The sequence below is a fragment of the Amborella trichopoda genome, chromosome 7 (genome assembly GCF_054954075.1).
Source record: "Amborella trichopoda isolate Santa Cruz 75 chromosome 7, AtrichopodaSantaCruz75HAP2 v2.0, whole genome shotgun sequence".
In the NCBI taxonomy this organism is placed as follows: Eukaryota; Viridiplantae; Streptophyta; class Magnoliopsida; order Amborellales; family Amborellaceae; genus Amborella; species Amborella trichopoda.
The window spans coordinates 8,723,192-8,795,280 of record NC_142342.1 but is presented as its reverse complement, the minus strand read 5'-3'; the positions used below and the strand labels follow the sequence as shown (position 1 = coordinate 8,795,280).

At 36.1% G+C, this 72,089-nt stretch overlaps 5 protein-coding genes across 6 annotated transcripts in view; 3 read left to right on the top strand and 2 right to left on the bottom strand.

Annotated features, from left to right (window-relative positions):
- LOC18444132 (protein CANDIDATE G PROTEIN-COUPLED RECEPTOR 7) overlaps nucleotides 1-761 on the bottom strand; it is a 1,823-nt gene extending 1,062 nt beyond the window's left edge. The window contains exon 1 of one of the 2 annotated variants that reach the window (XM_006854310.4): nucleotides 1-761. This exon is cut by the window's left edge and continues 1,062 nt beyond it. In XM_006854310.4, the coding sequence (XP_006854372.1) occupies nucleotides 1-548 (548 nt within the window). In that variant the 5' untranslated portion in view covers nucleotides 549-761. The other variant, XM_088872779.1, reaches the window with a different exon arrangement.
- Nucleotides 762-17,408: 16,647 nt separating this feature from the next.
- Nucleotides 17,409-19,014, bottom strand: LOC18444133 (cytochrome P450 71A1-like). The gene is made up of 2 exons (XM_088872778.1): nucleotides 18,151-19,014; nucleotides 17,409-18,057 (listed from the first exon to the last, which is right to left on the bottom strand). The coding sequence occupies exons 1-2, from the start codon at nucleotides 18,670-18,672 to the stop codon at nucleotides 17,923-17,925; spliced, it is 657 nt and encodes a 218-aa protein (XP_088728904.1). The 5' UTR covers nucleotides 18,673-19,014; the 3' UTR covers nucleotides 17,409-17,922.
- A 2,829-nt stretch (nucleotides 19,015-21,843) lies between these two features.
- LOC18444136 (cytochrome P450 71A9) lies at nucleotides 21,844-32,934 on the top strand. Its single transcript, XM_088872717.1, has 5 exons — nucleotides 21,844-22,037; nucleotides 28,708-28,771; nucleotides 31,362-31,713; nucleotides 31,833-32,040; nucleotides 32,206-32,934. The coding sequence occupies exons 1-5, from the start codon at nucleotides 21,844-21,846 to the stop codon at nucleotides 32,846-32,848; spliced, it is 1,461 nt and encodes a 486-aa protein (XP_088728843.1). The 3' UTR covers nucleotides 32,849-32,934.
- Nucleotides 32,935-44,248: 11,314 nt separating this feature from the next.
- Nucleotides 44,249-46,077, top strand: LOC18444137 (cytochrome P450 71A1). The gene is made up of 2 exons (XM_011628783.3): nucleotides 44,249-45,320; nucleotides 45,402-46,077. The coding sequence occupies exons 1-2, from the start codon at nucleotides 44,439-44,441 to the stop codon at nucleotides 46,002-46,004; spliced, it is 1,485 nt and encodes a 494-aa protein (XP_011627085.2). The 5' UTR covers nucleotides 44,249-44,438; the 3' UTR covers nucleotides 46,005-46,077.
- An 11,875-nt stretch (nucleotides 46,078-57,952) lies between these two features.
- LOC18444138 (cytochrome P450 71A1) lies at nucleotides 57,953-59,610 on the top strand. The gene is made up of 2 exons (XM_006854316.4): nucleotides 57,953-58,835; nucleotides 58,918-59,610. The coding sequence occupies exons 1-2, from the start codon at nucleotides 57,963-57,965 to the stop codon at nucleotides 59,521-59,523; spliced, it is 1,479 nt and encodes a 492-aa protein (XP_006854378.1). The 5' UTR covers nucleotides 57,953-57,962; the 3' UTR covers nucleotides 59,524-59,610.
- Nucleotides 59,611-72,089: the final 12,479 nt, after the last annotated feature.

The window sequence follows — 72,089 nt, the reverse complement described above, 5'->3', positions numbered from 1 at the left end:
TACAAAATGGGTAGCTGGGTTTGGCCAGAAGGGAGGAAATCCCTCACATCTCCATCCATGTTATACATTTCAGTATGAACATCCATGATGATTTCGAATTCAGGTTGACAGTTTCCAAAAACTAAGGTATATTCATCAGGTTGCATGACTTGAATGGTGGAATTATGAGAGTAGTCTAATTCTAAGTCTGTGAGATTAAAGAGAGGCAAGATGTATTGGCTAGAAGTGATGCAAAAAAACTGTGTGTACACATATTCATTCATTATTTTCCAGTGAGAAGCTTCTGTTAATAAGAAGAAGCCCATAGAAGTGGGGTCTAGTTCAGATTGTCCATGTCTTAGCTTCCATGAAACATTCTTGATTGCAACATAGGCATGGCCTGTGTTTGTAAAACCGAACCTTTCGAAGAAAATCATCGGTCTCGAATCTGAGAGGATTCTGGTGTCTCTTATCTCTGCAACTGAAACATTAAAGCATTGGATTACCATGACAATTGCCAAGATTTGCAGATATGGGTTGGAAACCTGCAAAATTTGGGCTTTTCCCATTGCTCTGGATTTGATATTGAGGGAAAAAATGAGTGAATATGCACAGGTTTTGGTGGGGAAATGGCTGAATTTGCAGTGTTTTTTCTTGGTTGGGTTTTCTTCCTTTATTTTTGTGTAAATTAATGTCTAAAATTTGAGATCTTCAATGGGGTTTATTCCATTGATGTTGATTTCTAAGATAATTAAACTTGGCTACTCATTTGTTAGGATTTTTTTTCCATTTTTTTAATTTCTCTTTTGTGAATTTATGTGGTCTGAGCGAAAGCGGTTTCAACAATGGAGCAGTTTAGTGGGCGGGGAATGCGTTGAATGGCAAAAAGTAGCTTTCGATTTCACTGAATTTCATCGTGGGACAAAATTTAGGGCGGTATAGGCTGATTTATAATTAGAAATTTCGGAACTATTTTCGAAATTTAAAAAATAGCCGTTTTATATATATATATATATATATATATATATATATATATATATATATATATATATATATATGGAGTAATGATTTCATGCAACATTGCATAATAATATTATGTAACAAGTTTCAAAAACCATGTTATGACCATTTGTTTGATCCAAAATTTGAAGTACACACTCTTTTCGTTCTAATGAACAATCACAAAAAAGAAAAAAATTGAAAACATAATCTAAAAAATATTTTTTTAGCCCAATTAACATAGGCCGTTCATTTTGGTAAGACGTTTAGATCTACGTCTTAGAAAGATTTTTTTATTTCCAAGTTTTCTGGATGGTTTTATTATTATTAGATGAACAATGTTAAAAAAGACAAAAATGATTTTGAGTTTATAAAGGTGAAGATCTCGAAATTCACCAAATGAGTGGTCTAGATTCGTTTTTGGAGGGGCCTGATTTTGACCATATCTAAGGTTCAAATTGAACTTTTTTTTGGGGGGGATTGATTATTGAGATGAAGAGAGTGTGCGTGCAAAATTTTGGGTCGTACAAATACCACAAACATAGTTTTTTAGAAGTGTTGTTGCAAGATACTATGATACAATCGTTGCATTAGATCATTGCTATATATATATATATATATATATATATATATATAGACACACACACACAAAAGAGACCATTTACTTTGATGGCAAGGGAGCCACAATCCCTCTTGTCTTTTAGATTTCAAATTTTCAAATTTGATGGTTGTAACCTACCTTGTCATTGACTACATCTAAAATTGAGAAAAAAAAAAATTTGGAACTTCGTGCCGCATCCCAAGCCATCCAATTTGATATCGAATGACTTAATTGTGACTCTTACAACAAAGATAAACCGTCTCATGGTATACAACCACCTCATTTTAAGATAGTGTATCACTAATAGGGCTACCAAGGGGCCGGGTTCGAGTTGGCCCGTCCCATCTCGAGAAAAACCCAAAAATTTTCAGCCCAGGCTTGAAAGATCTGGCTCGAATTTATGATTGAGCGGGCCAGACTGGGCCCGTCTATGATATGCTTTACCAAAGGCCCGGCCTGACCTGTACCTTTTACCAAAATTTTGGGCTGCGCTTGGGCTGTCCCATATAAGCCAGGCCTGGCCCAATATGAAGTCTTTTTTTTTTTTTTTTTTAATCTCTCTTCAAACGTTTCTTGTTTGTAAGGGAAAAAAAATATAAAAAAATTGTGCAAAAATAATTTTTTAGAAAAATTTAAAAGCCTAAAATAACATTGGGAAATGAAAAACATTGGGAAGAGGTAGAGGTGGCAACAAGTCAGGTCCGGATGGACCCGGATGCATACCTAAATAATATTTGGGTCCAGCTTTGGACCCGAACTGACCCATCGGTCCAAACGTTAGATCCATACCCATACCCGTTGGTTCTCGGGTCTATCCCATTGGGTCCTCGGGTCTGGTTTGGTCCATTGCCACCCTTATTGTGAGTTTGTTTTTTTTTTTACCATCATATACTATATTTTTGGCAACAATGTTACAATCACCTCATATTAAATTCCAAGCTCTCTGATTTTTCATGTAATTGCTAAAGATGATTACTGGCTCTTATTGTATACGATCTTTAATACACCCCAAACGAATAGGGCTTAAAGTATTTTATCTCCAATTGTTACAGGTACGCGTTGGGTCCAACCGGAGTTGAACCCGGACTTGAATAGTGTTCGGGGTCAAACTTTTGGACCCGAACTCGACCGGCGGTGTTTAAATGTTGGACCCATACTCGAACCTTATCGGATATACTCGGCGGATCCTGACCGGGTCCTGGTCCATTGCCACCTCTATAAAGAGGTGTGGGACACGTGACCACTCACCCACCTCGTTCCGCACTCCCACCGCCCCCCCCCCCTACCCCCATTCACTGAAGTCCTTAAAAACCAAGTTTCACACCCCACCACCCTCTCTCTCTTTCCCTCTAAAAACCTATTTCTCTAACTTTCTTATCTCTCTCTCCAAAACCCATTTTCTCTCTAGTTTTCTTATCGACAGTTGCAGAGAAAGCTCGCCATTGATGGAAAAATAATTGGAAAAATTGCAAAAACCCTCCAAAATCAATTTTTTTAGGGCACTTTACCCACCAAACTTTTTCTAGCAACTTTCCGCAAGAAAATTATATTTCCTAGGAAATACTCTATACAAAAATCATATTTCCTCGCAAAGACCCTATACAAAAAGTTTTTTTTTTTTTTTTTTTGTAACAAATCATTTTCTGATCTCAATAAAAGGAAATGCCACATCCCAATAAAAGGAAATGCCGGACCGCACTTGTACCATGCCAGATTGCTCACTTCAAACGACTGACCGCTACTTCAAAACGGCGAAGTGCCCCTTCAAAATGCCGGATCGCCATATCAAAATGCAGGATTGCCCGTCAAAATGCCTGACCGCAACTTCAAAACACCGGACCGCTCATTTCAGAAAAAAAAAAAATAATCGCCGGACCGCGACCATGAAACACCGGACCAATCATTTTAGCAAAAATAATCACCCAACCGCGTTTTTAAAATGCCCAACTGCCCTTGCCAAATAAAATAATTTGTTACGGGGGAAGAGAAGGGTATTTTTGTCTAAAAAAATAAACTTTTGTATGCGGGTATTTGCTAAGAAAAATTGGGTAGGATAAAGTGCGTGAAAAATCCATTTTTGAAGGGATTTTTGTAATTTTTCCAACTAATAATACTCTCTCTCCCACCTCTTCTCGTTTCTCTCTTCTGTCTACCATCTCTCACCACCTTCACTCCTCTACTCTATCTACCATCTCTTTCCCTCTCTCGTCTTATATATTGGGGACACCACTCCATGGAATAGTGGGTCCAAGCAAACGCGCATGGAAGAGATGCAGTATGAAATGGTGGATGGATGGATGAGACAGAGATGCCGAAGAAGGCTTCTTGACAGGGAGAGGCAAGGAGGTTCCAGGCTTTTCGAGCTATTTTGGGTTGACCTGCCCGGAAAAAGGTTGTCGTTATTCTGCGTGTCACACTTGAGAGTTCATAGATAATGGATCTTTGTTTTATCCATAAAATAATTATTTAAAATTTGAAAACAGCAGATATAATGTTCATTATATTTTATGTATGAAAAAATATTGATATTTTGACCGAAAAGTATACATTTCCCCATGATTTATCCGATTATTCATTTTTTATTATCTCGAATTTTCTTTTTCTAGGTAATGTAGTTCAATTATTTTATATATCTATATATAGGATTTGTATAGGAAGAGACCATTTATCTTGGGTGTGGTTTGCATAAGGTTGCAATCTTAAACAATCCAATTAAGGCGCATCTCTAAATTTTATCATCAATATAATTTTAATATAAATTTTTTTTAGGATGGCTTGAGAATCTATTTTCATTTTTAATTATAAAATTTTAAACTCTAAAATTGGTTCAAATCAAGCATATCTATAAACACATGAAAATCTTAAAAATAGACATTCCAGATAATATGTTCCAAGATACACTATTTTGCGGACTCGAAATTTTGTTTGTTTTTTTTTTTTTCATATTCATACATATCGATGACAAGATGATCAATTAGAGAGTTTTCCAACTTCCAAACAGCTTTATATGATGGATATTCCTTTGGTAACCAGGGATGCAGGTATTGGGGGGGTGTAGAGATGGTCAAGGGTCCCTAATATTTTGCTTTGCTGGCCCGTGTAGAGTTGTGACAGCAAATTATGCTGAATTGGCGACACTTTTACAGGGAATCTTAATTTGGAAAGAGAGAGGATTGGGAAATTGTTTGATACTTGAAGGAGACTGCCAATATTATCAATTGGTGTTCATGTTCTTGTAAACCTCCTTGGAGTCTTAGGTCTATGCGGCTGCAGGTGATGGACTCTTTATCTGCGTTGGTGGTATCATTCCAACATGTTTATAGGTACAAATGACGTTGCGGATGATTTGGCTAAGAAAGGGTGTTGTTGGATGCTTTAGTTATTTCATCTATTTATTTTGAGCTATGTATTATTTTACTTCCATTATCAATAAAAGTTAAGTACTCTTGTACAAAAAACAAAAAAAGTTGCAACTTCATATAAACTTCTTTCTTTGTTTTTGGTACATAGAAATTACAATTATTCCTACACATTCGATGTCAAATTGGATTATTTGGGGTTAGTCACGAAGTCCGAGAACCTCTTTATTGGGAAGTTTGTGTTGATTCAATGACACTCTTACAACTACCTATTTTCAAATGACATCATATTACTGTGCAACGGTTGCATGAAATCATTGCCTTTTGAAATTTAAAGGACAAGAATGATTGTGACATTCATGTACAAAAGATAAAAGAAAACGTTTATATAAGGATGCAACCGTATAATGTAGAACTACGGATGCACCTAAAAAATCCATTGGAAAAAGTAGTTTTATACTGAAAAACCCTTTGATTGATCATCTCGACATCAAGATGTATTACCATGAAAAAGAAAAATATTTTAAGTCTAATTGTGCATTTGACAACATATTATCTAACCGTCTATTTTCAAAATTTTCATATATTTATAGATCTACTTGATTTTAACCATTTTTGAAATTTAAAATTTATAATTAGATATAAAAACATATTTTGAGATAATCCTAAGAACATTTTACATCAAAATTATCTACCATAATAAAATTTGAAGGTGCACCTTACCTCTACAGTTACGGATGCATCTGTATGCCAACTGCACCCAAAGATAAATGGTCTTTTCTAGATAATCCATTTATATTTTATGGTTGGTTTTAAATTTTTCATAACTAATTTTCATATTTTCCTTATAAAATTTTAAATGATTGAACGATCATGTCGTTTTTTCTTATCATAATCTTTGTTATTTTTATAGGTTTTATAGATAACTTTATATATATGTTTTTTTTTGTCATTTGATGCTTTCAAAATTTGTTTATAGCCACTTTTTAATAATGAATTGCCTTTAATTTTCATTTTCTCGTTAAATTTATTACTCTATGAACAGATGTCTTCGTATAATAATCTAATGTAGTCTTTATTATTTAGTTGTTGCATTTTTACTATTTCTTAGCATGGTGTTAAAAGTTTATTGGGGTATTTGCCTAAGGAAAAGGTTTATATAGAGCCGAGGCTCTAAACAATCAAATTAGAGCCCAGCTCAAAAATTTTACTAGAAAAAGTTGTCTTGATGCCCAACTATCCTCATTGATCATCAAGATGCTTGCACATGAGAAAAACTTGGATTTCAAGTTTTTAAAGTAGTTCATCTTGTAATGCATTTTTAGACCGTCAATTTTCAAGTCTTCATAGATCTGCTCGATCTACGCTATTTTTACAGCTTTTAATGTTATAATTAGAGATGAAAATATATTTTAAGGCTATCATAAAAATTTCTAATATTGAAATGACATTTCTCGACACCATTTGAAAATGCGCTTTACTTTGATTGTTTAGATCCTTGGCTCTATACAAACCGCGCACCTTTTACATAAATATTCCCAATATTTTTTAAATTTAAAAATTCTCCTCAATGATTTATATTCTACATTCATGCCTATTTTTTAATAGCACATTCTTACATATCGAATTGAGCTCAAATTGTGCCAATTCTTCTTATCGTAATACACTTATAAAAATAATAGCAAATGGTGCGCTTTATTTTGATTGTTTAGAGCCTCTGCTCTATACAAACCTCACACCTTTTTCATAAACATCCCCAATAGTTTTTAAGCTTAAAAATTCTCCTCAATGATTTATATTCTACATTCATGCCTATTTTTTAAGAGCACATTCTTACATATCGAATTGAGCTCAAATTGTGCTCATATTGCTGATCGTAATGCATTTATAAAAATAATAATTTTAAATTGAATAAAATGACCAAAATAAAAAAAAATACCCTTAAATTTTTTGAAGATATTTTGGTAATTTTATTTTTATTTAATAATTTTTATGTTTTATGGATGTACGAGAAATGAATTGGAAAAATCTGAACTGATGTATAAGAAAAAGATAAAATTGAAATACTAGATGTGCTATTAAAAAATGGACATGAACATAAAATATACAATATTTGACCATTTGGGATATCTTGAAATTTTTGAAAAAAATAAGAAATGAATTTAGTTATTCTCTTTTTGTGATGTCAACAATTTTTTGACTATTTAATTATGAACTTTAAATTCCATTAAAAAATATGTTTACTTTATCGGATTTCTTCAAAGACCAATAATGATTTTGTACTTTTTTTAAATTATATTCACATATTTATTATTGCTTCATAGTTTATTGATGTAGATAAACATTAAGATTGATCCTTTGACAAGTTGTTACGACATAGAAATAATGATGGATATTTTTAGTTTCATAAAATATTCAGTAAATTCATAATATATTAAGAAATTATTTTTTTAATCTCCTCATTACACTATTCTATACAATGCATGGAAATCCACTAGCTTATGTTAACTGACTATTTTTCTCATAAATTGCAAAAAACACTTGGCCTAATTCTTCAATGGCCCTTTTTGAACCTTGACATCAAAAGAAAATAAAAATACAAGGGGAGTGATTACATGCGACGATTTAATAAAACATTCTTCAAAAGCTTTGCTAGGGCCATCTGTTTGAACCCAATTTGGATATACTTACTCTTTTCATTTTGTTGAACAATCACAATAATTTTTTTTTTAAAATACATCTTAACATGTCATTTTTGACCCACTTAACATAGGTATTCCGATTAGTGAAATGCTTAGACCTAAGCTTTAGAATGAACTTTTTTATTTTCCAAATGTTGTAGATAGCTTTGTGATCATTGGATGTTAAAAAACAAAAAAATTAATTTTGAGTTCCCAAATCCTAGATCTTAAAATTTACCAAATAGACAGTTTAAATTCATTGTTTGAGGGGGACTCATTTTGATCACATGTAAGATGCAAATTGAATTTTGCTTTTCTTGTAATTAATTATTGAGATGAAAAAAGTGCCAACAAAACATTTGAGGTGACAAAGATGTCACAAATATGGTTGTCGAACACAAATGTCACAAATATGGTTGTCGAAAAATGTAGTTTGATTATATTACAATGACACGGTGATGTTAAAACACTCCCCTAAGATTAAACATCTATTTATAAAATTTTTAGATACCACCTCTGATTTTTAATGACTACATAAAAATCTAAACCTAACATCCAAACCGTCCATATCTAATTGCATGCTCCAATTAAAAGATCTAAAACTATATGGTTTTCATTTGATTAGTAACAAAAATGTATACAATAAAATGTTAAAAACTATATGGGTTTCATTTGATTAGTAACAAAAATGTATACAATAAAAAGTTAAAAACTATGTGGGTTTCATTTGATTAGTAACAAAAATGTATAAAATAAAATGTTAACTTGGGGACACATTTTCATGAGTCAATGTAAAAATGAGGCTCCCTTTAAAAATCTATTTTGAGATGGAATTTTGGACCCAATTTTTAAGGATATATAATCTCTAGCATTGGGATCATGAATATGAAAAATAAATAAATTTATAATATTTTTATGAAGAAAATAGGGAAATTATTGCTGATATACCTATATTTTAATAAATTGGAAAAAAAAAACCCAACATTTCGAAACCTCACCTACACCATTTTTCTCAATTTTCGACTTTTTTTGGACGAAAATATTCTTTACGGTAGTTTTTTACCGTAATGAATATTACGATAATTTAAATACCGTAATAAGTTGAATGAGTATTACGGTAATTAAAATACTGTAATACCTTAAAGTAGTATTACGGTAATTTAATTACCGTAATAACATTACTGTAATTTAAAATACCGTAGTACCATAAAGTACTATTACGGTAATTTAATTACCATAATATTGTCCAACCCTCAATACAAATGATTTTCTACTCTCTCGACAAAAATCCATGCTAGTTGTATTTTTCAAATATCAAATTTTTAGAATATAATCTCTACTTAATTTTTATATGGTTTTCAAAATTTTAGAACAAAAACACTCTCAAATAGGTATTTTTGAGCTTGGGAGTAGATCCACATCGTGCTCTCATGGGAACATGGATATTTTGAAAAGAGAGAGGGGTAGCCTTGGTATTAGCTTCGGTTTGAAGCTTTTCAACTAATAAACGAGAGTAAATAGATAGTAGACTCGAGAAAGTATAATCACCTCACTCAAAAACACCTATTTAAGAGTGTTTTTGTTCTAAATTTTGAGAACCATAAAAAAAGTAAGTAGATATATAATCTTAAAATTTTGAGATTTGAAAAATACCGCTAGCATGGATTTTTGTTGAAGGAGTAAATAGATAGTAAACTCGAGAGAGTAGAAAATCCTTTGTTATGAGACTTGGGCAATATTACGGTAAATAAATTACCGTAATACTACTTTAAGGTATTACGGTATTTTAATTACCGTAATGAGTATTACGGTATTTATATTACCGTAATTAAATTACCGTAATACGATTTTAAGTTATTATAGTAGTTTAATTATCGTAATTTTATTATGGTAATTAAATTACCGTAATACTACTTTAAGATATTACGATATTTTAATTACCGTAATACTCCTTCAACTTATTACGGTATTTAAATTACCGTAATGATCATTACGGTAAAACAACTACCATAAAGTGTATTTTTGTACAAAAAAAGCTAAAAATTAAGAAAAAATGTGTAGGCGAGATTTTGGTAAGTTGGGTTTGTTTTTTCCAATTTTATTAAAATATAGGTATATTAACGATAATTTCCCAATAAAATATTTAGAACATTAGTTTCAATTGTTTTAAGATGGACCACCTATTTGCATCCATCTTTAAGATGGATGCTTTATACCTCGGGGGACGCAAATGTACAAATGCATCACCCAACGCATGGAACATTTTTCTTTTTAATTTAGGGTTAGGTTTATATGAGTCGTCCATCTTAAACAAATGTTGTAGGCCGTATGTTCGAATTCCATTGGAAGATGTAGTTATGCATTGGAGACTTATGCTGAAATGAAAATCTATTACCAACTTTAATTGCAAAATCTAAAGTTCAAAAAAATGGGGCAAATCAAGTAGATGCGTAAATACTCAAAAACTTAGAAATTGGGCAGTTCAGGCAATGTATTATAAGATTCAATATCTTTCGAACTTGGATTCTCTTTTTTTTTAGAGTAATGATTTATGGGACCCTCCAACACTTATGTGTGTAGGACCTCAAAGGATCACCATTAAATTTGACACATATATCTAAAAAAGTTATAACATGGCTTTGGAACTTGACTTTTCTAGAGATCTATGTAAAATTTAATGGTGATCCTTTAGGGTCCTACACACATGGGTGTAGGAGGGTCTCATAGGATCATTACTATTTATTTTAATGTCCATACATATTGAGATTGAGGTGATCAATCAGGAAACTTTCTCACATCAGAATAACCTCTTGTGGTGGAGTTTTTAAGAAGTAAAATCTTTCTATATTTCCGCTATTGTATAAAACTTATATACTACCCCTTATCCAACGGTCCATTATGAATGGATGGCTGAGATGGCCCCAATCACAATGTCACACCTTTACACTGTTTTATTTTTAATTTATTTATGACACTAGAGATTGGGCATCCACTCCTCTCTTAAATCGGACATGAACAAAATACAAAAAAATGATCCCAATAAAATAAAATAATTAAAATACTTCTGAAAGTTTTATGGGTATTTTTGTTATTGTATGTTATCAAAAATTTTTTTTTTAATATTTGTTAGGTACGCTCTATTGAGATGATGGCATGTACTACATTTCATATTCTGCAATTTGTAGAACAAATATTAAAAATAAAATACTATGAGGCGTCAAATCTAGATCAAACGAATGGTTCACTTAATCTAAGTATAGAAATCTTTCCCTTTTAAGAATGGGTGCGGTTTGTATACAGTGGAGGCTCTAAACAATCAAAGTAAAGCGCACCTTCAAATAGTATCGTGAATGTGGTTTCAATATTGAAAATCTTTTGTAATAGCCTTAAAATATATTTTATTTTTAATTATAAAATTTAAAGCTTAAAAAATAATGTAGATTGAGCAGATCTATGAAAGCTTGAAAATACTAAAAATTGACGGTCCAAAAATGAGTTATAAGATGCACTATTTCCAACACTTGAAATCCATTTTTTTCTTATGTCCATGCATGTTGATATCGAGATGATATTTTGTGGATATTTGGGTATCAAAACAGCTTCTTCTAATGAATTTTTTGATGTGGGATCTAATTTAATTGTTTAGGGCATCGGCTCTATATAAACTTTTTCCTTTAAGAATACCTTCCTTCAATATATAAAGTTGAAAGGGAAAGTTGGAGATACATCTCCGTGAACTTTTCTAGCAACCTCCCCCCAACCACAAGTTTTTTTATTGTAGCTTTTACCCCAAAACACTCTTTTAGTAAATAACCCCTAAATCAAAAAGTCAGTTATTTGAACTAAAAAGCATTTGTCCGTACATGCTCGCGTCACATCCTTGTAGGATGTACAATGACCAAAGGTTAACTGTTGGAACAGTACTATAAAAACATTGACAGACCATGTGAACAATATGCCAGACTGTAGTAAACAACTGTCGGACCAATGTAAAACAGTGTCGGACCAATGTCACCTTGTGTTGGACCAACGTAAAATAACTGTTAGACCACGTTGCATATTTGCCGGACTAAGAGCACCTTGTGCCTGATCACATGCACACTATGCCGGCAGAGAGTACAATGTCGGACCGACAGTTGGAAGTGTTGAACCGAGTGCACCTCATGCCAGACTGCCTTTCCGGTTGCTTGAAAGGAAAGAGGAGAGAGAGAGGCATTTTAAATAAGGAGAGAGCATTTTGGTTTTTATTTGACATTTTTCTTGACTTGGGGGGAATTTACTAAAAAATGGTGTTTTGGGGTAAATGTTGTGATAAAAGAATTGGTTAGGAGGAGGTTGTTAAGAAAGTTCAAGTTGGGGGTATTTACAATTTTTGTTTAATTAATTACCCCATGAATTTTGAAAGAGTCATCATCATCATCATTTTAGCTTTTTTTCAATTAATTGAATTACATGTGTTTTTTTTTTCCCTTTACATAGGGAATGCTTAAATCTTTTTTGTTTTTGTTGAGCTGATTTCTATTAAAAGGCTTCTTGTTCTTTAGCTCTATGGTTCAATACATGATATCTGTTTATATGAATGTGATCAAGGGAATAATCTACATAGATAGCCAGCAAAAAGGGAAAAAATGAAGCCTTCTAATCACTTTTAAGAGAAGTGAATTTACACACATTTACCTATTGTAGATCTCATTTAATGATTTCTTTGTTTTAAATAAGGAATCGGCTTGGACTTGAGTAATTAGTTGTTTTAAATTAGGATTTATTGCAATAGACCGCTTATTTCATTTGAACATGTTTATAAGGAAGTCTTGTAGAAAGTTGACTAATGTGAGGTGCTCTAATCTTGCAATGTCCATTCTTAATATCATATTCTCTATATTGTAATGAGATGAATGTGATGTATTTGATTGTCTATTAATGAAATTTTTGTAAAAAAAAAAAAAAAAATGTATATCAAGCTAGATTTCTACCACTGAACTACACCCCAACCCACCCCAAAAAAAACACAACCAAAAAACAAAAAATCTTTGTTTTCAGTAGTATAGTATGAATTCAACAAGGTTTACCATCCATTTTCTTAATCCATAAACCAATGTTTTGAAAAATAGATCGGTGACCCATGTTGCCTATTCAAAAAACCGGTCCAGATTAGCGGATTGGTAGTTTGGAATAGTAGATCGGTTGGATTGGCCAAACTGGCCTCAAAAATTGCAAAACGACATTAAATTATTACAGGTATTGTTTTTGAGTTTCCAAAAAAAAGAGGGTAGCGAATTATGGACTTTCAATATTTTGTAAAAATACACGAATATTGAGACGCTAGTTTTTGTTTAAGTGTCTATTGATATTAATCTTGATACTAATTTTTTATACTATTTTTAATACAATACTTTTACAAAAACTTTATACTCATTTTGTGCTTTTAGTGAAGAAAGGATGGAGAAAATATTTTTTTTAATACTAATTTGGTGGTACTAATTATGGTTTTTTTATACTATTTTTTTTTTTTTATTGTTATTTTTTTTGTAATTTTTGAATAGCAAGAAAAAGATGAGAGATTGGAGATGGGTAATTGGGGGCTTGGAGAAAGAGAGAGGGCAATGGAGTGGAGGAGAGAAGAAGAGGCAGAGGCAGAATCAAGACAAAGACAATCCAAAAGGCTATGAACTTGACCAAAGAGATCCAGAGGGAGGGTACAAAAAGAAGAATATATTATGAATTTTAGGTTTTGGAGTTCAAGGCTTGGATTTTAGAGTGAGACACTAGAAGGGGGTGTCTACGATTTCTGTTGAATACTTTTTTATTTTTAACACCTTCGTTTGTGGGAGGTTGACAATTCAAATGCAGCGGTTATTCATGAATTATATGAACAATAATTTTTTTAGGAAAATTTCGTATAGAATTTTAATTGCTCAAATTATTTCATAGTAGATTTTCATTCCGTTTTTCTTTCAAGCGGCATAAGAAAACCTTTAAAGATTTGATCATACTTCTTCATCTCTTATATCTTTTTTTTATTGAATTTTGATCATAAAAATTAGTCCCAACAAATTTTTTTATATCATTTTAACCCAAAAACATTTTTAGTAGGTGGAAAGGGAAAAGGAGAGTTAAAAAAGTTTTTGAGCTGAAATAATATAAAAAGATTTGTTGGGGTTAATTTTTATGGTAAAAAATTAATAAAAGAGTGACATAAGAGATGTGAGGGTACGATGAAATTCATAAAGGTTTACTTATGTTGTTTAAAAAGAAATAGAAAGAGGGCCTACCATGAAAAAATACGAGGAATTAGAGTTCTATACGAAATTTTTCCAAAAAAAATTTTGTTGCTGTTATATATCATAAGATTTGTACTTGGAGAAACTGGATGGTGATGCAACGCGTGCTTTAACACTCCAAGTGTGACAATGAGGAATGAGAGTCGCAGAATTAGAATTTGAGAGGTTAAAAGGACAAGACTGAGAAATACCAAAATAATATCTTATTTGATTTGAAGTAGGCCATTTGGTGCATGTGTCGATGCATGAGACATTAAAAAAAATGTGATAGCGCGCGCACACATACACCGTGCGCACACACATACACATAGTGAGAGAGAGAGAGGAGAGAGAGGCACTTTTGGTCAAAGAATTGATAGATAGAGAGAGGTGCTTTTCTCCATCAAAATGATACACATGAGAGAGAGAGGGACGCTTTTGAGTCGTAGAAATGATACATGGATAAAGATGCATTTGCTCAAAGATAAATATAAGATGTTTATAGGGCCAATGTCATAGGAACTCCCATTTCTTATATCTAGAGTTTCCTATCTTGTGGATTATGGTTGTAATGCGATTTTTTTTTTTAAAAGACAAGAATTATAACTCCATAAATTTTTAGTAAACCAAAACAATTACAATAAATGAGATATTGGTTTACCTTATGCGGATGTAGGCACCATTGCCGAACCACGTATATACTGTGTTGATTTATTTCTCTCCTCTTCTCTATTTTTGTTATTGCAACTTCTACATTGAGCCTTATTGGTCATTTACATTTTAAGTGAAATGTTTATTATTATTTTTAAATATTAAGTAATAAAAAAAATAATAATAATATAAATGTGGGAACTACATAAGCAGCCGGTTCTCTGACATAACCAACTGGTTCTTTCGAGAACCACGCAATTCCATATATATGGCAGGAACTAGACCGGTCCTACCGATTTTTGATCTAGATCAAATAATTTTGATTTAGATCAACGTCTTCTCAAACCCTGCCATCACCCAATTGCAATTTTTTTATTAGGCAATTATATTATCTCTTGGGGAGAAGTACGCTGCTACAATTCTTGTGTCATGAAAACTTCATAACCACGCGAGTTCTAGCCATCCAATCAGTTATGGACCACAAGGAGAGGAAGGAGAGCGAAGTCCAAGAGTATGATTTCACTCTAAAATAGTGGCTTTCCTATGTAACCATCACCGTCCAAATATTGCTAGGGCTATCATTTTCCACCGTCATGAGGGTCACTTTATAGGTTTCCTTTCTCTATTCCAACTTGTACCTCTCATTTTTTAATTACTAACATAAAAAGTTATCAAGATCGGACCGAACCAATGGTCATATTGCTAGGATCTGTGATCAATACCTCGGCCAGTTTAGTGGAGAGTAAAAAACCCTACTTTGATAAAAAATAGTTCAAAACCAGTGTTTGACTAGTTTTGGCTAGGTAATTAACTTGTTTTGAACGATTCGACGGGCTAAGCAAAGTAGGTCACTTTTTCCTATTATATTGTATCTTTTTAAACTAGTATTTACATTTTTTCTTCCATATATTTTGAAGATCTAGTTAAACGGGTTCGACTGGCTATTGAATCAGTTTTAATTGGACTAAATCCCTGATCGGTTCAGTGGTTGATTTGATCCTGATAACACTACATGCATAAATATAAAACTATGGGATTTGGTGCCATCCAAAAACATCAACATAAGGAAATCTCATATTTTGTGAGATTGAGATATTTTCATAGTAGATGGGATTGAGATTGGTATTGATAAGTTTCCTAAAACAAATAGAAATCCAAAAAGAATAGGACTCTTGGATTTATTTTTTGGGTTTTGAGATATATGTAAGATTTATACGAAGTTTCTTATTTAATATGGACTCCTAATCTTATATATATGGGATGAAAGTGTAAATAATTTGTGTACACTATTTGGGTCACTATATGAGAATGGTGGTTCATCTAGAGAGAGAGGAAGGCAGAGTCTCCTATGCATAAGATGCAATTTTTTCTTAGAGAAGATAGCTTCATATGGATAAAAACATTGTGATAGTGCCTTTTAAAAACTCATGAAAATTGGGTTGTTCCCTTTTTACTTAGAGAGAAGTCAGTTTTTTATTGCTCTTGCATCTCAATATGGTGTTTTTGGGTTGTTTCTTTTTTAGTTAGAAAAAAAATCAGTTTCTCATTGCTCTCGCATCTCTACTTGGTGTTTTCGATAATGATTGATAGAAGTAAAGAGAAAGAAGGGAGTGTGGTTTAAAAGGGTTTGTTTGATCAATGTTTGTTCCAAAATCTTTGATGTAACTTTCATCGGTATAGTGGATTTTAGTTTGTCATGCTCGTGGATGTAACCCTTATAGGGGTGAGCCACATAAATCTTTGTGTTCTTGTATTATGTATTTCATAGTTTATTTCTTGTATTTTATTTGCCAAAAAAATCAACCCTTCAGGTTTAGAGCTTTCGCACATAACCAATGGTATCAAAGCCTTGGTTTGAGATTTTCGATATGACAGTAAAGGTTTCGAATACAAAGTTTGAGGTGGAGAAATTTGATGGCAAACACCATTTTCGAGCAAGAATAATGGAGGAATTTATTTGGCAAAAGATGAAGAATTTATGAAGCTATCCAATGGATGTTAACATGGTGAGCAGGTGGTTTTGATATAAAGGTGGAGGTTGTTGGATAATAAGGAAATCTCATATTTTGTGGGATTGAGATATTTCCATATTATGTGCGATTGAGATATTCTCATAGGGATTGAGATTGATATTGATAAGTTTTTTATAGGAAATAAAAATCCAAAAAGATTAAGACTCTTGGATTTATCTCTTACGTTTTGAGATATATGTAAGATCTATAAGAAGTTTTTTATTTAGTATGGACTCCTAATCTTATATATATGGCATAAAATTGCAGATAATTTGTGTGTCCCATTTAAGTCATCATATGGGAATGATAGTTCCTCTAGAGCCTCTTGTGCATAAGATGTAATTTCCTTTTAGAAAAAAGAATTTCATATGGATAGAAACATTGTGATAGTGCCTCCTGAAAATTCTTGAAGATTAAGAGGTTTGTTTCTTGTAAAGAAGCGGTTCCCATAGAGATTTTGGGTTGTTCTCCTTTTAGTTAGAGAGAAAGTCAGTTTCTCATTGCTCTTGCGTCTCTATCTGGTGCTTTCGGTAATAGTTGTCAGAAGTAAAGATAAGGAAGGGAGAGTAGTTTAAAAAGGTTAACTGGTGTCTTTGGTAATAGTTGTCAGAAGTAAAGAAAAGAAAGAGAGAGTGGTTTAAAATGGTTTGCATGACTATGTTTTTATCGAGGTTTGTTCCAAAATTTTTGATGCAATTTTTATTGGTATAGTGGATTTTAGTTTGCCGTGCTCGTGGATGTAGCTTTTTTTGGGTGAATCATGTAAATCTTTGTGTTCTTACGTTATGTGTGTGATACTTTATTTATTGTACTTTATTTGCCAAAAAATAACCCGTCAGATTTAGAGCTTCCACGCACAACAGAAATACGCCTAAAACTGTTACATGAAATTCAAATACAATGATATCAAATCAAATACATCGTGGAGTAGCAAGAACATAAAGAGGATATTTTCGGTGTGCAGTAATCCCTGAGGATTCAGCCATGTCTAGACCACCAAGGGGCACCTCCCACTCAAAATGTTGGATCAGATTGGCCGCGGCGAGCACAACAGTGTGTATAGCAAATAAATATCCAGGGCAACTCCTTCGTCCTGCCCCAAATGGTATGAACTCGAAATCTTGCCCCCTGAAATCGATTGTACTACTCATAAACATCTCCGGCAAGAACTCCCCTGCTTGATCCCAGCAATCGGGATGTCTTCCTATGGCCCAGGCATTGATGTAGACTCTTGTCTTAGCAGGGATATCGTATCCGTCGATCTTGATACCCTCCTTCGATTCACGTGGAACCAAGAGGGGAACAGGAGGATGCAACCGAGGGACCTCCTTGATTACAGAGTGAAAGTATTCCAACTCGGGTACTTCATCTTCATAGGCATTAAGCTTGCTTTTCACCCCCATAACTCGACGAAGTTCCTCTTGCTTTCCTCATTGCTGCTGGGTTCGTTACGAGCTCGGACATCAACCATTCTAGAGTTGTTGCCAACGTCTCTGTTCCTGCTGAAAACATATCCTGCACAATAGGAGAACCTGAGTTAGTTATCAGACAGAGGCTTTTACACAAGGGAAAACAAATTTTTGTGTGGAAGAGAACAAGTATAATAGCTTTGAGGTTATCCAATGTGAGGGGAATATCCAGTATGTAATCTTTTTGAGCTTGCAGTAAAATGTCCACAAAGTCTTCATTTGTGGTTGTAGCCTCAGAAACCTCTTTGCTCTTGTGGTCTCGAATCACTTTGTCGAGGAAACAGTCTAGCTCTCGAAAGTTCTTCTTGAGCCTGGCATGAAATCCAGTGAGGATATCAATCCACCCCATCGAGGCAAATAAATCAGCAGCACAGAAGCTACCCACCAAGGAATTTAATTCCTGTATAATCTTGTAAAATCTGTGCTCAGTTTGATCTCCTTCAGAGTAGCCCAGAGCTACTCTACAAATTATGCGGTTTGCCAAGGTATAGAATATCTTACTCAAATCCACAGGGTCTCCATTAGAAGAGCCAGAGATGGCACTAACCATGGCCGCCACCTCCTCTTCTCTTACTGACTGGAAGCTCTGTACCGTGCAGCTCGAGTACGCAAATCTTCCGAATCTGTCTCCAGTACTCGCCGTAGGGAGAAAAAACCACATCAGTCCCACCGTAGAGGAGTTGCTCAACAGCAACAAGGACTGGTCTATTGGCAAACGCCAAGTCTTGGGTTTTCATTACCTCCTTAGCAATCTCTGCAGAGGAAACCACTATGGTTCGTACTCTGCCCCCCTTTAAGAACGTGAGTACTGTTGCGAGAGGCCAGCTAGTGACTGATGGGGTAGCTCCCCGAGCTGATGTAGGTTTCCGATCACCGGAGAACAGCCAGGTCTGGTGGCAGGTTTAGTCTTCTGGCTTTCCTATTCAACAGGATTTGGATCACTGCAAGAATTGCTGAGAGTACAAGGAGCAGTGGCCAAAAGCTAACCATTTTTGTGCATAATAGCTCTTGTGCTATTAGTGTTCATAAATAAATACTGTGGTGCGTTCCCATGGCCGGCCATGGGATTCATGGCTGGTGTGTAAAGAAGTTTCACATGTTTGTTGTCATCACTCTTGAATTGACATATTTTTTACTGCTTATATGATCCCGAGGGAGGATCATATGGCATATTCACTCCCTCAAGCAACACCCTATCCTTGTCTTCATTTCTTAAATGAGTAAGACCCTATTTTAGGACCCAAACTTCCTCCACCTCGCAATCCTATCAAGAATAGGGAAATTTATCAATATACTGAATGATATATTAACTATTTAACAATTTACTCGTTAAGATGTATTCCAACGATGATCGTGTATTTACTCATTGAGTTGTATTCCAACCATTGGTCGTGTATTCTTTTATGATTATTTTGAAATAAAATTAAAATATATGGGTAAAGTTTTAAATAGTCAATCTCCTATGTGTAATTTGATAAATTTCTCAAAAAAATATAAAATAAATATGATAAATAACACAAAAGGTCAATAAATAAAATTTCTTGTACAATCAATATGTGCCTTACTAATCGCACAGGTTTGAAACCATCATATATTTGTGCTCTAAATCTCAAAGTCCATTTCTCTTAATTATTATTTTTAAAAAAAAAAAAATTCACCCACTGATCTTACTAAGATTATGTTAGAGTGTGTCACAAAAATTTGAGATCTAAAAGTCCATGTCAGTGGATCTTTTGTTCAGGTGAGTAAGCGTATAGTATGTTCCTACGGTAACACACATAACTAATATGTTATAACGTATATGGACAAGTTTTCAAATTTTGGGATTGCCGTCCGTGATATTTACTTAGGATATAATAATGAGGAGCAATGATTTCATGCAACCGTTGTATAGTAATATGATGTAATAATTTTAAAAAATTATCTTATGGCTATTTGTTGGATCCAAATTTTAAAATATACACTCTTTTCATTCTAATGAACAATCATAAAAAAAGAAAAAATTGAAAACACAATCTAGAAAGTACTTTTTTAGCCCAATTAACATAAACCGTTCATTTTAGTGAGATGCTTAGATCTAGGCCATAGAAGGATTTATTTCATTTCCAACTTGTTTAGATAGCTTTATTATCATTAGATGAACAATGTTAAAAAAGGAAAAAATGATTTTGAGTTTATAAAGGTTAAGATTTTGAAATTCAGAAAATGAATGGTCTAGATTCGTTTTTGGAGGAGACTCATTTTGACCATATCTAGGGTTCAAATTGAAGTTTTTTTTTTTTTTTGGGGGATTGATTATTGAGATGAGGTTTTTTTTTTGGGGGATTGATTTTTGAGATGAGGAGAGTGTGCATGCAAAATTTGAGGTCATACAAATGTTAGAGATTGTGGGAACATAGAAGGGAGAGAAAATATTTACGTGGTTCAGGCCGAACCTCACTTCCACGAATCCAAAGCCCCAACCGGTTATATCTTCATTATATTGGATGAATGTTTATATTAATAAGTTCTTCTATATATAGAGGACAATCACACAATTACATGAGATAAATATGGTATGATAACTTGATGACCAAGTAACTTGGTCTCTATCTTCTAGATACCTAACCTTATCAAGATGTATATACATATATACCCATAATGATGTATATCAATATGAACCCAAGATATCTATATCCCAACTCTCCATCTCAAACTCAAGATGCACACAAAGCAGTTGGAGTTTGAACAAGATTAAGTTGCCAAAAAAAATCACATGTTACTATGTTCTTCCAAGAAACAACCTTTTTTGGGCTCTCAATTTTCTTCTACTCTCTATTTTCTTCTAGAGACTTTTTCTCTGTAGCGTCTGCCAAAAAACAACCTTTCTTGGGCTCTCTAGCGTCTTTCAAGAAACAACATTTATTAGGCTCTCTACTTTCTTCTCTGAAGATTTCTCTCTATAGAGGCTTTTCTTCTTTCTTCTTTCTAGAGGCTTTCTCTCTCTAAAAGAAAATGATTTTTCTTTCTTTCTTTTCGAAACATCCCTTTGAAGATCTCTCTCTTCAAAGGCTTCTCTTCTTTCTTTTTTCTAGATAAAGTTTTTCTTCTTTGTTTTTTCTAGAGGCTTTGTCTCTGTAAAAGAAAAGCATTTTTCTTTCTCTCTTTTCGAACGATCCAAGATCGGATAACGAAACACTCGACAATCATCACACATGATGGAGCACCGGAAAACGCCATCATCAAATAAAATCAATGAACGAAAAGCTTGATCATTAACCAGGATCGAGAAATTCGATCATCTTCATCTCCTCATCTGGAGATAGAACTCTTGATCAACAACTAAGACTGTGAAATTCGATCATCTTCATCTCCTCATATCATCTCCATATCTCCTATTCTCCCCCTCAAGTTGGGTGTGGATGCGAAGAAACACCCAACTTGCAAAATAAAATTTTTTTCTTTTGAGTACAATCGTATCAAAAAAAAAAATGCTAATGAAATTGGGCTTCTAGATAATTAAAAAAAATACCACTTTTTTCTTTCTTGCGAGATCACCACCGATCAGTTTTGTGCTGGAGCATATTCTCTTGACATCGTATTTGCTAAAACCTCCACCCGATGCCGCCTCTCACACGCAACAATTCCGACCAAATGGCCGACTTGCCACAGGAAAGCCGACAGTACCAAACGAAAAACCGCTTTCTGGCTAGAGGAAACAGTTTGCCGACGTCGACCCACGACCCGGGGCATTACCAGGAGCTTCTTAAGCGGTTGTGGGAGCTGGAGAGGAGCCACTCTGAGTTGAAGGAGCAGTTCCAGAGCTTAAAGACGGAGAGGGAGTAGCCAGAAAATGGGGATAGGTGGTTTTCCAGTGGACGGAGAAGACGAGATTCCGATGAGAGGGGAGGTTCTATATTGCTGGGTTTTTATTCGAGGAGTCGAGAACCTCTATGCATGGATGGACTACGAAGCCATCGGGCAGAGGGCCATGGAGCTTCTCATCGATGAGAGGCACTATGGATTTGTAGAGAGGATCATGGAGAGGTTGAGCATGGGCCACTCATAGTCAGGTCAGTTCCCCTTTAAGAAAAGGTGTTTACTGCCATAGTAACCGAAACCCCATTATATGAAGATGGTGAGATCAATGGTGTTATCACTGTTTCCAGTGATGCTGCCCCTTTTAATAGCTTAAACACACAAAATTTTGGCCCAAATAGCCAGAGCAGGGATTAAGTTGACCGTGACCCTAGAATTCGCCCATGAGCGATAGGCTAGAGAGACCATCGCTCATCAGGGGGAGAGGGTATTGAAATTTTCGGATAATGCAGATAGGCTAGGTAGAGCGGCTACGATGACGTCAGATATGAATATGAAGTTGAAGAACCTTGCTCTGATACCATGTTAGAGATTGTGAGAACATAGAAGGGAGAGAGAATATTTATGTGGTTTAGGCCGAACCCTTACTTCCACATATTCAAAGCCGGCTATATTTTCATTATATTGGATGAATGTTTACATCAATAAGTTCCTATATATAGAGGACAATCACATAATTACATGAGATAAATATAGTATGATAACTTGATGACCAAGTAACTTGGTCTCTATCTTCTAGATACCTCACCTTATCAAGAGGTATATACATATATATCCATAATGATGTATATCAATATGAACCCAAGATATCCATATCCCAACAACAAATACCACAAACATGATTCTCTAGAAGTGTCGTTGCATTATACTATGATACAACCGTTGCATTGGATCATTGCTCTGAGCAATGATCCAATGCAACGATTGTATCATAGTCTAATGCAACGTCACTTCTAGAGAATCATGTTTGTGGTATTTGTATGACTTCAAATTTTGCACACACACTCTTCTTATCTCAGTAATCAATCCCCAAAAAAAATAATTCAATTTGAACCCTAGATATGGTCAAAATGAGTCCCTCCAAAAATGAATCTAGACCATTCATTTTGTGAATTTCAAGATCTTAGCCTTTATAAACTCCAAATCATTTTTTCCTTTTTTAGCATTGTTCATCTAATGATAATAAAGCCATCCAAAAAAATTAGAAATGACAAAAATCCTTCTAAGGCCTAGATCTAAGTATCTCACCAAAATGAACGGCCTATGTTAATTGGGCTAAAAAAATACTTTCTAGGTTGTGTTTTCAATTTTTTCTTTTCTTTGTGATTGTTCATTAGAATCAAAAGAGTGTACATTTCAAATTTTGGATCAAACAAATGGCCATAAGATGGTTTTTTAAAGTTGTTGCATCATGCATCATATTACGATACAACAGTTGCATGAAATCATTGCTCATATATATATATATATATATATATATATATATATATAGGAAAAGTCTTCCCAACGTTTACAGGTGAAAATGAATAGTAATTTCGCATACTGTCATCACCGTCCAAATTTCATCCCGTGGTTACGATTGTATGGTCGTATTTTAGTTTTCATTTTTTTTCTATAAATCAGAATGACCTGAAATTTTGAGGATATGTACATCTTACTAAGGCACATCTAATAAAAATATATAAAAAAATTATCCGTCAAAAAACAATTAACCAAAACACCCCTGAAATTTTTTGGTTGTATTTTAGTCAAATTTTTTATGTAAAATATTTTTTATATTTTTAAAATATTTCCCTATTTTTAATGAATACACACTCTAAATTTCAGGTCATTCTGATTTGTAAAAAATGAAAAAATGAAAAATAAAACACTACCGGACAATTGTGACCGCGCGATGAACTTTGGCCGGTGACAGGGGTAGGCGAAATAGCTGTTTATTTTCGCCTATAGGTGTTACATAGTATTTTCCATATATATATATATATATATAATGCTGAGATTAGCCCACTAGCTTATATGAACATATGAGTTTATATGAGCCCAATAGCCCAGATTGAATCTGAGATGGTCACGACCTCATTTCATATTTGAATTTTAATGTTTTTTTTTCTATAAATCTAAATAAATTGAAATTTTAGGCCTGTGTTCTTCAAAATTTGGATACTCTAATGAAAATATCAAAAAAATAATTTACAAGAAATAAATTGACCAATATACCCCTGAAAAGATTTTGAGGTATTTTGGTCAACTATTTATTGCGAATTAATTTTTAAATATTTTTATTACGTGCACTTTGATGAGAAGAATGGATACCTAAAACTTCAAGTTATCTAGATATGTGTAAAAAAGTTAAAATTCAAACACGAAATAAGATCGTGACTATCAGATCGACCAAGACTCAATCTGGGCGGTTTGTATAGAGCCTAGGCTCTAAACAATCAAATGAGAGCCTACCTTGAAATCGTGTTGAGAAATGTGGTTTCAATACTATAAATCTTTGTGATAGTTTTAAAATATTTTTTATTTTTATTTATAAAGTTTAAAGCTCCAAAAATTGTGTAGATTGACAGATTTATGAAAACTTGAAAATATTGAAAATTGACATTTCAAAAATACTTTACAAAATATACTATTTCCAAACCTTGAAATCCATTTTTTTCTATGTCCATACATCTTGATGTTGAGATGATCAATTTGAGGATATTTGAGCATCAAAACAACCTCCTTTCGTGAAATTTTTGTGGTAGGCTCCAATTTGATTGTTTAGAGCTTCCCTCTATATAAACTTTTCCCTATAAGAATTGCTATTTCCATTTTATTTGTCATTACAAGTACATGATATCATACTCTTTCCCACTTTAAATGGAAGGTTTAATATGATTGTCAATTGGTATTGATGAGTATGAAGAATTATAAAACAAATGTGAGAAACGTTGGACGGTGCATATCACTTATTTATCATTGACTAACCACCCATTTAATAGTGGGAAATGTGCATTTGTAAGGTTGGGGTAGCAGCCACCAAATATTGACAAAATGAAAATTTTATCTCAAGGAAAAAGTTTATGTAAGGTCACAAACTTATGAGCACCTCAAAAGTCTATTGGAAAGGGTTGTTGAGAAACTCTCTAATTGATTATATCGATGTTTAGATGTATGATTATGTAAAAAAATAAAGATTTAAAGTTCCAAAAATGATGCATCTTGCAACAGACTATCTAGATCGTTTATTTTTAAGATTTTCATATGTTTATAGACTTCCCTGATTTGAACCATTTTCAGAGTTTTAAAGATTCAAATTAGAGGTGAAAATGGGTTATAAGGCTTTCCTAAGAGTTTTTTACACCAAAATTATATTTTATGATAAAATTTAGAGGTGTACCTTAATTGGATTGTTTAAGGTCACAACTGTATAAAAATTACATCCTTATCTAAATATGTATGAGAGATGAACTATTTAAAATTTTAATCATTTTTTCTGATTAAATTTCAAAATATCCATAAAAAACACACGTGATCGTAAGTAAAAGGAAAAAATTTATATAAGTATGCAACCTTATAATGTAGAACTACGGATGCACATCAAAAATCCATCGGAAAAGATAGTTTTAATGTTGAAAAACGTTTTGATTGATTATCTTGACATCGAGATGTATGAACATGGAAAATAAAAAGATTTTAAGTCTCAGAAATAGTTCATTTTACAACATATTATCTACACCGTCCATTTCCAAGATTTTTATATGTTTATAGATCTACTTGATTTTAACCATTTTTGAAATTTAAAATTTTGGGCATAAATAATGCTCGAATTATAACATGGTTAATGGGCTCATCTAAAAGTAATATAGGGATCAATCTAAGCATTTTCAAAACTGCTCGAGAAGCATGGATATTTCTTGAGGAAATTTATAATCAGACTAATTGGGCACGAAAGTACCAGCTAGTACAGGAACTTCACTCCCTCAGACAGGGAGAGCAATCAATTCGGGATTTTTACTCTTCCATGAAGACACATTGAGATGCTCTAGCACTTATGGAACCTACGATTGAAGATGGTCCTAACGTAAAAATAATTGCCAAATCTCGAGAGGAATCTCAAGTTATTGAATTTTTAATAGTACTCCGTCAAGAGTTTGAGAGTGTCAGAAATGGCCTAGTCCATAAAAGCTCTCTCCATACTCTGAATCGACCCTTCTGAGCTAATTGCTGAAGAAACCAAGATCAAATCTTTTAATTCAAGTTTTAAAGGAGAAACAGTTTCTGCGGCAACCCGACCTTAGAGATCATATATGCCTAAACAGAATCAACGTAATTTGTACTATGTCCCTCCCAAAATATGACATATGTCAAATGTAACTGTTGTAAAGAACTGGGACACATCAAGTACACCAGCCCTAACAAGAAGAAACCCATCTTCGCTGTTGTTGTTGATGCAAGTCAACCATTGCTCAAGTACCCACCAACTCAAATTGCAGGTCCCAATCATACTCTTGTTTCACCAACAATGATATTTACACTGGAATAAGTGCAATTTATGCTTTCACAGTCACACCTGGCTTCTGAACCCACTTCCTCTTTTTCAGATAACTTCGTTTCTACCTCTTGGCTGATTAACTCAGGAGCTTCTCATCATATGACCTCCAATGAGTCCATCCTAGTTAATTGTTAGTCGTTTTCTGATACTATTTATACTGCTGATGGAGCAACTATGAAAGTGTAAAAAATGGGCTTCATATCTCTTACCATTGACTCTTCTGGTAAATTAAGAGTTTGTAATGTTTACCATGTTCCTTCCCTTGCCATGAATTTATTGTCTGTTAGTCAGATTACTTGTTGAAACTGTAATGTTGTTTTTTCTCTTTCTACTTGTTACATACATGATCTGCAGTTAGGGCAATTGATTGGGACTGGGTGTAAAGTTGGAAATTTGTATTACTTGGACTATCTGCATATGCCAACATCTTCTGTCTATGTTATTCCTACTGTTGATGACACATCTCTATAGCATCAACTTCTTGCTCACATTTCTACTTCTTGTTTACAGTCTTTATTTTTCCGCAATGTGCTTGGTACTATTAGAAATAATTGTTTCACTGATGTCCAACATTGTGCAACTTGCAAATTCGCTAAATCTTATGCTTTACCTTTTTCTCGAAGACTGTTTCATCTTTTATGTTTGATCTTGTTCATACTGATGTGTGGGGTCCTGCATCTATTCCATCTAAATGAGGGTTACGCTATTTTGTAATCTTTATTGATGATCATACTCGTTCTGCATAGGTTTTCTTTATAAATAATCGCACTGAATCTTTTAAAATCTTCACTTAGTTTTATTTTTATATAGAAATCCAATTTTTCACTAAAATCAAAGCTCTGCACTCAGATTCTAGATAGGAATACATCAATGGGTTACTTCAATAATTTTTTACTAACCATAGCATTCAACACCACAAAACTTGTCCTTATACACCAGAACAAAATGGTGTTGCCGAACGTAAAAATCATCATATATTGGAAACCACAAGATCCCTTCTTTTTTCTACATCTGTCCCAAAAGAATTTTGGGCAGAAGCTATTCGCACATCAATCGCTCTCATTAACATCATGCCATCCTCCATTTTATTTGACGAAACACCTTTCCAAAAATTATTTACACGACCATGCGATTATTTCCTCCTACATATATTTGGTTGCACTTGCTTTATTTTGTTACTACTAACTGAAAGATATAAGTTATCTCCAAAGATGGTCAAATGTTGCTTTATTGGTTACCCTGATCATAAAAAAAGATATAGGTGTTATGACCCTATGACCAAAAGACTTTGGGTATCCCGACATGTGGTGTTTTTTTAGCACATTTCATTCTTTGATAATAAAACTAATTCCTCACCCTCTCACCTTTCTTTCTTGGTCCCCTTCTTTGATTCTGTTCATAATCCCTCCTTCTGAAGTCTAGGACGAAACTCCACCATCTCATGCTGACAGTCTTGATCAGAATATTGCACCTGTTGATCCTCTTTTGTTCCCTGCTCTTAGACGAAGCACCCGGGTATCTGTTCCAGCGCCTCGACTTGCTCACTATGAAACCTTCTTACCTCAGCACCAAGCATTTTTTGCCTTTGTTCACTCTTTTTTCTGAACCTTGACTTATAACGACGCTGCAAGTCAACCTGAGTAGAAAGAAGCAATGACTGATGAGTTGAATGCTCTCGAGCGTATGCATGCTTGGGGCCTGACACCTCTCCCTAAAGGAAAAACTACTGTAGGTTGTTGATGGTTATATAAAATTAAAAGCAACGCAGATGGTAGTCTAGAACGATACAAAGCCCGCCTGGTGGCAAAAGATTACAATCAGTAGTATGGCATTGACTTTGCAAAAACTTTTGCTCTTATCGCTCATATGACTACAGTTCGTACACTAATCTCAGTAGCTTCTGCTCAACAATGGCCTCTCTATCAATTAGATGTCAAAAATTATTTTCTCAATGGTGATCTTGATACGGAAGTATATATGAAGTTACCTCTTGGCATTGTAGATTCCAAAAAACGCGGTTGTAAATTTCGACAGGCCTTATATGGATTCATACAAGCACCTCGCTCTTGGTTTGAAAAATTTCGTAATGAAGTTCTTTCAGTTGGATTTCAACAAAGTCATCATGACCCCGCACTCTTTATATCTGAGATTTTTGAAGGACGAGTTCTTTTACTACTATATGTGGATGACATGATTATCTCCGGTAATGATCTGGCACAATTCATAAAATCAAACAGAAGCTCAGTAACACCTTTGAAATGAAATATTTTGGTTTCTTGCGGTATTTCATTGGATTGACAGTTACCATTCTCCTCGTGGCTATCTGTTGTCACAGCTAAAATATGCTTCAGAGATTGTTTCTCAAGTTTGACTCCATAATACAAAGAAAATTGATACCCCTCTTGAAGTCAATGCCAAATTTCGGGCTACAGATGGAGAAGTTCTTCTTGACCCAACCTTTTATAGGCAACTGGTTGGAAAACTAATATATCTGACCAATTCATGCCCCGATATTACTTATGCAGTACATATAGTTAGTCTTATTTTTAGTGCCCCGTGTTTTGTACATCTTGTTGTCGTTTTGCGTATCATTCGTTATATCAGGGATACCCGTCATCAAGCCTTATTCTTCTCCTCTTCTACCTCCCTTGAGCTCCGGGAATATGCCGACTCAGATTTTGCAGGAAATTCGAGTGATTGCAAATCTACTACAAGATTATGCATTTCTCTTGGTGATTCTCTTATCTCTTGGAAAAGCAAGAAATAGAAACGCATAGCTCAATTAACTATGGAAGCTGAATACCAGGCTATGGCACAAACCACCACGAGATTGTTTGGCTACGTTGGCTACTCACAGACATGGGAGCCACTATCTTCACTCATACTCCGCTTTAATATGACAACAGAGTGGCATTTATATTTATAAAAATCTAAAATTCCATTAGCACGCATAACATATTGAAGTCGATTGCCACTATGTTCGACAAGAATATCTCGTAGGCACAATTTCTTTACCGTATGTGCCCACTCGCCGATTTCTTCACTAAGTCATATCCCCCGCATTTTTTCTTTCTTTTCAAACTCTCAATGATTCCTTTCAAAACATCTCGAGTTTGAGGGGGAGTGTGAACAAACATGGTAACTACAACTGATATGGCAATTAGATATTGAGATCTGTCAGTGTCTAATTGTATACTATACCTAAATAGAAATTGTATCCATACCTATATAGAAACTATATCATGTAGTTTTAGTAAGTATTGGTTGTACCCTCTCTATAAATACACAATTGTATTGTAATATTATTAATCAATTAAAATATAGAAAGGTTATTTCTCAAGTGGGTTTTTCGCGTTTAAATGAAAAAAAATTGTCCGGTATTCGAAATACCATAAAGCACTTTAAGTTTTTTAAGTTTAAAGTTTGCCGTCCGGTTTTCAATACAACGGACAACTTCTTTTTCTCTCTAAACTCTCTCTCTAAACATCCAAAAGCCCCTTCGCTCCCCTCTTTTTCTATTTCATCATCTCTCTCTTCCCATGAAAATTACCCAACATGGACTCTTTCTCTCTCTTCTCTCTCTTTCCTCTCGCTACCCTCCTTGTTCCCTTCAGCCATGGCTCCATCCGCTCTCCTCTCATGAGCAAAACCCAAAATGGAGCCACGTACCAAGCTATCTTTTTCTCTCCTCTTTATCTCTCGTATATCTTTCTCTCTCCTCTCTCTAACCTCTCCATTCACTGTCAACATATTGTATCGAATCCATGAAAGCCTCTGTAGGTAAATCTAGAGGTGTGTTTGGTGGTTCCTTTTTATCTAATTCGACGTGGGGCTTTCCATGTTGCAATGGTGGAACCATGTCTGAAGAACTTAGGTTTTCAAAGTGTCTAGAATCAATAGAGGGAGGGAAAGATTGACTGATCTGGTTCTTATGTGATGGAGCCTGAGTGATGAGGCCATTAATAAAAACGAAAGGTAAATCTCAGCACCTTCATGTTTTTCATCCTTGCTTCTTTGAACCCATTTTCTTTTCTTGAAACTTTTCATCTTCTGAAACCCAATTTTCAATTGCACTTTCTCTATTGGTATTTTGAGGGATGCCATTGGTGCTTATTTTGGAGAGAGAGGGAAAGGGATAGAGAATAGAGTGAAAAAGAGAGGAAGGGGCTAACGATGAGGTGCGCTAAAATGGAGCGGGGGGAGAGGAAGGGATAGAGAATAAAGAGATAGAGAAAGGGGGGGCTATGGATGATGATTTGGGTTTTCATCATTTCAATACAAAAAATCCACTTTTATGGTATTTGGTTTACCGGAAAGGGGGTAAGGAAAACAAAAACAAGGGGGGTGCTATCCCTAATTTAAGAACAATGTGTTTCCATTTTATAAATGACTCTCTCAACATGGTCTTTACCGGAAAGGGGGTAAGGAAAACAAAAACAAGGAGGTGCTATCCCTAATTTAGGAACAATGTGTTTCCATTTTATAAATGACTCTCTCAACATGGTCTGTAATAATTTTTTTTTTTTTTTCGTAATGGGGAAGTTTTATATAGATCCCACACGCATATAAAGTATATGGGACAGATTTGACTAGAGGGCTGACTTGAGTTTACAACGTTATCTGTTGTCTCTCAAGTGTCAAATCGCTCAGAGTGTTTTATTTTTAATATTTATTATATAAATCATTTTGTAGCGAAATTTGGAGAAGACCCACCAATCATATAACCATCCTTTTAAAAGAAAGAGAAAAAGTCCTCTTGGAAAAAGTCCTCTTGTAGCTTGAATTTGACAGATCAACCCTAACAAAAAGAAGTCTTGGAGTAACTTAAATCAAGCAATCAAAACAGGCGGGCGCTAGAGTTCCAACGAACTATTGTGCACAAAAATGACCGGTTTTTGGGTATGGCTCCTTGTATTCGCAGCCATTCTTGCAGTGATCCAAATCCTGTTCGATAGAAAGCTAGAAGTCTTAACCTGCCACCAGGCCCACGCCGGTTTCCGGTGATCAGGAACCTGCATCAGCTCGGGAAGCTGCCCCATCAATCCCTAGCTCGCCTCTCGCAACAGTATGGTCCACTCATGTTCATAAAGGTGGGTAGAGTCCCTACCATTGTGGTTTCCTCTGCAGAGACTGCTAAGGAGGTAATGAAAACCCAAGACATGGTCTTTGCAAATAGACATGGCCCCTTTGCTACTGAGAAACTCTTCTATGGTGGAACTGATGTGATTTTTTTGCCGAGTACTGGAGACAGATTCCAAAGATTTGCGTTCTTGAGCTGCTCAGTACAAAGAAGGTACAGAGCTTCCAGTCAGTAAGAGAAGACGAGGTGGCTTCCATGGTTAGTACCATCTCTGGTTTGTCTCATGGTGACCTTGTGAATTTGAGTAAGATGTTCTATACTTTGACTAACTGCATAATTTGTAAAGTGGCTCTGGGCCACTCTGAAAGAGATCAAACTGAATACAGACTTTACAAGATTGTACAGGAATTGAATTCCATATTGAGAAGCTTCTTTGCTGCTGATTTATTTCCATCAATGGGGTGGGTGGATGTCTTCACTGGAATTCGGGCCAGGATCAAGAAGAACTTTCGAGAGCTGGACAGCTTCCTCGACGAAGTGATTCAAAACCACAGGTACAAAGGGGTTCTTGAGCCAACAACTGCGAACAAAGACTTTGTGGACATTTTACTGCAAGCTCAAAAGGATTATAGCCTGGATATTCCTCTCACAATGGATAACCTCAAAGCTATTATACCGGTCATCTTCCACCCAAAAATTTGTTTTCCCTGATATAAGAGCCTTGGTCTGATAACTAGCTCAGGTTCTCCTACCGCGCAGGATATGTTTGCAGCAGGAACAGAGACATCGGCAACAACTCTAGAATGGTTGATGTCAGAGCTCCTAAAGAACCCGGCTGCAATGAGGAGAGCTCAAGAGGAACTGCATCGAGTTATGGGGGTTAAAGGCAAGCTCAATGTCTCTGAAGATGAATTGCCCGAGTTGGAATACCTTCACTCTGTAATCAAGGAGGTCCTTCGGTCGCATCCACCTGCTCCCCTCTTGGTTCCAAGAGAATCAAGGGAGACTACGAAGATCAATGGATTCGATATCCCTGCAAAAACGAGATTCTATATAAATGCTTGGGCCATAGGAAGACATCCCGATTACTGGGATCGAGCAGAGGAGTTCTTGCCAGAGAGGTTTATGAGTAGTGCAATCGATTTCAAGGGGCAAAATTTCGAGTTCATACCATTTGGGGCAGGACGAAGGAGTTGCTCTGGATATTTATTTGCTATACACACTGTTGCGCTCACGGTGGCCAATCTGATCAACCATTTTGAGTGGGAGGTTCCCCCTGGTGGTCTAGACATGGCTGAATCTGATGGGATTACACAGAGGAAACATCCTCTTTTTCTTCTTGCTACTCCACGGTGTTTTTGATTTTGATGTCAATGTATTTGAATTTCCGGTCAGTGACACTTTAAGGGGTGTTTCATATATATAAATGCGGTGTTATCATGATCAAATGGGGTATTGAACTGGTGAAGGGTTTATTCCGGTCAAGGCTAATTCGGGTTTTAGACATTTAAAAAAAAAAAAAAAAAAAAAAATTGTAAAATATAATATATTAATGGACTGGTTAAAACTGATCAAACAACGATTTTGATTCAGTTTTCAAAAACGTGATTCATGGGACAGACTCGGCCCGTGCTTGTGTTGATTTGGAGTTGCTCAATAAAAATATGTTCCAACCTTACCAAGACACACATCCAGAAATCATAATCATCTGGAACACATTGTTGATTTTGAGTTGCTCAATAACAATGTGTTCCAAGAGATGGCGATACTAAATGTGAATCCATCTGATTTCGAGATCGAGATGATCAAGTTAGATGGTTTTCCAATGTCAAATATCTTTTTTTGGTGGATTTTTGAAGTGTGCTTTACTTCTATAGTACAAGGTTCACACCTAATATAACTTTCTTCGGAGAATACATATGTTTGAAGGGTGTATTCCCTGAGGTGAAAACCTATCTAGCAATATTTTTGACCCCAAATTCCATGGGTGAACCCCTCCAGCTAGCAGGAAATGTCCCAGACATAAATGCATCGTATTTGTGCTAGAGAAAATTTAACATTTTGAAATTGAAAATACGACCTCCCATTTTTGGCAACCACATTAAGTGTTTAGAAAATCGAAATCAAATTGTAGTTTTCTATTGGAAAATGTGTTGACGCCTTAAGTTCTAAAATTAAAGTGAACCTCAAAAAACACATCAAAAAAGGCTTTTTTTTATGTGATCAACTTGATGTCGAATGTATAGTTATAGAAAAACAAAAATTTTAAATATTAAAAATAGCACATCTTGCAATACATTTTCTAGACATTTTATTTTCAGGATTTTTTTGTGTTTATAGGTATACTTGATTTGGACTATTTTTTTAGTTTAAAATTTTTAAAAAATTATAAATACCCCCAAAATTAAATTTATAAACATACTAGCCTCCAATACTTTTAGTATCACACCCTACACCCCAATGCTACTGTATTTTTTTTGTATTTAGCCGTCAAAAAGTCAACTAGTTTAAGATTAAAATGCCCTTACCCTCTCTCTTCCCCTATATTTAGAACTCACGTGTAATTAGGCACTCTTCTCTCCATCTATGCGCAAACCCTCTCTCTCTGAATGACCCATTTCATTCTCTCTTGTGCCCAAGCTCTCTCTCTATAGAAAAGCTCGTTGGAAAACTTAGATCCCGGCAGCTATCTCACCGGTAAAATATCATTCCCATTTCACTACTACCTCACCAGTAAAACTCGCTGGAAAACTTATATCCCTGCGACTCACCAACTCAGTAATCATTGTTAATATCAAATTTCGGCCGTCCTATCAACCCCAAAATCACCGGTCAACTCAGACTTCCTAGCATTTTTTAACATGAAGTTCACTACAAGATCAGCAAAGGCCCCCATTATAAACTTATCATCTCGGCCATCGATTGCCGAAAATTGACTTACGGATCCAACAAATGCGTCTTGATCGCCACAACTCTACCCAAAATTTTAGGCATTTATTCTTCTCATCAAAGTGCATATAATAAAAATATTAAAAAAATATTTCACAAGATATAAATTGATTAAAATATCCCTGAAATGTTTTGGGGGTATTTTGGTCAATGTAGTTTTCACAAAAAATTTCTTAATATTTTTATTAGATTCTCCATTTTTTAAAAAACACACACTCAAACTTTCAAGTGATTTGGATTTATATAAAAAAAATTAAAATTAAAATTAAAATTAAAATACCAAATGCAATCAAGATTATTGGATCAGCCCAAATTCAATCTGGGCCGTTGGGATTATATGTAGTTACAGGCTAGTGGATTTATGCCAGCTTTTTCCTTACTTAATTATAATGATGAGGAGCAGAAGCTGGGTATGGCGGATGATATCAATGCAGTGGAAGCTGGCGATGGAATAATGTTGGAAGGGGAGGGCATGGCTATGGTGGAAGCGAACTGGGAACAACCAATTGAGATGTTTCCACAACCTGAACCTTTGCTCCTGCACTTTGTCAACGACAGGGAAGCTGTGAGTTTGGAATTACCACTGAAGATGATGGTTGATGAAGTGAAGGAGTCGGGTGGTATTGTTGGCTCTGTTGCTGTAAGCGCTGATAGGTGTTTTTGGAGATCTGGAAGTGTCGACCGCTAATCCTTCTGGTGGAATGCGTCAGGCTGTTACTGAAGACAGGCAATTGGCCTCAATGATTGATGATTGTGATCTCTCTTTTGAAGTTCCTTTAGTTGTGGTACTTCAAACCCTTAAGGAGAAGATGAAGGTGTGACAAAGAAGGGGAAAGTGGAGGCCGCGAAAGACTCTTTCTTGGCGCCTTCTAAGACAACGAGTGCCATGCCAGGCTTACCCAATAAGGAGAATCGTGCAGTCAGATTCTCAGCCCGGCTGGCTACTAAGAGACTGAGGACTAAGCCAATGGAGGGTATAGGATTCAAGGAAGATGTAGTGATCGAAGTGAGTAGTGATTCTTAAAGCTCTAGTGACTATCAAGACGAAGATATGGTCTCTACCGCTGGTGTTGATTTTGGTTCCTTCATGGAGGGGCTAGGTTTTATTTCTCACCCTTAATGATAATTCTTTCATGGAATGCTAGAGGTCTGGGAGACACCAAACATAGAAGTGATATCAAGTTGTTAGTTCAAAAATATAGACCTGATATTGTTATTTTGCAAGAAACTAACAAATGCTCCAAATTTTGCTTTGGTTAGGGAGATATGAGGGCATGGGCCAGTTAAGTTTGAGGGTGTTGATGCTATAGGGGCTTCAGGGGGTCTTTGGATTATTTGGGATCCCCTTTATTTTCATTGTGTGAGTATTGAGAGAAGGGATAGATTTCTGGCTATTTTCTTACAAGGGCCATCTCATGGAATGTCATGGGGTATTGTTAATTTCTATGGCCCTGTGATACCTTCTCTCAAAGAAGCTTTTCTTAATGATCTTGGTGATATTTTGCTTTCTCATAATGTGCCAATTTGTTTTGGTGGTGATTTTAATTTCATTTGTTGGCCAAATGAGACCTCCTCGAATATTGCTATTAATTTATGATGCGACTGTTTAATTCTTGTATTGAACGCTTCTAGCTCTTTGATGTGCCTTTAGCAGGGGCCAAATTTACTTTGTCCAACAAAAGTGATAATAATCTGATCATGTCGAAACTGGATTGATTTTTGGTGACCTAGAATTGGATGAAAGCCTTTCCTCTGACAACTGTCAAAGCTTTGTCAAGACTTTCATCTGATCACATTCCCTTATTGCTTAATACTAGTTTAAGTAATAGTGGGAGTAAGCCTTTCAGACTGGAGCTAGTTTGGTTAGATGAATCGGGGGTTGTTGACCTAATTAAAGCTACTTGGGAGATTTCTATTAACTTTGGGTCGATGGATTTTCAGCTTCATAAAAAGCTCCTCAATATTAAACATAAATTGGTGCTATGGAGATTTGAGAATTGGTATTCGATTAAAACAAAAATTGATAATGTCCTTGGTGACATTCAGAGGTGGGATCAAGACATTCAACAATCGAGCCTCATGTCTGAGGCTGATTTGGGGTTGAGAAATAATTTGTTGTCGTCCTTGGATGCCCTTACTAGAATGGAGGAGATTTATTAGAAACAAAGGTCTAGGCTTGAATGGATTAAACAAGGAGATCGTAATACAAAGTTTTTTCATGCTATAGCTAGTGCACGTAGGAGACAGAATGACATGTTTGGTCTGGTGATTCTTGGGGTTGCTGATAGCATAGCATGGGAGAACAATATTCTGCCTCATTTTCATAAAGCTTTCTCCACAGAAATCCCATTCAAGCCCAAATTGGCCAGGCTGGCCTTTGCGCCTATCCCCTCCTCAGTAGCGGACAATCTGGAAATAGGGGTTTTGATGGAAGAATTAAAGCAAGCGGTGTTTAAACTCCTTGGGAGATGGTAACGGATTTCATGAAGACGGGGGAATTTTTTAAAGGTATAAATGCTACTTTTAGAGCATTGATTCCTAAGAGGTCTGTTATTTCTTCCCTCTTAGATATTAGGACAATCAGTCTCCTCACAAGCCTTGATAAAATTGTGGCTAAAATCCTTGCTGAAAGATTGAAAACGGTCATCCCTATGCTTATCACGGATACGCAGTCGGCCTTTATTAAAAAGAGGTTGATTTCAGATAGTGTCTTAATTCTTCAAGAATGTATCCACTTAATACTGTTAAGTAGAAGACCGGGTGTAGTGATTAAGCTGTATTTGGAGAAAGCTTATGACAAAGTGGAATGGTGAATACTGTTAGAGGTTATGAAACATATGAGTTTTGGACATAGATGGAGAAATTGGATCTTTGGGTGTCTTTCGATGACACAATTCTCTATTATCATTAATGGAAGCCCGAAAAGCTTATTCAGAGCTTCTAGGGGCTTTGAGACAGGGTGACCCACTATCACCCTTTCTTTTTACTTTGTATGCAGAATACTGTAGTAAAATGATTTGAAATATTGTGGATCGAGGGCATTTTTCAAGCTTTAGGGCATCTCATAATGGTCTTCAAATTTCTCATCTACAATATACTGATGATACATTGCTCTTTTATGATGCAAATAGAGGGCAAATTGATAAGTTTGAAAGGTTTTGATTTGTTGTGAGGTGTTAATGGGGTTGAAAGTTAACTTTGGGAAAACGGCAATGATTGGGGTGAATTGTGATGAGGAGCTGGTTAGAACTTTAGTGTTGAGATTTGGGTGTAGGGTCGACAAGTTTCCCTTCAAATATTTGGGTTTGCCAATCTCAAATGGGACCCTACCCATTGCTGTTTGGGACTATGTCATACAAAGGGTACAAGTTAAGCTTGATCGATTGAAGCCAAAGTACCTATCTATGGGGGGCCATGTTACCTTGCCAAACTCTTGTTTAGCAAATCTACCAATATACCAAATGTCTCTATTGCAAATGCCAAGGGTAGTGACAAGGTGTATTGAATGTATGATACGTAATTTTCTATGGGCCGCCTTTGGAGGCGAAAGAACATATCACCTCATTAAGTGGGACAAGGTTTCCACACCTAAGAGAGAGGGAGGCTTAGGGGTGAGAAGACTGTCGCTAATGAATGCAACACTGCTATGTAAATGGTGGTGGCAGAGTCTTATATACAAAGAGTAGCTTTAGTGTAAAATGCTCCTCTCAAAGTACGGTGTGGATCGTTTTGGGATGTGGATAAATAGAGGAGAGGGGAGGGAGAGTACCTCCCCTATATGGGGAGATATTTATGCCCTCAAACAGATTGTAGATCACAATGTTCGATGGTTGGCTGGCTCGTTTCATTCTAGCACCATAAATGGTTGGGAGATGACCCATTGAAATATATCTATTCCCTCTTGTTTGATAAGGTCAATCTCCCCCAGGCAACAATGGCAGAGTTGGTGGAAGTTAGAGACGACAAGGCTAGCTGGAATATCACTTTCCCTTATGACAGAATTCATAGTTATCTTTATCTACCACTTCTCAAACTGTTACAAGAGCTTGAGCAAACATTCATTAGGCAGCATTATGGGGATGAAGTAGTTTGAAAATTTGAAAATGAAGGCCAATTATCTTTTAAGTTTGTCTATAGGTTACTTTTCTTTTACAGAGTGCGTTAGTCTCTTCCGAATATAATGCAGTTATGGATATGACATATTCCTCATAAAGTGTAAGTTTTCATTTGGTTTGTGACCCAAGATAAAATCCTAACTATTGATAACTAGATTAAAAGATGGAAGGTTATCACAAATGTATGCCTAATGTGCAAGGAAGATGGCAAGAGTGGGGCACACCTATTTATACATTGTTCATTTATATCCAAAATCTGGTGGTGGTGCTTTCAATTGCTGGGGATAAACCTAACCTTAATACAATATGTTTTGGACTTGATAACTCAACTTGAGACGCCTTTACCAAAAAATGGGAGTTCTATTTGGAAGATTCATCGCGGTGTCATTTTGTGGGAAGTATGGTTGGAGAGAAATCGAAGAACCTTTGAAGGGAGAGTTTGTAGCTATGTCAGGGTATTTAAATAATATAAAACGCTCTATGGTCGTGGTTAGATGTTATCAAGGAAGGAAGGGGTTTATCTAAGGTTGATGTTTTTATTAACCTCTCCAATCTTTTTCAATTGGATGTGCCAAATATTAGACCTTGTACCACATGGAAACCACCAGATCGAGGAGTGCTAAAGCTGAATTTTGATGAGAGTTTGTTGGGCAACCCAGGTCCAGCTGGTTTCGGTGGTGCTATCCGGGATTGGCAAGAACATGTAATAGTAGCATATGCTGGACCTTGTGGAGTTACAACAGTAAATCATGTAGAACTTCTTGCGATTTTACATGGCCGGAAAATTAGTAGCGGCAAGAAATACAGTGGAAGGTGTTATCATTGAAGGGGATTCGATGAATGTGATCAAATGGTGTAAGAAAATGCAACGCTTTCCTTGGAAATTTAAAGTCTTCGGGATTCAGATCTTTGAGCTGATGTCCTCTTTGACCATATCCTTCGCTCATGTGTATAGGGAGGCCAATGAATTGGCTGATTCCTTAGCTAAAAGGGGTGTTACTCTAGTCACGCCTGTGACTGCTAATGATGTCCTTGCTATTTTGTAATCTGGTTTAATATTAATAAATTTTGAACGTAGTAAAAAAAGACAAAAAAATTTATAATTAAGACAACTGGACATTAACCAACTAAAAAAGGGAAAAAAATAAGTAAAAGACAATGTTGTAAAAAACAACAAAAAACATGAATAGGAGAGTAAGCATGCAAGTAATGAAACTCAGTGTTGGAATAAGTGACTTGGGCTAGGTGCCTAGCCCAAGTCGCCACTGAGTACTTGGCTCGAGTCCAAGCAACTCGGCTTGAGTTGGGCCGACTTCTAGCCAAGACCAAAATGTTTTAAAAAATAAAAAATACTCAAAAATCCAAAAATTAGTTGAAGTAGAGTTAAACAAAACACACCTAATTGAGGTTAAAAAAGTATTGAAAAATGGACATTTAAAACATTCAATTTGTAATGGGGGTATTTTAAAAATAATCCAAAAAGAAAGAAAAATGTAAAAATAAATATTTATAGCCAAAATACTTTCAAATTGTCGCCAAAATGATGGAAAATATAAGCAACATACGAGAAAGCTTTCTACACTTCTCCTTCAGTATAGAAGTTATACATGTTCCCTCCCATCGAGTCGTCCAATTTAGATCAAGTGAGCACTAACCATTTGATCTAGATCCGATGCATCAAAATATTTTATTTTTAATTTGTTTTTGATAAATCATGTGAATATGAAATTTGGTATGTGTCATCATCTCAACAGGACGTACTAAAAATATTTTTGAAAAATAAAATAACCAAAACACCCATAAAATTTTAGGGGAATTTTATTTTATTGGGTTTTTTTTTTTGCAAGTGCGCGTTCAAGATAGGAGTGGATGCTCAAAATTTGGTGTCAAAATATTTTGTAAAAAAATAAAAATGAAACAGTGTAGAAGCGTAACATTGTGATTGAATACATCTTAGTTGTCCATTCACATCGGACAATTGGATATACAGTTTGGGAAGTATATAAAGCTTTCCCAAAACATTCTAATTCATTATTTTTGAAATTTTTATAATATGTTTTTGATTTTTTTAACATCCTTGAGTTGAACACTTAATTGGAGATCCTCGGGTTTCTAGGGCGGGTTACTCGGGCAAGTACGAGATGGCTAGCCCGAGTAATTAAACACTGCTGAAATTGACAAAATCTTCAATGCTATATTGGCTCTACCGATGGTGGGGTATTTATATTCAGAGTCTTGCTGAAAAAAAGTCCAGCATGTGGAAATATCAAATTGTATTTGCTTTTGTTGGAACTTCTTTATAATAGCAGCTGCTCTCGTCCGCCTGTTTTTGTTTTTTTTGTGTTTTTGGGAGTTGAGCTCTTCTTTTAAATTGTTTATTTCTTGATTTATGGGAAAAAGTCTATGATGATAATAATAATTTTTTTATTGGTGAAATATTTGGAGACGAGCTTCTCATTAATTAAATTAAAGGGTGCAGTTTGTATAGAGCCGAGCCTCTAAACAATTAGAGTAACGCGCACCTTCTAATATTGTTGAGAAATGTGGTTTCAATACTAAAAACATTTATGACAGTTTTAAAATATACTTTTATTTTTAATTATAAAATTTAAAAGCTTCAAAAATAATATAGATCGAACAGATCTATGAAAATTTAAAAATCTTGAAAATTGATTGTCCAATAATATGTAACAAGATGAACTATTTCCAAAAGTTGAAATCTATTTTTTTCTCATGTCCATGCATCTTGACATGGAGATGATCAATTTGAGGATATTTGAGCATCAAAACAACGTCTTCTAGAAAATTTTTTGATACGCACTCTAATTTGATTGTTTAGAACCTCGGCTCTATATAAACTTTTCATAATTATTAATGATAATCTTACTAACAAATTTCGATTGAATAGTCTTACAACGTACAACTATTCGTTTTTTATATTAGAAGTAAATATCACGGATGTTAAACGCTAAGCATTCACAAAATTAGAAAATATGTCCGTACATGTCATAACATGTTAGTCGCATGTGTTCCCGTAAGGAGCACACTATAATGCTTACTCGAGATCCACTTAAGGAGGATTTTTATATCCCACTTAGGAGGATTTTTATATCTCAAATTTTTGGGATACACTCTAACATCTGATCAGCGGCTAAAGCATTTTCCTCAAAAATAAGAAAAAAGTATTCTGAGATTTTGATCACATGGATATGATGGCTTCAAACTGGACACTTCGGACACTTGTTTTGAGGCACATACATGAAATTTTGTTCGTTTATCTTTTTTTTTTAAAAAATTACGTACGGACCATATTGGTGGGGATTAATTACAAAATGAAAACACGTTGTTCCCAAATTACAAGAGGCACCCCTTCCTTGAATTTATTTTTTCCAAATTACTTCTGTTTAATAAACCGAACACCGGACAAGTAGATTTATGCTTTTAAATGAAAAGAAGCTATTCGACGTTTGGAGTATAAATTTTTTAAGTTTAAAGTTTGCTGTCCAATTTTCAATAATCTGGGCGGTTTCTTCCTCTCTCTAAACATCCAAACTCCCCTTCGTTCCCCTCTTTTTCTCTTTCACCATCTCACTCTTCTCGAGAGAATTACCCAACATGCACTCTTACTCTCTCCTCTCTCTTCCCTCCTCATTCCCTTCATCCTTGGCTCCATCAGCTTTCCTCCCACAAGCAAAACCCAAGATGGAGTCACCCATCATGCTATCTTTTTCTCTCCTCTCCATCTATTTCTTATCTTTCTATCTTGTCTCTCTAACCTCTCCATTCACCGTCAACATATTGCATCGAATCCATGAAAACCTCTATAGCTAAATCTGGAGGTATGTTTGGTGGTTTCTTTTTACCTAATTCAACGTGGGGCTTTCCATCTTACAATGGTGCAACCATGTCTAAAGAAATTAGGTTTTCAGAGTGTCTAGAATCAATAGAGGGAGGGAAAGGGAGGTTAGCTGATCTGGTTCTAATGTGATGGAGCTTGAGTGATCAGGCCATTAATACAGACGAAGGGTAACTTTTTAGTCTGCATTTCAGGATCTTTTTTCTCCCCTTCTTTTTTCTTTGGTGCCCCATTTTTTTTTCTTGGAACTCTATTTTCATTTTCTGAAAACCCATTTTCAATTGCCCTTCTCTATTGGTGTTTTCAGGGGATGCCATTGGTGCTTATTTTGTAGAGAGAGAAAAAGGGATAGAGAATAGAGAGAGTAAGAGAGGGAGGGGCTAACGATGAGGTGCACTAAAATGAAGCAGGGAGAGATGATAGGATAGAGAATAGAGAGAGAGAGAGGGGAAGGGATAGAGAATAGAGAGAGAAAAGGGGGAGGGTCTAAGGATGATGATGCGAGGCTTTCATTGTTTAAAAGCAAAAAACCCACCTTTATGGTATTTGAATTATCGGAAAGGGGATAATGGAAAAAAAAAATGGGGGGAGGGGGCGCTGTCTGTAATTTAAGAACAACGTTTTTCCATTTTGTAATTGACTACTTCAATATAATCCGTACTGGGGAATTTTTATATCCCACACGCATATAAAGTATATGTGATCCCTACTCTTAGCGATCATATCTAACTAGAAGACTGGCTTGAGTCACAATTGTAGGGTTCTCGAGAAACCTTAGCTTACGGAATCGAGAATCCCAAATACCAGGATCCTACCCAAGGTCATGTACATGATTGGTTAAACGCAAAGTAAATGAATACAACTATAAATAGTGTACGAGAAATTAAAAAAAACATAAAAATCACACCACCACAACACACGAAGATTATATAAAAATTCACCTTGTAAAGCTACATCCACGGCCTCGACAACTAGAAATCCACTATCACATTGAAGATTACAGTTTGGGTTATAAGAGATAATACCTATATCTAAACATTGGTAAAATACCATCACCGATCTTCCCTTTTAAACCAGCTCTCCAGACCGAGTAACACCATTGATCAACATCATCTTTCCCACTGCAATACTGCTACAGGAAAAATATACTGCCTCCCACTCGGTGGCTATGTATCTCTCTTGGAGACCCATCTCCATATTATAGATCCATTCTCATAACCTCCAAATGGGTGACCCTCAAAAAATGGGTATTATGTCCTCCTTCACTCTTTTATAAAGATATCACTTTCCTGCTTTTCAAGAAAGTCAATTTTTTATTTCTCATAATGCCCTAATCTTTAAATAAAAATATGGGTATAGTGATTTAGCAATCACCAAACTCAACAACAATGTCATCAGTTGTCTCTCATGCGTCAGATCCAGTGTTCGCAAAGCCAGCCGATCTAACCGCTAAACGGCCAGTTAGATCGGAACCGGCCAGTGGCCGATTCCGATTTTGACCGGTTTTGGTGATCAACCAGTATTTTATACGCTCAATAGATTAATGCTTCCAATTTATATCAACTATCTTAGGTTGTTTTATTGGTTAGCATTAATGAGTACCTTTTACTTGAATCTATCCTGCCGTCAGCACGAATAAGCTGGTTAGGCCGGTTAAATCGCTTCCAGACCCATGTCTGGTTAATCGTTCTGGTTCAATTTTATGAATACTAGTCAGATCAAGTCAGGTCTTGACCCGATGACTTAGAGTGTTTTATTTTTAATCTTTATAATATAAATCATTTTGTGGAAAGACCCACTTGTCCTATAACTATTGTTTTAAAGGAAAGAAAAAAAATCTCCTTGTAGTTTGAATTTGACATATCAAGGCTTATAAAAAGAAGTCTTAGACTGACTTCAATCAAGCAATCCAAATAGGCAGGGCAGGGCAAGAGCAAAGGCCGGTTGTTGACTCAAGGTTCAGGGAGCGGGAAAGTGCTTCCCATCGCGTAGCGAACGAGCTATCTAACCTTAAGAGCTATTGTGCACAAAAATGGCTGGTTTTTGGGTATGGCTCCTTGTATTCGCAGCCATTCTTGCAGTGATCCAAATCCTGTTGAATAGGAAAGCTAGAAGTCTTAACTTGCCACCAGGCCCACGCCGGTTTCCGGTGATCGGGAACCTGCATCAACTCGGGAAGCGGCCCCATCAATCTCTAGCTCGCCTCTCACAACAGTATGGTCCACTCATGTTCATAAAGGTGGGTAGAGTCCCTACCATAGTGGTTTCCTCTGCAGAGATTGCTAAGGAGGTAATGAAAACCCAAGACATGGTCTTTGCAAATAGACCAGGTCTTTTTGCTGCCGAGAAACTCCTCTATGGTGGGACTGGTGTGATTTTTTCGCCCTATGGTGAGTACTGGAGACAGGTTCGGAAGATTTGCGCTCTCGAGCTGCTCAGTACAAAGAAGGTAAAGAGCTTCCAGTCAGTAAGAGAAGAGGAGGTGGCTTCCATGGTTAGTACCATCTCTTGTTTCTCTCATGGTGACCCTGTGAATTTGAGTAAGATGTTCTATACTTTGACTAACCGTATAAGTTGTAAAGTGGCTCTGGGCCATTCTGAAGGAGATCAAACTGAATACAGACTTCACAAGATTGTACAGGAATTGAATTCCTTATTGGGAAGCTTCTTTGCTGCTGATTTATTTCCATCAATGGGGTGGGTGGATGTCCTCACTGGAATTCGGGCCAGGGTCAAGAAGAACTTTCGAGAGCTGGACAGTTTCCTCGACGAAGTGATTCGAAACCACAGGGACAAAGGGGTTCTTGAGCCAACAACTGCAAACAAAGACTTCGTGGACATTTTACTGCAAGCTCAAAAGGATTACAGCCTGGATATTCCTCTCACATTGGATAACCTCAAAGCTATTATACTGGTCCTCTTCCACCCAAAAATTTGTTTTCCGTGCTATAAGAGCCTTGATCCGATAACTAACTCGGGTTCTCCTATTGTGCAGGATATGTTTGCGGCAGGAACAGAGACATCGGCAACAACTCTAGAATGGTTGATGTCAGAGCTTGTAAAGAACCCGGAAGCCATGAGGAAAGCTCAAGAGGAACTGCATCGAGTTATGGGGGTTAAAGGCAAGCTCAATGTCTCTGAAGATGAATTACCCGAGTTGGAATACCTTCACTCTGTAATCAAGGAGGTCCTTCGGTTGCATCCACCTGCGCCCCTCTTGGTTCCAAGAGAATCGAGGAACAGTACGAAGATCAACGAATTCGATATCCCTGCAAAAACGAGAGTCTATATCAATGCTTGGGCCATAGGAAGACATCCCGATTACTGGGATCGAGCAGAGGAGTTCTTGCCAGAGAGGTTTATGAGTAGTGCAATCGATTTTAAGGGGCAAACTTTCGAGTTCATACCATTTGGGGCAGGACGAAGGAGTTGCCCTGGATATTTATTTGCTATACACACTGTTGCGCTCACAGTGGCCAATCTGATCAACCATTTTGAGTGGGCGGTGCCCCCTGGTGGTCTAGACATGGCTGAATCTAATGGGATTGCACACAGGAAACATCCTCTTTTTCTTCTTGCTACTCCAAGGTGTATTTGATTTTGATGTAAATGTATTTGAATTTCAGGTTAGTGACATTTTCACGGGTCTTTCATATACATATATATAAAAAGAGCGTCACCTGGATCAAATGGACTCTCGATGGGTTTATTTTAATCAAAACTAAATCGAATTTTAAAAATATAAAAAAATATAAATAATATTTTAAACTATAATATATTAGTGGACTCGCTAAAACTGATCAAACAACGGTTTTGAACCAGTGTTAGAAAGCGCAACTTTGGGGACAAACTCGGCCTATGCCAGTGTTGATTTTGAGTTGCACAATAACAATGTGTTCCAGCCTTACCAAGACACATCTAGAAATGTTGATTTTGAGTTGCTCAATAACTGTGTTCCAAGAGATGGCAATACCAAATATGACGCCATATTATTTCGAGATCGAGATGATCAATTTAAATGGTTTTCCAATATCAAAACAACTATTTTCGGTGGATATTTGAAGTGTGCCTTACTTCTATAGTACAAGGTTCACACCTCATATAAACTTTCTCCAAAGAATACATATGTTTGAAGGGTGAATTCCCGTGAGGTGAAAACCTAACTAGCCATATTTTTTTGACCCCAAATTCCATGGGTGTGAACCCCTCGAGCTAGCAGCTAATGTCCCAGACATAAATGCATCTTTTTTGTGCTAGAAAAAACTTTTAGCATTTTGAAATTGAAGATAGGACCTCCCATTTTTGGGCAGCCACATCAAGTGTTTTGAAAATCAAAATCAAAATCTAGTTTTCTAAAGGAGAATGTTTACATAAGGTTGACGCTTTAAGTTCTAGAATAAAGTGAACCTCAAAAGCACATCGAAAACTGCTTTTTTGATGTTGGAAAACCAGCTAAGTGATCAAGTTGACGTTGGAAGCATAGATATAGAAAAATAAAAGATTTTAAATCTTAAAAATAATACATCTTGTAATATAGTTTTTAGACTTTTTATTTTTAAGATTTGTATGTGCTTATAGATATATTTGATTTGGACTATTTTTTAATTTAAATTTTTAGAAAAATTTATAAAGACCTTTAAAATTAAGTTTTTAGACATCCTAACGCACAATACTTTTAGTATCACATCTTAGACCCCAATACTGTATTTTTTGTCCACGCCAAAGAAGTCGCCTGATCATTTTCCAGTAGCGGATCCATGATGCCTATTTCATCAATCGAGCAGTTGGATCTGGCGGGGGAGAAAAAGAAGTGTGGAGAAGTTGGCATCATTGATGAATTTTACAGAACTTCAGTGGAGTTGGTGCCATTGTTGGAGGAGGAGCTGATCCTGCTAGATTTGGAGGTGAAATCGGCAAGCGGAATGAGAGAGAGAGTTTGGGTAACGCAGGAGGCAAATGCAATGAGAGAGAAAGAGTGTGACTTTTTTACATGGAAAATAAAACATAGCATAGGAGACCCGCATGGGTTAGAGAGAGAAAGAGGGGACGTGTTTTAGTGAGAGAAGGATGAGAGAGAGGAAGAGGGGACATGTTTTAGAGACAAAGAAGGAGATAGATGGAGGGTAGAGAGAGAAAGGGCCTGGTAGAGAGAGAAGAGAGAATAAAAAAAACTGACATAAAGAGGGAGAGAAAAAATGGCATTTTGGTCCCAATTTTATTGTCTTCTTGACTGGGGGTATAAATACAAAAAAAATCAGTCTTGGGGTTTAGGGTGGTATATTAAGAGTATTGGGGGTAGAATGTCTAAAAAGTTGATTTTGAGAGAATATTTATAACTTGCCCAAATTTTTATAAACGAAAATAGATTTTTGGGCAATCGTAAAACTTTTTAACACTAAAATTGTATCTCATGACAGTTTTGAAGTGGGCCTTCTTTGGTTGTTTAAAGTTGCAACTTTAAGAACCACACCCTTTTCTAAAACCACTCATCTGATTATTTTAAAGTGGATCCCGAAATTTTAGATCTAAAATATACTCCTATGTTGTTTTTTTTTTGCTCAAAATATATAGTGATCTCTTGCAAGATGCACACTTTTCTCTTTTTTTCATTTTCTCTTTTTTCTAATAAACTTAAAGCTCTTTTTTTTTTTCTAATAAACTTGAAGCTCTTTTATTTTTGAAGCCAAACAGTGACTCATCTATACCATCAATTGATGTCGATATATTGTAGATGGTATAATGTGGATGAGACACTTATCTAATTCTCTTGTTTCAAACTAGGAGGGGACGTGTTGATCAAAATATTATCAAGAGATTACATATACATGAAATTGCAAAAAATATCTAGGCTCCAAAATACTATATGAAGTTCCAATTTATCTAAAAGTTTACATGGTCCCACCACATAAGAATTTCAAATTCCTAATGAATACATTTGACGGAATTTCGAGGTTGCTCTAATAGGCGATAAAATGAGGGAAAGTAGACTTAGGTAGCATCGTCATAAGCAGTATTGACCTAGAATAGGACCTATTAAGATGAGTGATTTGGTTCAAATGGAAGACTCTAAAAAGACAAGAAAAAGTACCAAAGGACATCATGGAAACAGTGATAACAGATATGGTCATTTATAGTCTTATCAAGCATATGGGCATTAATAAAGTGGAATAGTGGAACACGTTTTCAATTATGCCAACTCATGGTCATGTATATTTTGATAGATGTTTTGAAATTAAACCAAATAATATGGGTAATTACTAAGTAATTGATATGTTACGTGTGTTTTGATAAATTTCTTTTAAAATACAGGTAAGACTAACTTGATAATTTGAACTATGTACTTTTGTTTGTGCATCACATGGGCTGCTCGCTGGTAAATGGCTGACTTGTAGCTTTCAATAAAAGGTTAAAAATAGCCAATAAGACGATAACAAATAGGGCAATGATTTCATGTTGTTGGGTTTATGTGGTTTTTAAAGGCTTTATGAGTGTGTAATGAAAAACATTTATTATAGTGGAACATAAACTCAGTGGAAGTGTGGTCCCTCGAAAACCATACTAAGCACATGATATTTACAGATACCGGACTGTGCTTGACGATCTAAGTCAGTCGGTTGAAAAACCTAAGGTACCTGAGCATAAAAAATAAGCCGAGAAGGGTTTTTGGGTTGGCCATTGATGATATTAGAGCTTATGCCTAGATGAGTGAGTTGAGGGATTGTATGACCCTTGTGTGTGATGGTAGGCCTACAGAGACGGGGGCCAAAACCTCATCCATGTTCCATCATACGACATGCATATAGATAGATCGGTCGGGAAAGCTAGATATCCACATTTGGGTAAAGCATATGCATGTGCGAGAGATACTCCTATGCGTCATAAAGCTGTAGTCGCATCAGGTCGTGGTGACCTTGACTTCTCTCTAGGGGAGGACCTGTAATCCACAGACTGGGATTGCGACTCCTTGGCTCATCGACCAAACTTTAGTGACCTACTAATGAGCCTCTGCTTAGACTGTGGATCATGAAAAACACTTGGTCGGTTTGATAAAACAAGTGTGGTCTGTAGCCCACAGTTGAAGGTGGAGTATCCTATGATTGTTGATTGAATTCCTGAACCATATGGATTCACTTCCCATCATATTAATTTAATTGTATTCATTTTATTATTAAATTATTTTAGATTTATTATTTGAATTTTTATAAGTCTTTTGATATTTTATTTCTTATTTTTGACTAATAAAAATGAAGCTATTAGTATATAAAGTTATAATGTTTTAAAATTTATTTTGTTTAATTTTAAAATATTTATTAAAAAAATACATGGGGGCCTATAATGCACTTGGGCCCACCATGTGGGTATTAGGTGGGGCCCCACATACCATACATGGGTGGCATGCCCCACCCTTGGATACCTTATCTTGTTGCTTTGTCTTCAGGTTTATTAAATGTGGTAACTATATCTTGTAGCATATGGTCAAATATTGATAAGGAAATATTGACCATATCTTATCTTGAAGGAATATCTTGACTTGATATTATTGGAATATTCTTATGGAAAATATGAGATGGAATATGCAATTTATGGCATGCACTATATCTTTAATGGATTTAATTTATTTAAATATATTGATAGGAAAATGGTTTAAAGAAAGGGGGATAATGGTTCATGCATTTTTTATAAGGTTGATGGCCCATCTATGAAATGTATTTGAATTTCAGGTTAGTGACATTTTCACGGGTCTTTCATATATATATATATATATATATATATATATATATATATATATATATATATATATATAAAAGGAGCGTCACCTGGATCAAATGGACTCTCGAAGGGTTTATTTTAGTCAAAACTAAATCGAATTTTAAAAATATAAAAAAATATAAATAATATTTTAAACTATAATATATTAGTGGACTGGCTAAAACTGATCAAACAACGGTTTTGAACCAGTGTTAAAAAACGCGACTTTGGGGACAAACTCGGCCTATGCCAGTGTTGATTTTGAGTTGCACAATAACAATGTGTTCCAGCCTTACCAAGACACATCTAGAAATGTTGATTTTGAGTTGCTCAATAACTGTGTTCCAAGAGATGGCAATACCAAATGTGACGCCATATTATTTCGAGATCGAGATGATCAATTTAAATGGTTTTCCAATATCAAAACAACTATTTTTGGTGGATATTTGAAATGTGCCTTACTTCTATAGTACAAGGTTCACACCTCATATAAACTTACTCCAAAGAATACATATGTTTGAAGGGTGAATTCCCGTGAGGTGAAAACCTAACTAGCCATATTTTTTTGACCCCAAATTTCATGGGTGTGAACCCCTCGAGCTAGCAGCTAATGTCCCGGACATAAATGCATCTTTTTTGTGCTAGAAAAAACTTTTAGCATTTTGAAATTGAAAATATGACCTCCCATTTTTGGGCAGCCACATCAAGTGTTTAGAAAATCAAAATCAAAATCTAGTTTTCTAAAGGAGAATGTTTACATAAGGTTGACGCTTTAAGTTCTAGAATAAAGTGAACCTCAAAAGCACATCGAAAACTGCTTTTTTGATGTTGGAAAACCAGCTAAGTGATCAAGTTGACGTTGGAAGCATAGATATAGAAAAATAAAAGATTTTAAATCTTAAAAATAATACATCTTGTAATATAGTTTTTAGATTTTTTATTTTTAAGATTTTTATGTGCTTATAGATATACTTGATTTGGACTATTTTTTAGTTTAAATTTTTAAAAAAATTTATAAAGACCTTTAAAATTAAGTTTTTAGACATCCTAACCCACAATACTTTTAGTATCACATCCTAGACTCCAATACTGTATTTTTTGTCCACGCCGAAAAAGTCGCGTGATCATTTTCCAATAGCGGATCCATGATACCTATTTCATCAATCGAGCAGTTGGATCTGGCGGGGGAGAAAAGGAAGTGTGGAGAAGTTGGCATCACTGATGAATTTTACAAAACTTCAGTGGAGTTGGTGCCATTGTTGGAGGAGGAGCTGCTCCCGCTAGATTTGGAGGTGAAATCGGCAATCGGAATGAGAGAGAGAGTTTGGGTAACGCAGGAGGCAAATGCAATGAGAGAGAAAGAGTGACTTTTTTACATGGAAAATAAAACATAGCATATGAGACCCGCATGGGTTAGAGAGAGAAAGAGGGGACGTGTTTTAGTGAGAGAAGGATGAGAGAGAGGAAGAGGGGACATGTTTTAAAGACAAAGAAGGAGATAGATGGCGGGTAGAGAGAGAAAGGGCCTGGTAGAGAGAGGAGAGAGAATAAAAAAAACTGACATATAAAGGGAGAGAAAAAATGGCATTTTGGTGCCAATTTTGTTGTCTTCCTTACTGGGGGTGTAAATACAAAAAATAAACAGTGTTGGGGTTTAGGGTGGTATACTAAAAGTATTGGGGATAGAATGTCTAAAAAGTTGATTTTGAGATAATATTTATAACTTGCCCAAATTTTTATAGACGAAAATAGATTTTTGGACAATCGTAAAACTTTTTAACACTAAAATTGTATCTCATGACAGTTTTGAAGTGGGCCTTCTTTGATTGTTTAAAGTTGCAACTTTAAGAACTACACCCTTTTCTAAAACCACTCATCTTATTATTTTAAAGTGGATACCGAAATTTTAGATCTAAAATGTACTCCTATGTGGTTCTTTTTTTGCTCAAATTATATAGTGATCTCTTGCAAGATGTACACTTTTCTCTTTTTTTCATTTTTTCTTTTTTCTAATAAACTTGAAGCTCTTTTTTTTTTTCTAATAAACTTGAAGCTCTTTTATTTTTGAAGCCAAACAATGACTCTTCTATACCATCAATTGATGACGATATATTGTAGATGGTACAATGTGGATGAGACACTAATCTAATTCTCTTGTTTCAAACTAGGAGAGGACGTATTGATCAAAATATTATCAAGGGATTACCTATACATGAAATTGCAGAAAATATCTAGGCTCCAAAATACTATATGAAGTTCCAATTTATCTAAAAGTTTACATGGTCCCCTCACATAAGAATTTCAAATTCCTAATGAATACATTTGACGGAATTTCGAGGTTGCTCTAATAGGTGATAAAATGAGAGAAAGTAAACTTACGTGACTTCGTCATAATCAGTATTGACCTAGAATAACACCTATTAAGATGAGTGATTTGGTTCAAGTGGAAGACTCTAAAAAGACAAGAAAAAGTACCAAAGGACATCATGGAAACAATGATAACATATATGGTCATCTATAGTCTTATCAAGCATATGGGCATTAATAAAGTGGAATAGTGGAACATGTTTTCAATTATCCCAACTCATGGTCATGTATATTTTGATAGATATTTTGAAATTAAACCAAATAATATGGGTAAATTACTAAGTAATTGATATGTTACGTGTGTTTTGATAAATTTCTTTTCAAATACAGGTAAGACTAACTTGATAATTTGAACTATGTACTTTTGGTTGTGCATCACATGGGCAGCTCGCTGGTAAATGGCTGACTTGTAGCTTTCAATAAAAAGTTAAAAATAGCCAATAAGACAATAACAAATAGGGCAATGATTTCATGTTGTTGGGTTTATGTGACTTTTAAGTGTGTAATGAAAAACATTTATTATAGTGGAACATAAACTCAGTAGAAGTGTGGTCTCTCGAAAACCATATTAAGCACATGATATTTATAGATACCGGACTGTGCTTGACGATCTAGGTCAGTCGGTTGAAAAACCCAAGGTACCTGAGCATAAAAAATAAGCCGAGAAGGGTTTTTGGGTTAGCCCTTGATGATATCAGAGCTTATGCCTAGATGTGTGAGCTGAGGGATTGTATAACCCTTGTGTGTGATAGTAGGCCTACAGAGACGGGGGCCAAAACCTCATCCATGTTCGATCACACGACATGCATATAGATAGATCGGTCGGGAAAGCTAGATATCTACATTTGGGTAAAGCATATGCATGTGCGAGAGATACTCCTATGCGCCATAAAGCTGTGGTCGCATCAGGTCGTGGTGATCTTGATTTGTCTCTAGGGGAGGACCTGTAATCCACAGACTGAGATTGCGACTCCTTGGCTCATCGACCAGACTTTAGTGACCTGCTAATGAGTCCCTGCTTGGACTGTGGATCATGAGAAACACTTGGTCGGTTTGATAAAGCAAGTGTGGTATGTAGTCCACCGTTGAAGATGAAGTATCCCATGATCGTTGATTGAATTCCTGAACCATATGGATCCACTTCCCATCATATTAATTTAATTGTATTCATTTTATTATTAATTTATTTTAGATTTATTATTTGAATTTTTATAAGTCTTTTGATATTTTATTTCTTATTTTTTGACTAATAGAAATGGAGCTATTAATATACAAAGTTATAATGTTTTAAAATTTATTTTGTTCAATTTTAAAATATTTATTAAAAAAATACATGGGGGCCCATATTGTACTTGGGCCAACCATGTGGGTATTAGGTGGGGCCCCACATACCATACATGGGTGGCACGCCCCACCCTTGGATACCTTATTAAATGTGGTAACTATATTTTGTAGCATATGGTCAAATATTGATAAGGAAATATTGACCATATCTTATCTTGAAGGAATATCTTGACTTGATATTATTGAAATATTCTTATGGAAAATATGAGATGGAATATGCAGTTTATGGTATCCACTATATCTTTAATGGATTTAATTTATTTAAATATATTGATAGGAAAATGGTTTAAGGAAAGGGGGATAATGGTTCATGCACTTTCTATAATGTTGATGACCCATCTATGAAATGGATGACTTAGATCTCTCACCCTACAAGTCACCTTGATCAACGGTTCATATTCAATCTCAAGAAAGAGGCAAACTATGAGAACCCTAAAGAAACTCTAGACTTAAATTTCACTAGAAATAGGGGTGCTCTCCCCCATCTCAACATACCTCTCTCTCTCTCTTCCTTAGGGACCACCTCCCTCTCTCTACTCCCTGATTTTCTCTCTCTACTCTCTCTCGCCTAAAAAGCCCTAGGGGCATGCCAACATAGAGACTCTCTCTCTCTCATGATCTAATCTAAGGGTTGAGAAAATTAGGGTTTGAGCCTAATTATTTTAGAGTTAGGGTTTTGTAAAGATTTAAGGGTGGTTACCTAGTTTGGCCGAAATTAGTTTTCCAGGTTTAAGATTGAAGCTAGACTGCTGATCCCGTGCCATTGGATGTGGTGACTCGGTTTGGGGTGTAAAAAGCCCGATTGAAGTAATTGAAGGTGCATCAAAATTGCATATGTTGGAATTGAAGGTGCATCTGTACTATGAATTTTAATGTTGACATTAAAACTCACTTTTTGCCGTTTGAATTCTTGATTGTGGTTGTTTGAGATCATGGCATTGTGGATTTCTTGTTTTTCCTTTTTATTTTTATCTTAGTCTCTCTCAATATGGATTTTCGAAGTCCAAATGACGTCCCCAAGCATCTATACCCTGCTCCCCACTAATTACTTAATGATAGTTAGGGCTGGCAATGGGCTAGGTTTGCTGGCCCAAGCCTGACCCAGCCCTGCTCAGGCCAAAAAGGTCTTAGCCCAAGCCCGGCCCTAGCCCTATCAGGGCAGGGCTGTGCAATATAAGACTAAAAAATAACAAAAATACAAATAAAAAGAGTGTCAAGTTGGGCTGAAGTGGGCTGACCTTGGCCTAAGCCCAGCCTGGCCCTACCCTTGGGCCATGGTTGCCCGGCCTTTCGGCCATATCTCGTGGCCCAGGTCCCAGTTATGTAAGGCCCGGCCAAGCTGCCCAGTCCATTGCCACCCCTAATTATATAGTAAAGACATATGAACATAAAAAAAAAAACAAAAAAGTAAAAGACAAAACTGTGGAAAACAACAACCACAAAAAAAAAAAAAAGATGAATAGTAAAAGAGGCATGTAAGTGGTGAAAGTTATTATTGCTCCACTGATGTTGCGGTATTTCAGTATTTCTTTTCAAACTCGGGCCCAAAAGCATATTTAATTGTAGGTGCTTTTGTTAGGACTTCTTCCTCTCCCGTTTTTGTTTTTCTTGGTAGTCAGGACAGAGGACCGCCGCCTTAAAACTCTTTATTTCTTGATCCGCTAAAGATTTGGGACAAGCTTCTCAATAATTAAATGCATATTAAGGTGCTAAGATATATATTAAGGTGGTAAGTTATATATTAACGAGCTTCTCACACAATGGAATCTTTGTTTAATAGTCACGGACGAACAACTGTTTTACTATTATATCAAAGTAAACACAACAGCTCTTAAATTTACTTTTGATACAAGGGGGTCACAATTCATTTTAACTATTAAATATAAAATCGGGTGGATGTATTTATTTAATTAACCAAACTCAAAGTTCAAAATAAATTTTTTTGAACTTTATGACATACACAAGCTATTAGATTAGATTTCACATGGGATGATTACATGCAATTTCCCATACCAAAGGTAAATGGTTTAATGTATATAATCTCTAAACAATAAGCGTTCATAAATTTTGAAAATGTGTCTCTATACATATTAGTCATGTGTGTTCTGGTAGGAACACACTATATGCTTATCCACATTAACAAACGACGCACTTAGGAGGATTTTTTGTCTCAAATTTTTGGGATACATTCTAAGAACAGTAGATGAGTATTTGTTCAAAACTAAGACAAGGGACTTTGAGGTTTTGAGCACATAGATATGATGGTTTTAAAACTAGAAGGTTAGTACATGAAATTTTATTTAGAGATATGGATATCTAAAAAATGAACTTTTTAGACATTTTACGTTCCAATAGTTTTAGTATCATACAATTAATCCAATCATTGTTTTTTTTTTTGCTTTATCTGCCAATCAAAAGTAAATCCTTTAAAAACTAAACTATCATTCCCCTCTCTCTCTTTCTCTCTCAGCCCTCTCCCTTTCTCTCTCTACCTGCCCTTTCTCTACCCACCCTCTCTCTCTTTCACTCTGTACTGGCCCTCTCTCTATTACTACCTTTCTCTCTCTTTACTTGCCCTTTCTCTACCCACCCTCTCTCTTTCACTCTCTCTTTACTTGCCCTTTCTCTACCCACCCTCTCTCTCTTTCACTCTCTACCAGCCCTATCTCTATTATTACTTTTCTCTCTCTCTTTCTACCCACCCTCTCTCTACCTCTCTCTCTCTCTAAACTTGGCTTTAGAAGTCTCATAAGACGGTCTGACACACTTTTGTATCGAACCATAAAAAAATATATTTCGGCACAAAATTGTCTTGAATCGGTCAAAAGCTCCTAATTTTTTTTTTCGGTCCGACACAAATATGTGCCAAATTGTTAAAAAATTGCACTGGAAATCTAGAAGCCCTAGAAACCGGTCCAGCACAATTTTGTGTCGAACCGCAAAAAGGATTTTGGTCAAGCACATTTTGCCTTCTATATTTCTAGAAGCTTGTGACCGGTTGTGCCGGACCAAAATTTTTTTTGGAGAGAGAGGGTAGGTAGAGAGAGACAGAGGGCGGGTAGAGAAAAAAACAAACATCGTAGTAGAGAGAGGGTAGATAAAGAGATGGGACAAGTAGAGAGAGAAAAAAAAGAGAAAGGGCAGGTAGAGAGATAAAGAGAGAGAGGGTAGAGAGAGAAAGAGAGGGCGGGTAGAGACAAAGGATAAGGGTAGTTTAGTTTTTAAAAGATTTACTTTTTGACTTGGGTTTAAAAGCAATAAAAATAATGATTGGGTCAAGAGTGTGATACTCAAAGTATTGGGAGTAGAATGTATACAAATTTCATTTTGGAAGATATCCATAATTTTTCCTTTGGTTTATTTACCTTTTGTATTATTTACCTTATTTATTTTTATATTTTCCTAAGAAATTTATCAAATTACCCATAGGATATTGACTATTTAACATTTTACCCATATTTTGAAAAATAAACAAGGACACCATTTAGCTTTAGTACAAAGTGGTCACAATTAATCTTCACCATTAGATTGCAAATTAGATGGCTGCATTTATTCTATTGAAGTTCAACCTTCAAAAGAAATTTTCTCCAACTTTGTGATATACCCATGCTATCAGATTTCAAATTGGATGATTGTAAGTAATTGTGACCTCCTTTTATCAAAGATAAATGGTCTCAAAGTATACATTCACTATTTTTATTTTATTTCAAAATAACAATAAAAGAATAGATGATCATGAGTTGGAACACTAGTAAACTGGTAAATAGTTACCTGTCGTCAGTATACTGATAAATTTTCCTATTCTTTATAGGATTGCAAGGTGGAGGAGGTTTGGGTCCTAAAATTACTCAAAAATAGGGTTTTACTCATTTAAAAACTGAAGACAAGGATGGGGTTTTACTAGAGGGAGTGAACATGCCTTGTGATCCTCCGTCCGGATCATATAAGCAGTCAAAAATATGTCAATTCAAGAGTGATGACAACAAACAAGTGAAACTTCTTTACACACCAGGCATGAATCGCATGGCCGGCCATGGGAACGCACCACAGTATTTATTTATGAACACTAATAGCACAAGAGCTATTATGCACAAAAATGGTTAGCTTTTGGCCACTGCTCCTTGTACTCTCAGCAATTCTTGAAGTGATCCAAATCCTGTTGAATAGGAAAGCTAGACGACTAAACCTGCCACCAGGACCTGGCGGTTTTCCGGTGATCGGAAACCTGCATCAGCTTGGGGAGCTACCCCATCAGTCACTAGCTCGCCTCTCGCAACAATATGGTCGACTCATGTTCTTAAAGTTGGGCAGTGTTCCTACCATTGTGGTTTCCTCTGCAGAGATTGCTAAGGAGGTAATGAAAACCCAAGACTTGGCCTTTGCCAATAGACCAGTCCTTGTTGCGGCTGAGCAACTCTTCTATGGTGGGACTGATGTGGCCTTTTCGCCCTACGGCGAGTACTGGAGACAGATTCGGAAGATTTGCGTACTCAAGCTGCTCAGTACAAAGAAGGTGAAGAGCTTCCAGTCAGTGAGAGAAGTGGAGGTGGCTTCCATGGTCAGTGCCATCTCTGCCTCTTCTCATGGTGACACTGTGGATTTGAGTAAGACGTTCTATACCTTAACAAACCGCATAATTTGTAAAGTAGCTCTGGGCTACTCTGGAGGAGATCAAACTGAGCATAAATTTTACAAGATTATACAGGAATTAAATTCCTTGTTGGGTAGCTTCTGTGCTGCTGATTTATTTCCCTCGATGGGGTGGATTGATATCCTCACTGGATTTCATGCCAGGCTCAAGAAGAACTTTCGAGAGCTGGACTGTTTCCTCGACAAAGTGATTAGAGACCACAAGGTTTCTGAGGCGACAACCACAAACAAAGACTTTGTTGACATTTTACTGCAAGCTCAAAAGGATTGCAGTCTGGATATTCCCCTCACATTGGATAATCTCAAAGCTATCATACTGGTTCTCTTCCACACAAAATTTCGTTTCCCCTTTATGTAAAAGCCTCGGTCTGATAAGTAACTAAATTTCTCATATTGTGCAGGACATGTTTTCAGCAGGAACAGAGACGTCGGCGACCACTCTAGAATGGTTGATGTCCGAGCTCGTAAAGAACCCAGCAGCAATGAGGAAAGCTCAAGAAGAACTGCATCGAGTTATGGGGGTAAAAGGCAAGCTCAATGTATCTGAAGATGAAGTACCCCAGTTGGAATACCTTCACTCTGTAATCAAGGAGATCCTTCGGTTGCATCCTCCTGTTCCCCTCTTGGTTCCACGAGAATCGAAGGAGGGTACCAAGATCGACGGATATGATATCCCTCCAAAGACAAGAGTCTATATCAATGCTTGGGCCATAGGAAGACATCCCGATTACTGGGATCGAGCAGAGGAGTTCTTGCCAGAAAGGTTTATGACTAGTACAATCGATTTCAAGGGGCAGCATTTCCAGTTCATACCATTTGGGGCAGGACGAAGGAGTTGCCCTGGATCTTTATTTTCTGCACAGACTGTTGTGCTTGCTGCGGCCAATCTGATCCACCATTTTGAGTGGGAGGTGCCCCCTGATGGTCTAGACATGGCTGAATCCTCAGGGATTACTGCACACAGGAAACATCCTCTTCTTCTTCTTGCTACTCCACGATATATTTGATTTGTATTTGAATTTCGCGAAACATTTTTAGGGGTGTTTCATATGTAATCATGTAGTGTTATCGGAATCAAATTGGCCCTTGAACAAGTGAGAATCAGTGAGAAATTTAATTTAGTTAAAACCGATTCAACACTAAGTCGAATCGGTTTAACTAGATTTAAGTCGAATCGGTTTAACTAGATTTTAAAATATATATATATATATATATATAATAATTTAAAAATATACAATATAATAGAAAAAAGTTGCCCATCTTGTAGAGCCCGTTGAATCTATCAAAATAAGCTAACAAGCCAAGTCAAATATTAATTTTGAACTATTTTTTTACCAAACCAGGGTTTTTTTAGCTCTGAGACTATACGAGACAAAAACATTGCAGTCCAACCACTCGGACCACTCGTTTGGTGCCGTCTTGATAACGTTTTATGCTAATACTCCAAAAATGAGAACCGCAAGTTAGAATAAAGAAAGGGAACATGTACAATGACCCTCGTTACTAAGGAAAACCCTTGGTCGTGATTGATCCAGACATCTAAGCATAATACTTGAACGGTAATAGTTGAGAGGAAAGCCAAAATTTTGGTGTGAAACCATACTCTTGGAGTTCGCAGTCCCTCCTCTCCTCATGGTCCATGACTGATTGGATGGCTAGAACTCGCATGGCTCGGAAGTTTCCATGGTCACAAGAATTGTAGCGTACTTCTCTTGAAGAAAAAATATAATTGCCAACTAAATCAATTGTAATTGGTTGATGGCGGGGTTTGAGAAAACCCTGATCCGGATCAGAATTGCTAAATCCACATCAGAAATCGATAGGAGCGATCTAGATCCTACCATATATTGGGAACTGGGTGGTTCTCGAAAGAACCAACTCAAGGAACCGGTTGACCACGTCACTATTTTTAATTTTATTTATTATTTTATTAATTAATATTTAATTTAAATGACTAGGCCCCACCTCTTTTGTTTTTACTGATATCTGGCCTATTGGGCTTACAAAAGGGTGGAAGTTTATTTTGATAGCATTGGCCCCATAAAAACCTTTTATATATATATATATATATATATATATATCCACGATGTAGGACTAAATAATATGAGCAAATACATTTTTCTTCGTGTATCATTTCTACGACCCAAAAGCACCTCTCTTTCTCTCTCTCTCTCTCTCTCAAGTGTGTCACATTTATTAGGCTGAGAATAGGTTGGATCGGGTTCGGATCCATGGGGATCTGGATTCGGATCCAAAAAGTACATGGCTTGGAGATATAAAAAAGGGGATATGTTTCCATTCCCCCCACGAGCTCGATCTATTTCACTCATTACACCTTCCTCCACAAAGGCATCTGTCGAAGAATCCAAAATCTTCAGATGGGATCCAAATCAGTATCCGATCGGGTCCATAATATTTGGATCCAGATCTATATACCAAAAGTATACATGGACCTAGATCTGAATCCGAACCTGATTGGATCCAACTAAAATTACTTTATGTATTATTTTATATCTGTAAAATAATATAAAATAGTATATAACAAAAAAAAACTACTATATAACATATATGTATAGATATATAATACATTAATATCCAAGTTTCATGCATATCTAAATTACTCTTCATATCCAAATTCTGGATTCGGATTGGATCTATAGGATCCAAATCTTGGATCTATATCCAGGTCTGGATGGGATTTGAAAATTGGGTTTTTAATCCAAACAAGGTAAATTCTTAGCAGTAATTTTTATGGACAAAAGCACCTCTCTATCTATCATTTCTAAGGCCAAAAGTGCCTCTCTCTTTCTCTCCTGTGTGTGCGTGTGTATGTGCGTGTGCTATCACATTTTTTTAATATCTCATGCATAAACTCATACGCTATATGGCCTGTTGCAAATCAAATAAGATTTTACTCTTGGTACTTAGTATTTCTCAGTCTTGTCCTCAATCATTTAACCTCTCAAATTCTAATTCTATGACTTTTGTTCCAGATTGTGTCACTTGGAGTATTAAAGCACGTATTATATCATCCATTTTCTCCAAGCACAAATCTTATGATATACAAAAGCAACAAAAAAATTTCATGTTCATATAATTCATGAATAACAGCTAAATTTAAACTGTAAACTTCCCACCAACGGAGGTGTTAAAATAAAAAAGGAAATGTAGTCAACAGTTTTGGAGATCCTGCACACCGCCTTCTAGTTTCTCAGTCTAAAATCCAAGACCTTAAACCCCAAAATTCACAATATATTCTTCTTTTTGCACCCTCCCTCATGATCTGTTGGGCCAAGTTCATGGCCTTTTGGGTGGTCACTCTCCTAATCTGCCTCTGCCTCTTCCTCTTTCTTCCACTCCACTCCGCTGCCCTCTTTTTCTTTTTGGAAAAACCTATCACTCTCTCCCTACCCTTCAATTGCCCTTCTCCAACCGCTCAAAAATCACCTTATAATAATAATAATAATAATAATAATAATAATAATATTATTATTATTATTATTATTATTATTATTATTATTATTATTATTAATATTATTATTAATAATAATATTATTATTATTATTATTATTATTGTTGTTATTATTATTTTCCTCTGCCGCTTCTTCCTTAAAAAGCACAAAATGAGCATCAAAATTTTTGTAAAAATATTGTATTAAGATTAGTATAAAAAAATTGTATCAAAATTAATATCAATAGACACTCACACAAAAATCGGCAGCTCAATATTCACGTACTTTTACAAAGTATTGAAAGTCCATAATGCTCTACCCCCTTTTTTTGAAAACTCAATTGCAAATTTTAAGGCCAAATTGGCCAATCGAATTGATCCACTGTTCCAGACAGCCAATCCGCTAATGTGAACTGATTTTTAGGATGGGCAAAATGGAACACTGATCTGTTTTTCCAAACATTGGTTGATGGAATAAGAGAATGGACGGTAAACCCAGTTGACTTCATAGTATACTACTTAAAACAAATACTTTTTGTTTTTTGGGGCGATGGGGTGAGATATAGTTCACTCGTAGGAATCAAACTTGACATGTAGTATTACTAAAGTCAATTAGCTATTTTTTATCTATTTACAACAATTTCATTAAAAGACAACCAAATACATCGCATTCATCTCATTACTGTAGACATGAGGGTACATTCCTAGTGTAGGGGTATACCCAATTGGACCACACCCTCTTTATGTTTGACTTACGTTACTGCATGAAGGGAGGTGGGAAAAGGTTTCACTTCTTCAAGAGGGGTTACCCTCCTATGAATGGGATGCACTATGCACGATATGGGTACACATTCATGAGGAGGTTACTCCTACATGAATGAGATGGTCATTTCTTTCATTATAAAAAGGAGGGGTGGAGGTCTCTACACACTACAACACACACGAGAAAGTGTGAGAGCTAAACTCTTGAGAGAGAGAGAGAGTACAATCTCTCTTCATTTGAGTTCTAAGAAGAGACTCAGCCCTAAGAGATAGAGTTGTACGCGAGAGTTTAGCTCGGACTGCTCTTCATACCGCATTTGATGGAGTATTCTTGAGTTTCCACCTCGCGTGGGATTTGTGGTGTGGAACAGATTTCGGCAGCTCTAGTAATTGTTGAAGTTGATCATTTCTCTCCACATTCGTTCACCAGAAATCTTTTTGTGAGTACTCAGGTATGATACTCGGTTCCCGATTGATTATTTTGCTTATGTTTCGTTAGTTGGATCGTTCATTCCAATATTGGTATTAGAGCCATCGTGGAACCGGGTTCCCGATTGTGCCCGCATTATCTTTTCCACGTTATGTTTTTTTAAGGCTTGGTTATGATTAACCTATAATATTGCAAAGTGCACATGATGGTTATATTAAAACCATGACCAGATACACTATGCAACTTTATGCACTGACCATATAGTCATGTACGCCTTACAGATTGAGGAGTCACTAACCTTATGTATGGGCTATGCAAGTTGATGCCTACTAGACCATGAGCGCCATGGCTACCTGATTTTTATAAGTATCACATGCTAAGCCATACATGCAGGCTCTACTCACTTTTTTGGCATTTTAAGGCCACAGGTAAAGTTTTTTTTAGTTGGAGTGCATCTAAGAAGATGTACCACTTGCAAATTGTGAGTTATTTGATATGCTAGATCCAATCAAGAAATTTAGTAATGATTACAAGCAAGAGCTCAATGTGGCCACATGAAATTTTCATATCAAAACTTTTAAGGGTTAAGTTTTTTCAAATAATTAGACAATTAACAAACGTAAAAATGATAATCTTAGTGCAATCATGAATAAAAAAAACCATTAGACATCCATATTAATAGGTGCAATTTTATTGTTTTGACTTAGAATGACTTCTAAAAATATGATCACGGATCTCACTAAAGGCGAAAAGTTGAGTGAGAGTAATTTTCTTATGTGGCATAGGAAAATGCAATTCCTTCTAAGTAAGCAAGGTACTCTTGAACACCTAAATACTATTAAGCAAAACCTGAACAAGGTACCGCAAAGGAATTTTGCCATAAATATGAGGCATGGGACAATTTTGATCATAACACTCGCTTTACTTTGCTAAATATTATAGATGATGACCTCATTCGTGAATTTGAGGGATTCACCATAGCTAAGACTATGTGGGATGCGTTTCAGAAAAAAAAATGCTAGCACTTCTGCTGCTCATTTACGAGCCTTATTTACGGCTTTTGAGACATACAAAATACATCCGAATGTGTCGATGATAAATCACGTAAGAAAAATATCTCAAATAATACATGACGTCGAAGCAGTTGGAAACAAACTCAATCACGAGCAACATATACTCGGATTTCTTAGGTCTCTTCCAAAATCCTGAGAAAATATCAAGTCGCTAATGTTACACAATGAAGCTGTAACAACTTTTTCTTAGCTTTCCCATCACCTTGAGATAGAAGATGAATTCCTCTCATCTTTTGGAGTTGGAACCGCTCTAGTTGCCCAATTAAACAAGCCTTGAAGTCGTAAACCTCGAGGCAAGTATAGGAATGGGGCACCTCAAAGGAATGAGCAACCCAAGTAAGAGGCTGAAGAAAAGAAAAAGGTCGGGCATAGACGCGGGAAGCACATAGAGGACAAATCTAAAATAACTTGCTACAATTGCAAGAAGAATGACCACTATACACGCGAATGTCTTGAACTTAGAAATGTATGAACTGATTTCCTTAGCTATACAAATGTTTTCACTCAGGTGCTTGTTGCTCATTTTACAATTTATTGGGTTGATTGTAGATTCAAGAGCGACAAAATATATAGCAAGGGATCAAAAAGGGTTTGTTGAGCTCCAAACTTTGCCGGTTGAAAGTCAGAAAATCTTCATGGGGAATTGATGCTAGAAGTTAGAACTTACCAACTCCGATTATGAAATGGACAGATCCTTCTTCTTCATGACGTCCTCTATGTTCCCAGACTGAGAAAAAGTTTGCTTCTAGTTCTATGTCTAATTAGAGATGGTTGATTGATCAGTTTCATGCTTAATTATGCTACCTTTATATTTCCATATGGTTTCACGGTTATTACCATATTATGAATGACTTGTTTATTTTAGATAATGATGATGTTAATGTTTTACTTCCTTCTACTTTTATGACATCTGCATCTTTTTCCACCTCTTATGTTATATACAACTCTATAATGTGGAATGCTAAGCTTGTTGTCTTTTTCACTTCTTTCTACTTGAAGGAGAATATATAATGATCTGATTAACCAAAGAAGGATTGTTGCCTTTTTCTAAAATAGACTTGTCTATCTGTCAACCATGTATAGCTGGAAAGTCAACTAGAAAATCAATTTCTAAAGTAAAGAGAGCAATTGGTCTTCTAGATATAATGCATTTCATCATTTGTGGTATGTTTAATGAGATGGCTCATGACGATTTCCGTTATTTTATTACATTTATCAATGATTATTCTCGCTATGGGTATCAATGATTATTCTTGAAAGCAATAGACTGATTTCACAGTTTTATGCCAGAGGCTGAAAATCAGTTGGACAAAAGAATTAAGATTCTTCACATTGATCGAGGGCGAGAATACTTATCTGATCTATTTAAGAAGCTTTGTGAGAATAAGGGAATCCGTAGCAAAGAAATGATGTCCTACACTCCGCAAAAAAATGGTATTGCAGAAAGAAAGAATCGCATTCTGTTGGACATAGTTAAGTTTATGATGGTTCATGCCAACCTCTCAATATCATTTTAGAGAGATGCACTCCTTACTGCGATGTATGTCCTAAACAGAGCGCCATCAAAATCTATTCCTAAGATCCCTTATAAGTTATGGACAAGTAATGTAGACACCCCATTTTAAATATAGCAAATTTATGGTTTTCTAAACACTTAGGACCAAATTATCCTAATAGACCCAATTTAATTAACCCAAAACTACCCAAATCATATCACAACTTGAAGTAAAGTCCGAAAGCTTTCCAACGGTCCAAGAATCGCCTAAATCGGACTTACGGATAAAATGATATAACAAATGTCAATTTAGTCCCTATGTGACCCAACTGTCGGGCTACGAGCCGGGCTGTAACAGACCCGACAGGCCCAGATGTGGGCTGCTGATGCAGTCAACCCATTTGATGACACAATAAAAGCATTTTTTTTAATTAGATAAGGCTAAAACTTCAAGATAAATCCAAAAAGTTTTGAAAAAATTTCAAAAAAATAAGAAAAAATCGCCAATTGAATCTTATAAATACCCCCTCCCTCTAACAAAAGGGGAGATAAAAAGAGACCAAAAAGGCCTTAGAAATTCTCGATATTAGGAAAATTAACCAAAAATAGGAAAAACTCTTAGAAAATTCCTAAAAATTTAGGAAAAATCCAAAAAACTTAGAGAAAATATCAGAATTCATATTCAACTATGGAGATCACAAAACCCTTAGAAAACTAAGGAAGTTCTCCTCCAGACCCGAGAGAAACAGATAGAGATTGAAACCTTAGAGCTTTAGAAATACAGAAACCCTAACCTTTTGAGACCCTAACCCCCAAGCTTGAGAAAACCTAGACCTAACGCATAACAACCCTAGATCAAAACTAGACTTAGGGAACAACAACCCTAGATCTAACCCTTATACACCAGAGATCAGTTGGTCAACATTCGAATAAGAGAGGCAAAGAGGACCTGTTCTGATGCGGGCGAGCCCTCGAAGGCTCAGGAACCCCGAGCCATCGAGCCCAGTTTGGTATTGTTTCTTCCTCTCTCTTTTTTATTATTTTATTTATGTTTTTATTTATTTTGATATGTTAACTTTGTCTTAAAACTATATTTTAATGCTTTGGATCATGCTGGCTCTGCCATAGATCTGAGAGTAAATCTGCTCTTTTTCGGGCAGTTCTAGCCTCAGATCTGAATTCTATCAGTCACACTTTCTCTAGCACTTTATTTGCATCTATTTTATTAGTTTAATGTGTTAAAATTCGAGAGATCTTCATCAGAAGATCTGTCAGATTTTCGTTGTAAACAGTTTGGCACCCATCGTGGGGCTATTTCGAGCTTGATCCAAGCATCAAAATACAATTTTTATTCATTTTTTTCAGTTAAAAAAAATCCTAAAAAGTCGTATGTGACCAAAATCCAGGGTTTCGATGCTCCGAAACCCTGCTTTTTCTGGGCAACACTACCAGCGTCGCCCAAATTCAATGGTCTCATAAACCTCTGAAACTTTGTGGATCTGTTCTAGGGTCTTTTTGTAATTGCACAAAAACATTCAGATCAAAATAAAATTTTTAAAAATACAAAAAAAATATTTTTCAATTCAATCTAGGCTTTTTGTTTTTACTTTATTTTAATTTATCTCATCATAAATATTTTTATTTCCTGCTTCATCCAAGGTTAAAGTAGTCTTATTTCATCAAGATTAATAAGATATAAATATAAAAAAATAAAGAGAAAATAAATTTGTTGGGCGACCCCAGTTGTGTCGCCCACCCTGCAAGGGCGACACTAATAGTTCCGCCTAGGTGACACACCCGTGTCACTTCAACTGCAAGTGTCCTAGAAAAATTTTGGGACCCCACAAGACCATTCTAGGTACTTTTGGCTTCCTGATGACCAATTTTTGACATAAATATAAAATTTTAAAAAATATAAAAAATATTTTGGTTCAGATAGATCTGTTCTGTTTCAGCCCTTTTGATTTTATTTTAGTTTGTCGATTTTGATTGAAATCATATTTTCCCTCCTTTCACCATTCTTAGTTTAACTGTGTTTCATCAAAATTAAAAAGATAAAAAATCAAAAATTTTAAAAAATACATTAGTGTTGTTTACCCCTCCAAACCTAGACCCACTCTTGATCCGAGCCGAGACTCGTGCACCATCTAGTCTAGATCTTAGTCTAGGTTTTAGCATAAATCTAAGCATAGAGTTGTCTCTAGAGCTAGACTAGGCTTACCCTTGTTTCGATTCTGAACCAAAATCCTTTAAGTCTAGCAAGTCTAGGTTCCAGTCTAGTCTTAACCTAGGTCTTAGTTAGGGTTTTGCCCCTAGAGTCAGACTAGGTGTACCCTGAGGCGTCGAGTCTAGATCTCACCGAGTTTAGGAATCATGACCTAGGATCATAACAGAGCAAGGTCCAACCCTATGGTCCCAGCTCAGTCTAGATCCAGAGAACCTAGTCGGTCCGAGAGGTACCGTCACAGTGCTCCCTCACAAATCATCCATAGCACTCGTGTCAGTGAGCCGACTCTCGACCCACATGGAACCAAACCTAGTCATTCAAGCTGCCTTCAAGGCCACCTTTTAGAAGTCACGAGCCAACAGGTTGATAAGGTTCGTAACACCTTGAATAGTCAAGGGGTCAAGCCTCCAAGACATAGGGGTTTAACCTCAAATCCAGTTGGCTCAACAAGAATAAGGCCTCGACCCAAATCTTTGAGTCAGCCGATCCCAGCCGTGTGAACCCCGATGGTCAATTAGCAGCCCAACATTTCAGTCTTGGCAATCAACTAGTCAGTGGGCGAGTGGGTTCACATACAACTAAGGAAAGTCTACCCAAGCAACCCATCACCAGTGAAGATCAAGGTTTTGACTTAACTCGATATAAAGACAATCCTAAAGTGCATGCTTACTTTCGAGACCTCCTCAATAGAGGATACACCATCCAGCGCACTCAATCAAAGAAAGTCAGGTCAGAAGCTCAATCTGTAGGCCAAGTTCAACATTTTGGCTCAATGCCAATCCAATCCACTACGGGCCAGAGGTCTAGTTCTAACTATCACTCGAGCCCAAGACTACCTGGAGGGCAGATTCCATCTGGTAGTAGCTATGACATCCCTTCACTCTTTCAATCTAGTGCTGGGGCAAGAGAATACCCTGACCTTATGATATATCATCCAATCAAGGTCAAGGACAGGTAGACCTAGCCGCCCAAGTTTAGAGGTCTAGTCGTCATAGCAGCTTGAGTCGTCCATCCCAGTTAAGTGGTGATCCTATCCTGCAGGTCTCCTTGCATGACCAAGTTGTGCAACCTCCAAGTAATGAGTATACTTTGACCCAACTCAGCTCGGGTGAGTCTACAGGCCGACAACCGACTCTTCAAATTCAACCTCAAGCTCAGTCCTTGGGGCAACCTGCTACACGGGCCCAATAGCTAGTTTATACGAGCTACATACCACAAAGTTAGGTTCAACAAACCATACAATCGAACTAGCTCACAGCTATAACGACGGCTCAATTCGCTCGTATGAAACACCTCTAAGACTCTTTAAAGAAAATGAGAAAATGAGATTTCTCAAATCTTAAAGCTTATGTACAAGAAATTCTAGGACACCTAGAAGATCTACTAGTGGGGTTTGTGGTGCCACAGTTCAGAAACAGATTTTCAGGGAAGAGGATCCTGTGGCACACAGTAACGCCTACTTATTGATGGTCCACACACTGCGAGACTGACCCAACCAACTTAAGGTCACGTTCTCGCATAGCTTATCAGAAGAGCCCTTAATATGGCACCGAAGATTCATGAAGGATGACCCACAAATAACTCCTAACAAAATGTTCAAGCAATTTTCCTCTTGTTATGGTGGAGGAAGGCCAAGACTCGTCACCCTTGGTGAGTTAACTTCCACCAAACAGAGAAAGGCCGCTATGCGAGTCATTGAAACTTCACTTCCTGAAGGTAAGCTTGGCATTAGAGAACATGACTCCAGAATATGTCACATTCTTTAGTATGGGGGCAGTCCCTTACTCATTTAACGTTATTCTTGAAAAAGTATCACGATATGAGCGAGCCAAGGAAGATAAGGCCGCAGCCGAAAAACCCTCTCAAGATGGAGAGGTGAACATGATCAAGAGAAGCAATAGTTCTGCATACTATTTACATAGAAAGAATTAATATCATTCTACCACATAGAGAATGCAGACTTCCACACCAAGGAAATTCACTCCCATTGATGAGCCTATGACTGATGTCATGAAGAAGTTGCTTAAGGCAAGGCTCATAGAACTACCGACGGAAGCCAACATTCATCCTTTCCATGGAGGCGATGAATCTCAATGGTGTGACTGACATCAAAACTATGTCCATAACACTGAAGAATGTCGAGCTTTCAGATATAAAGTTCAAGATCTCATCGATAACTGCATGATAAGTGTCAAAAAAGAAGATCTTAACGGCAAAGAAGAATCACAAACTCTTGATATCTCAACAAACAAATATGATGTCAACCTGATTAACTCAGAAGAATCACAAGTTATGCCCAAACTCGAAGACCATCCACAAAGGACTTGGAGTATAAGAAGAAATCAACTGAAAGGTCTAGTAGATGAAGAACAAAACGAGCATAACCTCACCTAGGAGTTAATGACTAAAGATCAAAGCAGTGAGGGTGATCTTAGCTCCAAGCCCATAACCGAAGAAAGGGGAAAATAAAGGAGTATTGCCTATGGAATTCCACTCCAAGATACACTCCCAAAAGTTGTACAAGAAATCCCCATCATTGAGAGCCTCACTATGGCAAATGAACCTTTAAACACGTACTTCTAAGTTAACACAATAAGGGTTCATATGTGTATGACAACGAATCAAACTCGCAAGAGTAATATGAATTCGAGCATAAGCTCAACCAAGGTTTTGAAGCTATGGATTATCAAGCCCATGACGACAAGAAAAATCTTAATTCTGGGACAATAACTTGTGAGGGGGCAAATGAGCAAGCGTTAAAAGGAAGCCTTCACCTCACAACCTTGACAACCTACCTAAGAGGGATCAATATGATGCGGACGATGTGTTAGAAATTGATGTGATCCAGATCAAGGAGAAGGGATCATCTTCCAAACAAGGGGTAAACACCCCAAAGTCTCTTATTACGCTTCCAAACAAGGGGCCAACACCTCAAATATCAAAAGAAGTCGAACCTTTGGAAATTCTGAGGGGCCCACTTAGTCCACTTTCACCAGACTTCTTTTTCAACCCACCTATATGGGATGAGGAGCCAAGCTTATAAGATTTAACCGAGTCACCTCTCGAGGTGAACCCAGTTATAGCTGATGGAGAAGCAAAGAGCCCAAATTTGACTAATCCCAAAGATTTGGCATCTTCACTAGAGTTGATAGAGGTCGAACTTTTAGAAATTCTAAAGGGCCCACCTAGACCACCTTCACAAGATTTCTTGAATGATCCATCAATTTGGGATCAAGAATTGCATATCGAAAATCTAACACTGTTACCTCCTCAAGAGACAAGCTCTCTAAAGTCATTAACGACATGAGCACAACTCCAATAACCGGAGCACCACCATATCAAGAGAATTCATCATGTAAAGAACAAGTTCCCAGCGGAACAGAAAGCCCTACAGGGCAACCCCATCAAAATATCCAATAGGGGCAAACTCCTCTCATGAAAAGGATACAATAGGGGCAACTAATGAGATTGAACCCTTCTTCGTTGACTCTGAACAAGCGGTAAGGCCATCTGATACCAACTTAATCACTCTTCTGGTACAAAAATCTCACTTAAGCTCGAGTACTGAGCAGGAGCCTACTACGGAGTTAACCTCCGAAAAAGCAATTCGAAATTTGTAATGAAAAAGATTATCGAAAAGGAGTTTGGTGATCACTCACACCTTACAAATAACCAAATGAGGAATTCATGCCTCATATTTCAAAAGGCATAAACGCCTAATATGTAACATGAAGTACTCTATTAATGGGGAAAACCTTGATGAGCTTATCCGTCCATACAGAAGACTGAGGGATTAGGAAACTGAGAGTGATTTGTAGTCCCAAAATTAAGGTTCAAGTGGAGCAGTTTAAAGGAAAATTTCAATAGAAACTCAACAACCATTGTCAAAGACATTTTGAATACCAACTTGGGTTAAGGGAAATTAGAGGAAGACTGATATTTGAACTTCCCTACCACTTAGAGGAGGGAAAGATGATTGAATTCTTACATGATCTTAAGGTGAGTTGCTAAAAAAAAAAAAAGGGGGGGGGCGGGGGGGGGGGACCTCTTCTTCTTCCTCCCCCTCTTCCTTTGTCACTGTTTTCTTCTTCAAAAATAAATAAATAAATACATAAATAAATAAATAAAACGTCGC

Coding starts and splice junctions, on each gene's coding strand:
- LOC18444133 (XM_088872778.1), bottom strand. CDS start 18,672: ATGTGGTTTTTTCTCCCTACGGCGAGTACTGGAGACAGATTCGGAAGA. Junction 18,058..18,150: donor TCACATTGGATAACCTCAAA/GCTATTATACTT, acceptor CCTATTGTGCAG/GATATGTTTTCAGCAGGAAC.
- LOC18444136 (XM_088872717.1), top strand. CDS start 21,844: ATGGGGATAGGTGGTTTTCCAGTGGACGGAGAAGACGAGATTCCGATG. Junction 22,038..28,707: donor GTAGAGAGGATCATGGAGAG/GTTGAGCATGGG, acceptor TTGGATTGACAG/TTACCATTCTCCTCGTGGCT. Junction 31,714..31,832: donor AAGAAGGTACAGAGCTTCCA/GTCAGTAAGAGA, acceptor TAATTTGTAAAG/TGGCTCTGGGCCACTCTGAA.
- LOC18444137 (XM_011628783.3), top strand. CDS start 44,439: ATGGCTGGTTTTTGGGTATGGCTCCTTGTATTCGCAGCCATTCTTGCA. Junction 45,321..45,401: donor ACCTCAAAGCTATTATACTG/GTCCTCTTCCAC, acceptor CCTATTGTGCAG/GATATGTTTGCGGCAGGAAC.
- LOC18444138 (XM_006854316.4), top strand. CDS start 57,963: ATGGTTAGCTTTTGGCCACTGCTCCTTGTACTCTCAGCAATTCTTGAA. Junction 58,836..58,917: donor ATCTCAAAGCTATCATACTG/GTTCTCTTCCAC, acceptor CATATTGTGCAG/GACATGTTTTCAGCAGGAAC.